At 42.0% G+C, this 72,089-nt stretch overlaps 1 protein-coding gene and 1 long non-coding RNA gene across 4 annotated transcripts; one reads left to right on the top strand and one right to left on the bottom strand.

The window, feature by feature from the left end:
* Positions 1-32,653: 32,653 nt before the first annotated feature.
* LOC311253990 lies at positions 32,654-36,447 on the bottom strand. The gene is made up of 3 exons (XR_014622131.1): positions 36,376-36,447; positions 34,793-34,936; positions 32,654-32,811 (listed from the first exon to the last, which is right to left on the bottom strand). It is a non-coding gene; the product is annotated as an uncharacterized lncRNA (long non-coding RNA).
* On the top strand, positions 35,634-57,446 carry LOC311253989 (uncharacterized protein). Of its 3 annotated transcripts, none has more exons than XM_084384417.1 (4): positions 35,634-35,646; positions 54,561-54,706; positions 54,829-55,883; positions 56,246-57,446. In XM_084384417.1, exons 3-4 carry the CDS (start codon positions 55,788-55,790, stop codon positions 56,771-56,773), a joined length of 624 nt encoding a protein of 207 aa, XP_084240543.1. In that variant the 5' UTR covers positions 35,634-35,646; positions 54,561-54,706; positions 54,829-55,787; the 3' UTR covers positions 56,774-57,446. The 3 variants fall into 3 exon arrangements, 2 of the variants coding, with proteins under 2 accessions (XP_084240543.1, XP_084240542.1); XR_014622130.1 differs by lacking the exon at positions 35,634-35,646 and adding an exon at positions 51,736-53,409 and having other exon boundaries at positions 54,829-55,940; XM_084384416.1 differs by lacking the exon at positions 35,634-35,646 and adding an exon at positions 51,759-53,409.
* The last annotated feature ends 14,643 nt before the right edge of the window (positions 57,447-72,089 follow it).

The raw sequence follows: 72,089 nt of genomic DNA, 5'->3' as shown, positions 1-72,089 counted from the left end.
CCAGTTCAGGCTAGTAAACCTGTTTGAAAGACCTTTTTTCAGTGAAATGCAGCTTAGTGCAAAAACAGGCTGCTCTCGCTCTGAAACGCTCATTTTTCACATAAGCCACTTTTCAGCCTTAGGCGACTGTACAGTGCTAAAACAGCCTCCAATCGCTCTGAAACGCTCATTTTTGACATAAGCCACTTTTCACCTTTAATAAATGAAATTCCAGGTAAAAACTCCTTTGCCTTGAAGAAGATCCAAATTCAACCAGTTCAGGCTAGTAAACCTGTTTGAAAGACCTTTTTTCAGTGAAATGCAGCTTAGTGCAAAAACAGGCTGCTCTCGCTCTGAAACGCTCATTTTTCACATAAGCCACTTTTCAGCGCTAAAACAGCCTCCAATCGCTCTGAAACGCTCATTTTTGACATAAGCCACTTTTCACCTTTAATGAATGAAATTCCAGGTAAAAACTCCTTTGCCATGAAGAAGATCCAAATTCAACCAGTTCAGGCTAGTAAACCTGTTTGAAAGACCTTTTTTCAGTGAAATGCAGCTTAGTGCAAAAACAGGCTGCTCTCGCTCTGAAACGCTCATTTTTCACATAACCCACTTTTCACCCTTAATGAATTAAATTCCAGGTAAAAACTCCTTTGCCATGAAGAAGATCCAAATTCAACCAGTTCAGGCTAGTAAACCTGTTTGAAAGACCTTTTTTCAGTGAAATGCAGCTTCGTGCAAAAACAGGCTGCTCTCGCTCTGAAACGCTCATTTTTCACATAAGCCACTTTTCAGCGCTAAAACAGCCTCCAATCGCTCTGAAACGCTCATTTTTCACATAAGCCACTTTTCAGCCTTAGGCGACTGTACAGTGCTAAAACAGCCTCCAATCGCTCTGAAACGCTCATTTTTGACATAAGCCACTTTTCACCTTTAATGAATGAAATTCCAGGGAAAAACTCCTTTGCCTTGAAGAAGATCCAAATTCAACCAGTTCAGGCTAGTAAACCTGTTTGAAAGACCTTTTTTCAGTGAAATGCAGCTTAGTGCAAAAACAGGCTGCTCTCGCTCTGAAACGCTCATTTTTCACATAAGCCACTTTTCAGCGCTAAAACAGCCTCCAATCGCTCTGAAACGCTCATTTTTGACATAAGCCACTTTTCACCTTTAATGAATGAAATTCCAGGTAAAAACTCCTTTGCCATGAAGAAGATCCAAATTCAACCAGTTCAGGCTAGTAAACCTGTTTGAAAGACCTTTTTTCAGTGAAATGCAGCTTAGTGCAAAAACAGGCTGCTCTCGCTCTGAAACGCTCATTTTTCACATAAGCCACTTTTCAGCCTTAGGCGACTGTACAGTGCTAAAACAGCCTCCAATCGCTCTGAAACGCTCATTTTTGACATAAGCCACTTTTCACCTTTAATGAATGAAATTCCAGGTAAAAACTCCTTTGCCATGAATAAGATCCAAATTCAACCAGTTCAGGCTAGTAAACCTGTTTGAAAGACCTTTTTTCAGTGAAATGCAGCTTAGTGCAAAAACAGGCTGCTCTCGCTCTGAAACGCTCATTTTTCACATAAGCCACTTTTCAGCCTTAGGCGACTGTACAGTGCTAAAACAGCCTCCAATCGCTCTGAAACGCTCATTTTTGACATAAGCCACTTTTCACCTTTAATAAATGAAATTCCAGGTAAAAACTCCTTTGCCTTGAAGAAGATCCAAATTCAACCAGTTCAGGCTAGTAAACCTGTTTGAAAGACCTTTTTTCAGTGAAATGCAGCTTAGTGCAAAAACAGGCTGCTCTCGCTCTGAAACGCTCATTTTTCACATAAGCCACTTTTCAGCGCTAAAACAGCCTCCAATCGCTCTGAAACGCTCATTTTTGACATAAGCCACTTTTCACCTTTAATGAATGAAATTCCAGGTAAAAACTCCTTTGCCATGAAGAAGATCCAAATTCAACCAGTTCAGGCTAGTAAACCTGTTTGAAAGACCTTTTTTCAGTGAAATGCAGCTTAGTGCAAAAACAGGCTGCTCTCGCTCTGAAACGCTCATTTTTCACATAAGCCACTTTTCAGCCTTAGGCGACTGTACAGTGCTAAAACAGCCTCCAATCGCTCTGAAACGCTCATTTTTGACATAAGCCACTTTTCACCTTTAATGAATGAAATTCCAGGTAAAAACTCCTTTGCCATGAAGAAGATCCAAATTCAACCAGTTCAGGCTAGTAAACCTGTTTGAAAGACCTTTTTTCAGTGAAATGCAGCTTCGTGCAAAAACAGGCTGCTCTCGCTCTGAAACGCTCATTTTTCACATAAGCCACTTTTCAGCGCTAAAACAGCCTCCAATCGCTCTGAAACGCTCATTTTTGACATAAGCCACTTTTCACCTTTAATGAATGAAATTCCAGGTAAAAACTCCTTTGCCATGAAGAAGATCCAAATTCATCCAGTTCAGGCTAGTAAACCTGGTTGAAAGACCTTTTTTCAGTGAAATGCAGCTTAGTGCAAAAACAGGCTGCTCTCGCTCTGAAACGCTCATTTTTCACATAAGCCACTTTTCAGCCTTAGGCGACTGTACAGTGCTAAAACAGCCTCCAATCGCTCTGAAACGCTCATTTTTGACATAAGCCACTTTTCACCTTTAATGAATGAAATTCCAGGGAAAAACTCCTTTGCCTTGAAGAAGATCCAAATTCAACCAGTTCAGGCTAGTAAACCTGTTTGAAAGACCTTTTTTCAGTGAAATGCAGCTTAGTGCAAAAACAGGCTGCTCTCGCTCTGAAACGCTCATTTTTCACATAAGCCACTTTTCAGCCTTAGGCGACTGTACAGTGCTAAAACAGCCTCCAATCGCTCTGAAACGCTCATTTTTGACATAAGCCACTTTTCACCTTTAATGAATGAAATTCTAGGTAAAAACTCCTTTGCCATGAAGAAGATCCAAATTCAACCAGTTCAGGCTAGTAAACCTGTTTGAAAGACCTTTTTTCAGTGAAATGCAGCTTAGTGCAAAAACAGCCTCCTCTCGCTCTGAAACGCTCATTTTTCACATAAGCCACTTTTCAGCCTTAGGCGACTGTACAGTGCTAAAACAGCCTCCTATCGCTCTGAAACGCTCATTTTTGACATAACCCACTTTTCAGCCTTAATGAATGAAATTCCAGGTAAAAACTCCTTTGCCATGAAGAAGATCCAAATTCAACCAGTTCAGGCTAGTAAACCTGTTTGAAAGACCTTTTTTCAGTGAAATGCAGCTTAGTGCAAAAACAGGCTGCTCTCGCTCTGAAACGCTCATTTTTCACATAAGCCACTTTTCAGCGCTAAAACAGCCTCCAATCGCTCTGAAACGCTCATTTTTGACATAAGCCACTTTTCACCTTTAATGAATGAAATTCCAGGTAAAAACTCCTTTGCCATGAAGAAGATCCAAATTCAACCAGTTCAGGCTAGTAAACCTGTTTGAAAGACCTTTTTTCAGTGAAATGCAGCTTAGTGCAAAAACAGGCTGCTCTCGCTCTGAAACGCTCAATTTTCACATAAGCCACTTTTCAGCCTTAGGAGACTGTACAGTGCTAAAACAGCCTCCTATCGCTCTGAAACGCTCATTTTTGACATAACCCACTTTTCAGCCTTAATGAATTAAATTCCAGGTAAAAACTCATTTGCCATGAAGAAGATCCAAATTCAACCAGTTCAGGCTAGTAAACCTGTTTGAAAGACCTTTTTTCAGTGAAATGCAGCTTAGTGCAAAAACAGGCTGCTCTCGCTCTGAAACGCTCATTTTTCACATAAGCCACTTTTCAGCGCTAAAACAGCCTCCAATCGCTCTGAAACACTCATTTTTGACATAAGCCACTTTTCACCTTTAATGAATGAAATTCCAGGTAAAAACTCCTTTGCCATGAAGAAGATCCAAATTCAACCAGTTCAGGCTAGTAAACCTGTTTGAAAGACCTTTTTTCAGTGAAATGCAGCTTAGTGCAAAAACAGGCTGCTCTCGCTCTGAAACGCTCAATTTTCACATAAGCCACTTTTCAGCCTTAGGAGACTGTACAGTGCTAAAACAGCCCCCTATCGCTCTGAAACGCTCATTTTTGACATAACCCACTTTTCAGCCTTAATGAATTAAATTCCAGGTGAAAACTCCTTTGCCATGAAGAAGATCCAAATTCAACAAGTTCAGGCTAGTAAACCTGTTTGAAAGACCTTTTTTCAGTGAAATGCAGCTTAGTGCAAAAACAGGCTGCTCTCGCTCTGAAACGCTCATTTTTCACATAAGCCACTTTTCAGCCTTAGGCGACTGTACAGTGCTAAAACAGCCTCCTATCGCTCTGAAACGCTCATTTTTGACATAACCCACTTTTCAGCCTTAATGAATTAAATTCCAGGTAAAAACTCATTTGCCATGAAGAAGATCCAAATTCAACCAGTTCAGGCTAGTAAACCTGTTTGAAAGACCTTTTTTCAGTGAAATGCAGCTTAGTGCAAAAACAGGCTGCTCTCGCTCTGAAACGCTCATTTTTCACATAAGCCACTTTTCAGCGCTAAAACAGCCTCCAATCGCTCTGAAACACTCATTTTTGACATAAGCCACTTTTCACCTTTAATGAATGAAATTCCAGGTAAAAACTCCTTTGCCATGAATAAGATCCAAATTCAACCAGTTCAGGCTAGTAAACCTGTTTGAAAGACCTTTTTTCAGTGAAATGCAGCTTAGTGCAAAAACAGGCTGCTCTCGCTCTGAAACGCTCATTTTTCACATAAGCCACTTTTCAGCCTTAGGCGACTGTACAGTGCTAAAACAGCCTCCAATCGCTCTGAAACGCTCATTTTTGACATAAGCCACTTTTCACCTTTAATGAATGAAATTCTAGGTAAAAACTCCTTTGCCATGAAGAAGATCCAAATTCAACCAGTTCAGGCTAGTAAACCTGTTTGAAAGACCTTTTTTCAGTGAAATGCAGCTTAGTGCAAAAACAGGCTGCTCTCGCTCTGAAACGCTCATTTTTCACATAAGCCACTTTTCAGCCTTAGGCGACTGTACAGTGCTAAAACAGCCTCCAATCGCTCTGAAACGCTCATTTTTGACATAAGCCACTTTTCACCTTTAATGAATGAAATTCCAGGTAAAAACTCCTTTGCCATGAAGAAGATCCAAATTCAACCAGTTCAGGCTAGTAAACCTGTTTGAAAGACCTTTTTTCAGTGAAATGCAGCTTAGTGCAAAAACAGGCTGCTCTCGCTCTGAAACGCTCATTTTTCACATAAGCCACTTTTCAGCGCTAAAACAGCCTCCAATCGCTCTGAAACGCTCATTTTTGACATAAGCCACTTTTCACCTTTAATGAATGAAATTCCAGGTAAAAACTCCTTTGCCATGAAGAAGATCCAAATTCAACCAGTTCAGGCTAGTAAACCTGTTTGAAAGACCTTTTTTCAGTGAAATGCAGCTTAGTGCAAAAACAGGCTGCTCTCGCTCTGAAACGCTCAATTTTCACATAAGCCACTTTTCAGCCTTAGGAGACTGTACAGTGCTAAAACAGCCCCCTATCGCTCTGAAACGCTCATTTTTGACATAACCCACTTTTCAGCCTTAATGAATTAAATTCCAGGTGAAAACTCCTTTGCCATGAAGAAGATCCAAATTCAACCAGTTCAGGCTAGTAAACCTGTTTGAAAGACCTTTTTTCAGTGAAATGCAGCTTAGTGCAAAAACAGGCTGCTCTCGCTCTGAAACGCTCATTTTTCACATAAGCCACTTTTCAGCGCTAAAACAGCCTCCAATCGCTCTGAAACGCTCATTTTTGACATAAGCCACTTTTCACCTTTAATGAATGAAATTCCAGGTAAAAACTCCTTTGCCATGAAGAAGATCCAAATTCAACCAGTTCAGGCTAGTAAACCTGTTTGAAAGACCTTTTTTCAGTGAAATGCAGCTTAGTGCAAAAACAGGCTGCTCTCGCTCTGAAACGCTCATTTTTCACATAAGCCACTTTTCAGCCTTAGGCGACTGTACAGTGCTAAAACAGCCTCCAATCGCTCTGAAACGCTCATTTTTGACATAAGCCACTTTTCACCTTTAATGAATGAAATTCCAGGTAAAAACTCCTTTGCCATGAAGAAGATCCAAATTCAACCAGTTCAGGCTAGTAAACCTGTTTGAAAGACCTTTTTTCAGTGAAATGCAGCTTAGTGCAAAAACAGGCTGCTCTCGCTCTGAAACGCTCATTTTTCACATAAGCCACTTTTCAGCGCTAAAACAGCCTCCAATCGCTCTGAAACGCTCATTTTTGACATAAGCCACTTTTCACCTTTAATGAATGAAATTCCAGGTAAAAACTCCTTTGCCATGAAGAAGATCCAAATTCAACCAGTTCAGGCTAGTAAACCTGTTTGAAAGACCTTTTTTCAGTGAAATGCAGCTTAGTGCAAAAACAGGCTGCTCTCGCTCTGAAACGCTCATTTTTCACATAAGCCACTTTTCAGCGCTAAAACAGCCTCCAATCGCTCTGAAACGCTCATTTTTGACATAAGCCACTTTTCACCTTTAATGAATGAAATTCCAGGTAAAAACTCCTTTGCCATGAAGAAGATCCAAATTCAACCAGTTCAGGCTAGTAAACCTGTTTGAAAGACCTTTTTTCAGTGAAATGCAGCTTAGTGCAAAAACAGGCTGCTCTCGCTCTGAAACGCTCATTTTTCACATAAGCCACTTTTCAGCCTTAGGCGACTGTACAGTGCTAAAACAGCCTCCAATCGCTCTGAAACGCTCATTTTTGACATAAGCCACTTTTCACCTTTAATGAATGAAATTCCAGGTAAAAACTCCTTTGCCATGAAGAAGATCCAAATTCAACCAGTTCAGGCTAGTAAACCTGTTTGAAAGACCTTTTTTCAGTGAAATGCAGCTTAGTGCAAAAACAGGCTGCTCTCGCTCTGAAACGCTCATTTTTCACATAAGCCACTTTTCAGCGCTAAAACAGCCTCCAATCGCTCTGAAACGCTCATTTTTGACATAAGCCACTTTTCACCTTTAATGAATGAAATTCCAGGTAAAAACTCCTTTGCCATGAAGAAGATCCAAATTCAACCAGTTCAGGCTAGTAAACCTGTTTGAAAGACCTTTTTTCAGTGAAATGCAGCTTAGTGCAAAAACAGGCTGCTCTCGCTCTGAAACGCTCATTTTTCACATAAGCCACTTTTCAGCCTTAGGCGACTGTACAGTGCTAAAACAGCCTCCAATCGCTCTGAAACGCTCATTTTTGACATAAGCCACTTTTCACCTTTAATGAATGAAATTCCAGGTAAAAACTCCTTTGCCATGAAGAAGATCCAAATTCAACCAGTTCAGGCTAGTAAACCTGTTTGAAAGACCTTTTTTCAGTGAAATGCAGCTTAGTGCAAAAACAGGCTGCTCTCGCTCTGAAACGCTCATTTTTCACATAAGCCACTTTTCAGCGCTAAAACAGCCTCCAATCGCTCTGAAACGCTCATTTTTGACATAAGCCACTTTTCACCTTTAATGAATGAAATTCCAGGTAAAAACTCCTTTGCCATGAAGAAGATCCAAATTCAACCAGTTCAGGCTAGTAAACCTGTTTGAAAGACCTTTTTTCAGTGAAATGCAGCTTAGTGCAAAAACAGGCTGCTCTCGCTCTGAAACGCTCATTTTTCACATAAGCCACTTTTCAGCCTTAGGCGACTGTACAGTGCTAAAACAGCCTCCAATCGCTCTGAAACGCTCATTTTTGACATAAGCCACTTTTCACCTTTAATGAATGAAATTCCAGGTAAAAACTCCTTTGCCATGAATAAGATCCAAATTCAACCAGTTCAGGCTAGTAAACCTGTTTGAAAGACCTTTTTTCAGTGAAATGCAGCTTAGTGCAAAAACAGGCTGCTCTCGCTCTGAAACGCTCATTTTTCACATAAGCCACTTTTCAGCCTTAGGCGACTGTACAGTGCTAAAACAGCCTCCAATCGCTCTGAAACGCTCATTTTTGACATAAGCCACTTTTCACCTTTAATAAATGAAATTCCAGGTAAAAACTCCTTTGCCTTGAAGAAGATCCAAATTCAACCAGTTCAGGCTAGTAAACCTGTTTGAAAGACCTTTTTTCAGTGAAATGCAGCTTCGTGCAAAAACAGGCTGCTCTCGCTCTGAAACGCTCATTTTTCACATAACCCACTTTTCACCCTTAATGAATTAAATTCCAGGTAAAAACTCCTTTGCCATGAAGAAGATCCAAATTCAACCAGTTCAGGCTAGTAAACCTGTTTGAAAGACCTTTTTTCAGTGAAATGCAGCTTCGTGCAAAAACAGGCTGCTCTCGCTCTGAAACGCTCATTTTTGACATAAGCCACTTTTCACCTTTAATGAATGAAATTCCAGGTAAAAACTCCTTTGCCATGAAGAAGATCCAAATTCATCCAGTTCAGGCTAGTAAACCTGGTTGAAAGACCTTTTTTCAGTGAAATGCAGCTTAGTGCAAAAACAGGCTGCTCTCGCTCTGAAACGCTCATTTTTCACATAAGCCACTTTTCAGCCTTAGGCGACTGTACAGTGCTAAAACAGCCTCCAATCGCTCTGAAACGCTCATTTTTGACATAAGCCACTTTTCACCTTTAATGAATGAAATTCCAGGGAAAAACTCCTTTGCCTTGAAGAAGATCCAAATTCAACCAGTTCAGGCTAGTAAACCTGTTTGAAAGACCTTTTTTCAGTGAAATGCAGCTTAGTGCAAAAACAGGCTGCTCTCGCTCTGAAACGCTCATTTTTCACATAAGCCACTTTTCAGCGCTAAAACAGCCTCCAATCGCTCTGAAACGCTCATTTTTGACATAAGCCACTTTTCAGCCTTAGGCGACTGTACAGTGCTAAAACAGCCTCCAATCGCTCTGAAACGCTCATTTTTGACATAAGCCACTTTTCACCTTTAATGAATGAAATTCCAGGTAAAAACTCCTTTGCCTTGAAGAAGATCCAAATTCAACCAGTTCAGGCTAGTAAACCTGTTTGAAAGACCTTTTTTCAGTGAAATGCAGCTTAGTGCAAAAACAGGCTGCTCTCGCTCTGAAACGCTCATTTTTCACATAAGCCACTTTTCAGCGCTAAAACAGCCTCCAATCGCTCTGAAACGCTCATTTTTGACATAAGCCACTTTTCACCTTTAATGAATGAAATTCCAGGTAAAAACTCCTTTGCCATGAATAAGATCCAAATTCAACCAGTTCAGGCTAGTAAACCTGTTTGAAAGACCTTTTTTCAGTGAAATGCAGCTTAGTGCAAAAACAGGCTGCTCTCGCTCTGAAACGCTCATTTTTCACATAAGCCACTTTTCAGCGCTAAAACAGCCTCCAATCGCTCTGAAACGCTCATTTTTGACATAAGCCACTTTTCACCTTTAATGAATGAAATTCCAGGTAAAAACTCCTTTGCCATGAAGAAGATCCAAATTCAACCAGTTCAGGCTAGTAAACCTGTTTGAAAGACCTTTTTTCAGTGAAATGCAGCTTAGTGCAAAAACAGGCTGCTCTCGCTCTGAAACGCTCATTTTTCACATAAGCCACTTTTCAGCCTTAGGCGACTGTACAGTGCTAAAACAGCCTCCAATCGCTCTGAAACGCTCATTTTTGACATAAGCCACTTTTCACCTTTAATGAATGAAATTCCAGGTAAAAACTCCTTTGCCATGAAGAAGATCCAAATTCAACCAGTTCAGGCTAGTAAACCTGTTTGAAAGACCTTTTTTCAGTGAAATGCAGCTTAGTGCAAAAACAGGCTGCTCTCGCTCTGAAACGCTCATTTTTCACATAAGCCACTTTTCAGCCTTAGGCGACTGTACAGTGCTAAAACAGCCTCCAATCGCTCTGAAACGCTCATTTTTGACATAAGCCACTTTTCACCTTTAATGAATGAAATTCCAGGTAAAAACTCCTTTGCCATGAAGAAGATCCAAATTCAACCAGTTCAGGCTAGTAAACCTGTTTGAAAGACCTTTTTTCAGTGAAATGCAGCTTAGTGCAAAAACAGGCTGCTCTCGCTCTGAAACGCTCATTTTTCACATAAGCCACTTTTCAGCGCTAAAACAGCCTCCAATCGCTCTGAAACGCTCATTTTTGACATAAGCCACTTTTCACCTTTAATGAATGAAATTCCAGGTAAAAACTCCTTTGCCATGAAGAAGATCCAAATTCAACCAGTTCAGGCTAGTAAACCTGTTTGAAAGACCTTTTTTCAGTGAAATGCAGCTTAGTGCAAAAACAGGCTGCTCTCGCTCTGAAACGCTCATTTTTCACATAAGCCACTTTTCAGCCTTAGGCGACTGTACAGTGCTAAAACAGCCTCCAATCGCTCTGAAACGCTCATTTTTGACATAAGCCACTTTTCACCTTTAATGAATGAAATTCCAGGTAAAAACTCCTTTGCCATGAATAAGATCCAAATTCAACCAGTTCAGGCTAGTAAACCTGTTTGAAAGACCTTTTTTCAGTGAAATGCAGCTTAGTGCAAAAACAGGCTGCTCTCGCTCTGAAACGCTCATTTTTCACATAAGCCACTTTTCAGCCTTAGGCGACTGTACAGTGCTAAAACAGCCTCCAATCGCTCTGAAACGCTCATTTTTGACATAAGCCACTTTTCACCTTTAATAAATGAAATTCCAGGTAAAAACTCCTTTGCCTTGAAGAAGATCCAAATTCAACCAGTTCAGGCTAGTAAACCTGTTTGAAAGACCTTTTTTCAGTGAAATGCAGCTTCGTGCAAAAACAGGCTGCTCTCGCTCTGAAACGCTCATTTTTCACATAACCCACTTTTCACCCTTAATGAATTAAATTCCAGGTAAAAACTCCTTTGCCATGAAGAAGATCCAAATTCAACCAGTTCAGGCTAGTAAACCTGTTTGAAAGACCTTTTTTCAGTGAAATGCAGCTTCGTGCAAAAACAGGCTGCTCTCGCTCTGAAACGCTCATTTTTGACATAAGCCACTTTTCACCTTTAATGAATGAAATTCCAGGTAAAAACTCCTTTGCCATGAAGAAGATCCAAATTCATCCAGTTCAGGCTAGTAAACCTGGTTGAAAGACCTTTTTTCAGTGAAATGCAGCTTAGTGCAAAAACAGGCTGCTCTCGCTCTGAAACGCTCATTTTTCACATAAGCCACTTTTCAGCCTTAGGCGACTGTACAGTGCTAAAACAGCCTCCAATCGCTCTGAAACGCTCATTTTTGACATAAGCCACTTTTCACCTTTAATGAATGAAATTCCAGGGAAAAACTCCTTTGCCTTGAAGAAGATCCAAATTCAACCAGTTCAGGCTAGTAAACCTGTTTGAAAGACCTTTTTTCAGTGAAATGCAGCTTAGTGCAAAAACAGGCTGCTCTCGCTCTGAAACGCTCATTTTTCACATAAGCCACTTTTCAGCGCTAAAACAGCCTCCAATCGCTCTGAAACGCTCATTTTTGACATAAGCCACTTTTCAGCCTTAGGCGACTGTACAGTGCTAAAACAGCCTCCAATCGCTCTGAAACGCTCATTTTTGACATAAGCCACTTTTCACCTTTAATGAATGAAATTCCAGGTAAAAACTCCTTTGCCTTGAAGAAGATCCAAATTCAACCAGTTCAGGCTAGTAAACCTGTTTGAAAGACCTTTTTTCAGTGAAATGCAGCTTAGTGCAAAAACAGGCTGCTCTCGCTCTGAAACGCTCATTTTTCACATAAGCCACTTTTCAGCGCTAAAACAGCCTCCAATCGCTCTGAAACGCTCATTTTTGACATAAGCCACTTTTCACCTTTAATGAATGAAATTCCAGGTAAAAACTCCTTTGCCATGAATAAGATCCAAATTCAACCAGTTCAGGCTAGTAAACCTGTTTGAAAGACCTTTTTTCAGTGAAATGCAGCTTAGTGCAAAAACAGGCTGCTCTCGCTCTGAAACGCTCATTTTTCACATAAGCCACTTTTCAGCGCTAAAACAGCCTCCAATCGCTCTGAAACGCTCATTTTTGACATAAGCCACTTTTCACCTTTAATGAATGAAATTCCAGGTAAAAACTCCTTTGCCATGAAGAAGATCCAAATTCAACCAGTTCAGGCTAGTAAACCTGTTTGAAAGACCTTTTTTCAGTGAAATGCAGCTTAGTGCAAAAACAGGCTGCTCTCGCTCTGAAACGCTCATTTTTCACATAAGCCACTTTTCAGCCTTAGGCGACTGTACAGTGCTAAAACAGCCTCCAATCGCTCTGAAACGCTCATTTTTGACATAAGCCACTTTTCACCTTTAATGAATGAAATTCCAGGTAAAAACTCCTTTGCCATGAAGAAGATCCAAATTCAACCAGTTCAGGCTAGTAAACCTGTTTGAAAGACCTTTTTTCAGTGAAATGCAGCTTAGTGCAAAAACAGGCTGCTCTCGCTCTGAAACGCTCATTTTTCACATAAGCCACTTTTCAGCCTTAGGCGACTGTACAGTGCTAAAACAGCCTCCAATCGCTCTGAAACGCTCATTTTTGACATAAGCCACTTTTCACCTTTAATGAATGAAATTCCAGGTAAAAACTCCTTTGCCATGAAGAAGATCCAAATTCAACCAGTTCAGGCTAGTAAACCTGTTTGAAAGACCTTTTTTCAGTGAAATGCAGCTTAGTGCCAAAACAGGCTGCTCTCGCTCTGAAACGCTCATTTTTCACATAACCCACTTTTCACCCTTAATGAATTAAATTCCAGGTAAAAACTCATTTGCCATGAAGAAGATCCAAATTCAACCAGTTCAGGCTAGTAAACCTGTTTGAAAGACCTTTTTTCAGTGAAATGCAGCTTAGTGCAAAAACAGGCTGCTCTCGCTCTGAAACGCTCATTTTTCACATAAGCCACTTTTCAGCGCTAAAACAGCCTCCAATCGCTCTGAAACGCTCATTTTTGACATAAGCCACTTTTCAACTTTAATGAATGAAATGCCAGGTAAAAACTCCTTTGCCATGAAGAAGATCCAAATTCAACCAGTTCAGGCTAGTAAACCTGTTTGAAAGACCTTTTTTCAGTGAAATGCAGCTTAGTGCAAAAACAGGCTGCTCTCGCTCTGAAACGCTCATTTTTCACATAAGCCACTTTTCAGCCTTAGGCGACTGTACAGTGCTAAAACAGCCTCCAATCGCTCTGAAACGCTCATTTTTGACATAAGCCACTTTTCACCTTTAATAAATGAAATTCCAGGTAAAAACTCCTTTGCCTTGAAGAAGATCCAAATTCAACCAGTTCAGGCTAGTAAACCTGTTTGAAAGACCTTTTTTCAGTGAAATGCAGCTTAGTGCAAAAACAGGCTGCTCTCGCTCTGAAACGCTCATTTTTCACATAAGCCACTTTTCAGCGCTAAAACAGCCTCCAATCGCTCTGAAACGCTCATTTTTGACATAAGCCACTTTTCACCTTTAATGAATGAAATTCCAGGTAAAAACTCCTTTGCCATGAAGAAGATCCAAATTCAACCAGTTCAGGCTAGTAAACCTGTTTGAAAGACCTTTTTTCAGTGAAATGCAGCTTAGTGCAAAAACAGGCTGCTCTCGCTCTGAAACGCTCATTTTTCACATAAGCCACTTTTCAGCCTTAGGCGACTGTACAGTGCTAAAACAGCCTCCAATCGCTCTGAAACGCTCATTTTTGACATAAGCCACTTTTCACCTTTAATGAATGAAATTCCAGGTAAAAACTCCTTTGCCATGAAGAAGATCCAAATTCAACCAGTTCAGGCTAGTAAACCTGTTTGAAAGACCTTTTTTCAGTGAAATGCAGCTTAGTGCAAAAACAGGCTGCTCTCGCTCTGAAACGCTCATTTTTCACATAAGCCACTTTTCAGCGCTAAAACAGCCTCCAATCGCTCTGAAACGCTCATTTTTGACATAAGCCACTTTTCACCTTTAATGAATGAAATTCCAGGTAAAAACTCCTTTGCCATGAAGAAGATCCAAATTCAACCAGTTCAGGCTAGTAAACCTGTTTGAAAGACCTTTTTTCAGTGAAATGCAGCTTAGTGCAAAAACAGGCTGCTCTCGCTCTGAAACGCTCATTTTTCACAAAAGCCACTTTTCAGCGCTAAAACAGCCTCCAATCGCTCTGAAACGCTCATTTTTGACATAAGCCACTTTTCACCTTTAATGAATGAAATTCCAGGTAAAAACTCCTTTGCCATGAAGAAGATCCAAATTCAACCAGTTCAGGCTAGTAAACCTGTTTGAAAGACCTTTTTTCAGTGAAATGCAGCTTAGTGCAAAAACAGGCTGCTCTCGCTCTGAAACGCTCATTTTTCACATAAGCCACTTTTCAGCGCTAAAACAGCCTCCAATCGCTCTGAAACGCTCATTTTTGACATAAGCCACTTTTCACCTTTAATGAATGAAATTCCAGGTAAAAACTCCTTTGCCATGAAGAAGATCCAAATTCAACCAGTTCAGGCTAGTAAACCTGTTTGAAAGACCTTTTTTCAGTGAAATGCAGCTTAGTGCAAAAACAGGCTGCTCTCGCTCTGAAACGCTCATTTTTCACATAAGCCACTTTTCAGCCTTAGGCGACTGTACAGTGCTAAAACAGCCTCCAATCGCTCTGAAACGCTCATTTTTGACATAAGCCACTTTTCACCTTTAATGAATGAAATTCCAGGTAAAAACTCCTTTGCCATGAAGAAGATCCAAATTCAACCAGTTCAGGCTAGTAAACCTGTTTGAAAGACCTTTTTTCAGTGAAATGCAGCTTAGTGCAAAAACAGGCTGCTCTCGCTCTGAAACGCTCATTTTTCACATAACCCACTTTTCACCCTTAATGAATTAAATTCCAGGTAAAAACTCCTTTGCCATGAAGAAGATCCAAATTCAACCAGTTCAGGCTAGTAAACCTGTTTGAAAGACCTTTTTTCAGTGAAATGCAGCTTCGTGCAAAAACAGGCTGCTCTCGCTCTGAAACGCTCATTTTTCACATAAGCCACTTTTCAGCGCTAAAACAGCCTCCAATCGCTCTGAAACGCTCATTTTTGACATAAGCCACTTTTCACCTTTAATGAATGAAATTCCAGGTAAAAACTCCTTTGCCATGAAGAAGATCCAAATTCATCCAGTTCAGGCTAGTAAACCTGGTTGAAAGACCTTTTTTCAGTGAAATGCAGCTTAGTGCAAAAACAGGCTGCTCTCGCTCTGAAACGCTCATTTTTCACATAAGCCACTTTTCAGCCTTAGGCGACTGTACAGTGCTAAAACAGCCTCCAATCGCTCTGAAACGCTCATTTTTGACATAAGCCACTTTTCACCTTTAATGAATGAAATTCCAGGGAAAAACTCCTTTGCCTTGAAGAAGATCCAAATTCAACCAGTTCAGGCTAGTAAACCTGTTTGAAAGACCTTTTTTCAGTGAAATGCAGCTTAGTGCAAAAACAGGCTGCTCTCGCTCTGAAACGCTCATTTTTCACATAAGCCACTTTTCAGCGCTAAAACAGCCTCCAATCGCTCTGAAACGCTCATTTTTGACATAAGCCACTTTTCAGCCTTAGGCGACTGTACAGTGCTAAAACAGCCTCCAATCGCTCTGAAACGCTCATTTTTGACATAAGCCACTTTTCACCTTTAATGAATGAAATTCCAGGTAAAAACTCCTTTGCCTTGAAGAAGATCCAAATTCAACCAGTTCAGGCTAGTAAACCTGTTTGAAAGACCTTTTTTCAGTGAAATGCAGCTTAGTGCAAAAACAGGCTGCTCTCGCTCTGAAACGCTCATTTTTCACATAAGCCACTTTTCAGCGCTAAAACAGCCTCCAATCGCTCTGAAACGCTCATTTTTGACATAAGCCACTTTTCACCTTTAATGAATGAAATTCCAGGTAAAAACTCCTTTGCCATGAATAAGATCCAAATTCAACCAGTTCAGGCTAGTAAACCTGTTTGAAAGACCTTTTTTCAGTGAAATGCAGCTTAGTGCAAAAACAGGCTGCTCTCGCTCTGAAACGCTCATTTTTCACATAAGCCACTTTTCAGCGCTAAAACAGCCTCCAATCGCTCTGAAACGCTCATTTTTGACATAAGCCACTTTTCACCTTTAATGAATGAAATTCCAGGTAAAAACTCCTTTGCCATGAAGAAGATCCAAATTCAACCAGTTCAGGCTAGTAAACCTGTTTGAAAGACCTTTTTTCAGTGAAATGCAGCTTAGTGCAAAAACAGGCTGCTCTCGCTCTGAAACGCTCATTTTTCACATAAGCCACTTTTCAGCCTTAGGCGACTGTACAGTGCTAAAACAGCCTCCAATCGCTCTGAAACGCTCATTTTTGACATAAGCCACTTTTCACCTTTAATGAATGAAATTCCAGGTAAAAACTCCTTTGCCATGAAGAAGATCCAAATTCAACCAGTTCAGGCTAGTAAACCTGTTTGAAAGACCTTTTTTCAGTGAAATGCAGCTTAGTGCAAAAACAGGCTGCTCTCGCTCTGAAACGCTCATTTTTCACATAAGCCACTTTTCAGCCTTAGGCGACTGTACAGTGCTAAAACAGCCTCCAATCGCTCTGAAACGCTCATTTTTGACATAAGCCACTTTTCACCTTTAATGAATGAAATTCCAGGTAAAAACTCCTTTGCCATGAAGAAGATCCAAATTCAACCAGTTCAGGCTAGTAAACCTGTTTGAAAGACCTTTTTTCAGTGAAATGCAGCTTAGTGCCAAAACAGGCTGCTCTCGCTCTGAAACGCTCATTTTTCACATAACCCACTTTTCACCCTTAATGAATTAAATTCCAGGTAAAAACTCATTTGCCATGAAGAAGATCCAAATTCAACCAGTTCAGGCTAGTAAACCTGTTTGAAAGACCTTTTTTCAGTGAAATGCAGCTTAGTGCAAAAACAGGCTGCTCTCGCTCTGAAACGCTCATTTTTCACATAAGCCACTTTTCAGCGCTAAAACAGCCTCCAATCGCTCTGAAACGCTCATTTTTGACATAAGCCACTTTTCAACTTTAATGAATGAAATGCCAGGTAAAAACTCCTTTGCCATGAAGAAGATCCAAATTCAACCAGTTCAGGCTAGTAAACCTGTTTGAAAGACCTTTTTTCAGTGAAATGCAGCTTAGTGCAAAAACAGGCTGCTCTCGCTCTGAAACGCTCATTTTTCACATAAGCCACTTTTCAGCCTTAGGCGACTGTACAGTGCTAAAACAGCCTCCAATCGCTCTGAAACGCTCATTTTTGACATAAGCCACTTTTCACCTTTAATAAATGAAATTCCAGGTAAAAACTCCTTTGCCTTGAAGAAGATCCAAATTCAACCAGTTCAGGCTAGTAAACCTGTTTGAAAGACCTTTTTTCAGTGAAATGCAGCTTAGTGCAAAAACAGGCTGCTCTCGCTCTGAAACGCTCATTTTTCACATAAGCCACTTTTCAGCGCTAAAACAGCCTCCAATCGCTCTGAAACGCTCATTTTTGACATAAGCCACTTTTCACCTTTAATGAATGAAATTCCAGGTAAAAACTCCTTTGCCATGAAGAAGATCCAAATTCAACCAGTTCAGGCTAGTAAACCTGTTTGAAAGACCTTTTTTCAGTGAAATGCAGCTTAGTGCAAAAACAGGCTGCTCTCGCTCTGAAACGCTCATTTTTCACATAAGCCACTTTTCAGCCTTAGGCGACTGTACAGTGCTAAAACAGCCTCCAATCCCTCTGAAACGCTCATTTTTGACATAAGCCACTTTTCACCTTTAATGAATGAAATTCCAGGTAAAAACTCCTTTGCCATGAAGAAGATCCAAATTCAACCAGTTCAGGCTAGTAAACCTGTTTGAAAGACCTTTTTTCAGTGAAATGCAGCTTAGTGCAAAAACAGGCTGCTCTCGCTCTGAAACGCTCATTTTTCACATAAGCCACTTTTCAGCGCTAAAACAGCCTCCAATCGCTCTGAAACGCTCATTTTTGACATAAGCCACTTTTCACCTTTAATGAATGAAATTCCAGGTAAAAACTCCTTTGCCATGAAGAAGATCCAAATTCAACCAGTTCAGGCTAGTAAACCTGTTTGAAAGACCTTTTTTCAGTGAAATGCAGCTTAGTGCAAAAACAGGCTGCTCTCGCTCTGAAACGCTCATTTTTCACAAAAGCCACTTTTCAGCGCTAAAACAGCCTCCAATCGCTCTGAAACGCTCATTTTTGACATAAGCCACTTTTCACCTTTAATGAATGAAATTCCAGGTAAAAACTCCTTTGCCATGAAGAAGATCCAAATTCAACCAGTTCAGGCTAGTAAACCTGTTTGAAAGACCTTTTTTCAGTGAAATGCAGCTTAGTGCAAAAACAGGCTGCTCTCGCTCTGAAACGCTCATTTTTCACATAAGCCACTTTTCAGCGCTAAAACAGCCTCCAATCGCTCTGAAACGCTCATTTTTGACATAAGCCACTTTTCACCTTTAATGAATGAAATTCCAGGTAAAAACTCCTTTGCCATGAAGAAGATCCAAATTCAACCAGTTCAGGCTAGTAAACCTGTTTGAAAGACCTTTTTTCAGTGAAATGCAGCTTAGTGCAAAAACAGGCTGCTCTCGCTCTGAAACGCTCATTTTTCACATAAGCCACTTTTCAGCGCTAAAACAGCCTCCAATCGCTCTGAAACGCTCATTTTTGACATAAGCCACTTTTCACCTTTAATGAATGAAATTCCAGGTAAAAACTCCTTTGCCATGAAGAAGATCCAAATTCAACCAGTTCAGGCTAGTAAACCTGTTTGAAAGACCTTTTTTCAGTGAAATGCAGCTTAGTGCAAAAACAGGCTGCTCTCGCTCTGAAACGCTCATTTTTCACATAAGCCACTTTTCAGCCTTAGGCGACTGTACAGTGCTAAAACAGCCTCCAATCGCTCTGAAACGCTCATTTTTGACATAAGCCACTTTTCACCTTTAATGAATGAAATTCCAGGTAAAAACTCCTTTGCCATGAAGAAGATCCAAATTCAACCAGTTCAGGCTAGTAAACCTGTTTGAAAGACCTTTTTTCAGTGAAATGCAGCTTAGTGCAAAAACAGGCTGCTCTCGCTCTGAAACGCTCATTTTTCACATAACCCACTTTTCACCCTTAATGAATTAAATTCCAGGTAAAAACTCCTTTGCCATGAAGAAGATCCAAATTCAACCAGTTCAGGCTAGTAAACCTGTTTGAAAGACCTTTTTTCAGTGAAATGCAGCTTCGTGCAAAAACAGCTGCTCTCGCTCTGAAACGCTCATTTTTCACATAAGCCACTTTTCAGCGCTAAAACAGCCTCCAATCGCTCTGAAACGCTCATTTTTGACATAAGCCACTTTTCACCTTTAATGAATGAAATTCCAGGTAAAACTCCTTTGCCATGAAGAAGATCCAAATTCATCCAGTTCAGGCTAGTAAACCTGGTTGAAAGACCTTTTTTCAGTGAAATGCAGCTTAGTGCAAAAACAGGCTGCTCTCGCTCTGAAACGCTCATTTTTCACATAAGCCACTTTTCAGCCTTAGGCGACTGTACAGTGCTAAAACAGCCTCCAATCGCTCTGAAACGCTCATTTTTGACATAAGCCACTTTTCACCTTTAATGAATGAAATTCCAGGGAAAAACTCCTTTGCCTTGAAGAAGATCCAAATTCAACCAGTTCAGGCTAGTAAACCTGTTTGAAAGACCTTTTTCAGTGAAATGCAGCTTAGTGCAAAAACAGGCTGCTGCTCTCGCTCTGAAACGCTCATTTTTCACATAAGCCACTTTTCAGCGCTAAAACAGCCTCCAATCGCTCTGAAACGCTCATTTTTGACATAAGCCACTTTTCACCTTTAATGAATGAAATTCCAGGTAAAAACTCCTTTGCCATGAAGAAGATCCAAATTCAACCAGTTCAGGCTAGTAAACCTGTTTGAAAGACCTTTTTTCAGTGAAATGCAGCTTAGTGCAAAAACAGGCTGCTCTCGCTCTGAAACGCTCATTTTTCACATAAGCCACTTTTCAGCCTTAGGCGACTGTACAGTGCTAAAACAGCCTCCAATCGCTCTGAAACGCTCATTTTTGACATAAGCCACTTTTCACCTTTAATGAATGAAATTCCAGGTAAAAACTCCTTTGCCTTGAAGAAGATCCAAATTCAACCAGTTCAGGCTAGTAAACCTGTTTGAAAGACCTTTTTTCAGTGAAATGCAGCTGAGTGCAAAAACAGGCTGCTCTCGCTCTGAAACGCTCATTTTTCACATAAGCCACTTTTCAGCGCTAAAACAGCCTCCAATCGCTCTGAAACGCTCATTTTTGACATAAGCCACTTTTCACCTTTAATGAATGAAATTCCAGGTAAAAACTCCTTTGCCATGAATAAGATCCAAATTCAACCAGTTCAGGCTAGTAAACCTGTTTGAAAGACCTTTTTTCAGTGAAATGCAGCTTAGTGCAAAAACAGGCTGCTCTCGCTCTGAAACGCTCATTTTTCACATAAGCCACTTTTCAGCGCTAAAACAGCCTCCAATCGCTCTGAAACGCTCATTTTTGACATAAGCCACTTTTCACCTTTAATGAATGAAATTCCAGGTAAAAACTCCTTTGCCATGAAGAAGATCCAAATTCAACCAGTTCAGGCTAGTAAACCTGTTTGAAAGACCTTTTTTCAGTGAAATGCAGCTTAGTGCAAAAACAGGCTGCTCTCGCTCTGAAACGCTCATTTTTCACATAAGCCACTTTTCAGCCTTAGGCGACTGTACAGTGCTAAAACAGCCTCCAATCGCTCTGAAACGCTCATTTTTGACATAAGCCACTTTTCACCTTTAATGAATGAAATTCCAGGTAAAAACTCCTTTGCCATGAAGAAGATCCAAATTCAACCAGTTCAGGCTAGTAAACCTGTTTGAAAGACCTTTTTTCAGTGAAATGCAGCTTAGTGCAAAAACAGGCTGCTCTCGCTCTGAAACGCTCATTTTTCACACAAGCCACTTTTCAGCCTTAGGCGACTGTACAGTGCTAAAACAGCCTCCAATCGCTCTGAAACGCTCATTTTTGACATAAGCCACTTTTCACCTTTAATGAATGAAATTCCAGGTAAAAACTCCTTTGCCATGAAGAAGATCCAAATTCAACCAGTTCAGGCTAGTAAACCTGTTTGAAAGACCTTTTTTCAGTGAAATGCAGCTTAGTGCCAAAACAGGCTGCTCTCGCTCTGAAACGCTCATTTTTCACATAAGCCACTTTTCAGCCTTATAGGCGACTGTACAGTGCAAAAACAGCCTCCTCTCGCTCTGAAACGCTCATTTTTCACATAAGCCACTTTTCAGCCTTAGGCGACTGTACAGTGCTAAAACAGCCTCCTATCGCTCTGAAACGCTCATTTTTGACATAACCCACTTTTCAGCCTTAATGAATTAAATTCCAGGTAAAAACTCCTTTGCCATGAAGAAGATCCAAATTCAACCAGTTCAGGCTAGTAAACCTGTTTGAAAGACCTTTTTTCAGTGAAATGCAGCTTAGTGCAAAAACAGGCTGCTCTCGCTCTGAAACGCTCATTTTTCACATAAGCCACTTTTCAGCGCTAAAACAGCCTCCAATCGCTCTGAAACGCTCATTTTTGACATAAGCCACTTTTCACCTTTAATGAATGAAATTCCAGGTAAAAACTCCTTTGCCATGAAGAAGATCCAAATTCAACCAGTTCAGGCTAGTAAACCTGTTTGAAAGACCTTTTTTCAGTGAAATGCAGCTTAGTGCAAAAACAGGCTGCTCTCGCTCTGAAACGCTCATTTTTCACAAAAGCCACTTTTCAGCGCTAAAACAGCCTCCAATCGCTCTGAAACGCTCATTTTTGACATAAGCCACTTTTCACCTTTAATGAATGAAATTCCAGGTAAAAACTCCTTTGCCATGAAGAAGATCCAAATTCAACCAGTTCAGGCTAGTAAACCTGTTTGAAAGACCTTTTTTCAGTGAAATGCAGCTTAGTGCAAAAACAGGCTGCTCTCGCTCTGAAACGCTCATTTTTCACATAACCCACTTGTCACCCTTAATGAATTAAATTCCAGGTAAAAACTCCTTTGCCATGAAGAAGATCCAAATTCAACCAGTTCAGGCTAGTAAACCTGTTTGAAAGACCTTTTTTCAGTGAAATGCAGCTTAGTGCAAAAACAGGCTGCTCTCGCTCTGAAACGCTCATTTTTCACATAAGCCACTTTTCAGCGCTAAAACAGCCTCCAATCGCTCTGAAACGCTCATTTTTGACATAAGCCACTTTTCACCTTTAATGAATGAAATTCCAGGTAAAAACTCCTTTGCCATGAAGAAGATCCAAATTCATCCAGTTCAGGCTAGTAAACCTGGTTGAAAGACCTTTTTTCACTGAAATGCAGCTTAGTGCCAAAACAGGCTGCTCTCGCTCTGAAACGCTCATTTTTCACATAAGCCACTTTTCAGCCTTATAGGCGACTGTACAGTGCAAAAACAGCCTCCTCTCGCTCTGAAACGCTCATTTTTCACATAAGCCACTTTTCAGCCTTAGGCGACTGTACAGTGCTAAAACAGCCTCCTATCGCTCTGAAACGCTCATTTTTGACATAACCCACTTTTCAGCCTTAATGAATTAAATTCCAGGTAAAAACTCATTTGCCATGAAGAAGATCCAAATTCAACCAGTTCAGGCTAGTAAACCTGTTTGAAAGACCTTTTTTCAGTGAAATGCAGCTTAGTGCAAAAACAGGCTGCTCTCGCTCTGAAACGCTCATTTTTCACATAAGCCACTTTTCAGCGCTAAAACAGCCTCCAATCGCTCTGAAACGCTCATTTTTGACATAAGCCACTTTTCACCTTTAATGAATGAAATTCCAGGTAAAAACTCCTTTGCCATGAATAAGATCCAAATTCAACCAGTTCAGGCTAGTAAACCTGGTTGAAAGACCTTTTTTCAGTGAAATGCAGCTTAGTGCAAAAACAGGCTGCTCTCGCTCTGAAACGCTCATTTTTCACATAAGCCACTTTTCAGCCTTAGGCGACTGTACAGTGCTAAAACAGCCTCCAATCGCTCTGAAACGCTCATTTTTGACATAAGCCACTTTTCACCTTTAATGAATGAAATTCCAGGTAAAAACTCCTTTGCCATGAAGAAGATCCAAATTCAACCAGTTCAGGCTAGTAAACCTGTTTGAAAGACCTTTTTTCAGTGAAATGCAGCTTAGTGCAAAAACAGGCTGCTCTCGCTCTGAAACGCTCATTTTTCACATAAGCCACTTTTCAGCCTTAGGCGACTGTACAGTGCTAAAACAGCCTCCAATCGCTCTGAAACGCTCATTTTTGACATAAGCCACTTTTCACCTTTAATGAATGAAATTCCAGGTAAAAACTCCTTTGCCATGAAGAAGATCCAAATTCAACCAGTTCAGGCTAGTAAACCTGTTTGAAAGACCTTTTTTCAGTGAAATGCAGCTTAGTGCAAAAACAGGCTGCTCTCGCTCTGAAACGCTCATTTTTCACATAAGCCACTTTTCAGCCTTAGGCGACTGTACAGTGCTAAAACAGCCTCCAATCGCTCTGAAACGCTCATTTTTGACATAAGCCACTTTTCACCTTTAATGAATGAAATTCCAGGTAAAAACTCCTTTGCCATGAAGAAGATCCAAATTCAACCAGTTCAGGCTAGTAAACCTGTTTGAAAGACCTTTTTTCAGTGAAATGCAGCTTAGTGCAAAAACAGGCTGCTCTCGCTCTGAAACGCTCATTTTTCACATAAGCCACTTTTCAGCGCTAAAACAGCCTCCAATCGCTCTGAAACGCTCATTTTTGACATAAGCCACTTTTCAACTTTAATGAATGAAATGCCAGGTAAAAACTCCTTTGCCATGAAGAAGATCCAAATTCAACCAGTTCAGGCTAGTAAACCTGTTTGAAAGACCTTTTTTCAGTGAAATGCAGCTTAGTGCAAAAACAGGCTGCTCTCGCTCTGAAACGCTCATTTTTCACATAAGCCACTTTTCAGCCTTAGGCGACTGTACAGTGCTAAAACAGCCTCCAATCGCTCTGAAACGCTCATTTTTGACATAAGCCACTTTTCACCTTTAATGAATGAAATTCCAGGTAAAAACTCCTTTGCCATGAAGAAGATCCAAATTCAACCAGTTCAGCCTAGTAAACCTGTTTGAAAGACCTTTTTTCAGTGAAATGCAGCTTAGTGCAAAAACAGGCTGCTCTCGCTCTGAAACGCTCATTTTTCACATAAGCCACTTTTCAGCCTTAGGCGACTGTACAGTGCTAAAACAGCCTCCAATCGCTCTGAAACGCTCATTTTTGACATAAGCCACTTTTCACCTTTAATGAATGAAATTCCAGGTAAAAACTCCTTTGCCATGAAGAAGATCCAAATTCAACCAGTTCAGGCTAGTAAACCTGTTTGAAAGACCTTTTTTCAGTGAAATGCAGCTTCGTGCAAAAACAGGCTGCTCTCGCTCTGAAACGCTCATTTTTCACATAAGCCACTTTTCAGCGCTAAAACAGCCTCCAATCGCTCTGAAACGCTCATTTTTGACATAAGCCACTTTTCACCTTTAATGAATGAAATTCCAGGTAAAAACTCCTTTGCCATGAAGAAGATCCAAATTCATCCAGTTCAGGCTAGTAAACCTGGTTGAAAGACCTTTTTTCAGTGAAATGCAGCTTAGTGCCAAAACAGGCTGCTCTCGCTCTGAAACGCTCATTTTTCACATAAGCCACTTTTCAGCCTTATAGGCGACTGTACAGTGCAAAAACAGCCTCCTCTCGCTCTGAAACGCTCATTTTTCACATAAGCCACTTTTCAGCCTTAGGCGACTGTACAGTGCTAAAACAGCCTCCTATCGCTCTGAAACGCTCATTTTTGACATAACCCACTTTTCAGCCTTAATGAATGAAATTCCAGGTAAAAACTCATTTGCCATGAAGAAGATCCAAATTCAACCAGTTCAGGCTAGTAAACCTGTTTGAAAGACCTTTTTTCAGTGAAATGCAGCTTAGTGCAAAAACAGCCTCCAATCGCTCTGAAACGCTCATTTTTGACATAAGCCACTTTTCACCTTTAATGAATGAAATTCCAGGTAAAAACTCCTTTGCCATGAAGAAGATCCAAATTCATCCAGTTCAGGCTAGTAAACCTGGTTGAAAGACCTTTTTTCAGTGAAATGCAGCTTAGTGCCAAAACAGGCTGCTCTCGCTCTGAAACGCTCATTTTTCACATAAGCCACTTTTCAGCCTTAGGCGACTGTACAGTGCTAAAACAGCCTCCTATCGCTCTGAAACGCTCATTTTTGACATAACCCACTTTTCAGCCTTAATGAATTAAATTCCAGGTAAAAACTCATTTGCCATGAAGAAGATCCAAATTCAACCAGTTCAGGCTAGTAAACCTGTTTGAAAGACCTTTTTTCAGTGAAATGCAGCTTAGTGCAAAAACAGGCTGCTCTCGCTCTGAAACGCTCATTTTTCACATAAGCCACTTTTCAGCCTTATAGGCGACTGTACAGTGCAAAAACAGCCTCCTCTCGCTCTGAAACGCTCATTTTTCACATAAGCCACTTTTCAGCCTTAGGCGACTGTACAGTGCTAAAACAGCCTCCTATCGCTCTGAAACGCTCATTTTTGACATAACCCACTTTTCAGCCTTAATGAATTAAATTCCAGGTAAAAACTCATTTGCCATGAAGAAGATCCAAATTCAACCAGTTCAGGCTAGTAAACCTGTTTGAAAGACCTTTTTTCAGTGAAATGCAGCTTAGTGCAAAAACAGGCTGCTCTCGCTCTGAAACGCTCATTTTTCACATAAGCCACTTTTCAGCGCTAAAACAGCCTCCAATCGCTCTGAAACGCTCATTTTTCACATAAGCCACTTTTCACCTTTAATGAATGAAATTCCAGGTAAAAACTCCTTTGCCATGAAGAAGATCCAAATTCAACCAGTTCAGGCTAGTAAACCTGTTTGAAAGACCTTTTTTCAGTGAAATGCAGCTTAGTGCAAAAACAGGCTGCTCTCGCTCTGAAACGCTCATTTTTCACATAAGCCACTTTTCAGCCTTAGGCGACTGTACAGTGCTAAAACAGTCTGCTATCGCTCTGAAACGCTCATTTTTGACATAAGCCACTTTTCAGCCTTAATGAATTAAATTCCAGGTAAAAACTCCTTTGCCATGAAGAAGATCCAAATTCAACCAGTTCAGGCTAGTAAACCTGTTTGAAAGACCTTTTTTCAGTGAAATACAGCTTAGTGCAAAAACAGGCTGCTCTCGCTCTGAAACGCTCATTTTTCACATAAGCCACTTTTCAGCCTTAATGAATGAAATTCCAGGTAAAAACTCCTTTGCCATGAAGAAGATCCAAATTCAACCAGTTCAGGCTAGTAAACCTGTTTGAAAGACCTTTTTTCAGTGAAATGCAGCTTAGTGCAAAAACAGGCTGCTCTCGCTCTGAAACGCTCATTTTTCACATAAGCCACTTTTCAGCGCTAAAACAGCCTCCAATCGCTCTGAAACGCTCATTTTTGACATAAGCCACTTTTCACCTTTAATGAATGAAATTCCAGGTAAAAACTCCTTTGCCATGAAGAAGATCCAAATTCAACCAGTTCAGGCTAGTAAACCTGTTTGAAAGACCTTTTTTCAGTGAAATGCAGCTTAGTGCAAAAACAGGCTGCTCTCGCTCTGAAACGCTCATTTTTCACATAAGCCACTTTTCAGCGCTAAAACAGCCTCCAATCGCTCTGAAACGCTCATTTTTGACATAAGCCACTTTTCACCTTTAATGAATGAAATTCCAGGTAAAAACTCCTTTGCCATGAAGAAGATCCAAATTCAACCAGTTCAGGCTAGTAAACCTGTTTGAAAGACCTTTTTTCAGTGAAATGCAGCTTAGTGCAAAAACAGGCTGCTCTCGCTCTGAAACGCTCATTTTTCACATAAGCCACTTTTCAGCGCTAAAACAGCCTCCAATCGCTCTGAAACGCTCATTTTTGACATAAGCCACTTTTCACCTTTAATGAATGAAATTCCAGGTAAAAACTCCTTTGCCATGAAGAAGATCCAAATTCAACCAGTTCAGGCTAGTAAACCTGTTTGAAAGACCTTTTTTCAGTGAAATGCAGCTTAGTGCAAAAACAGGCTGCTCTCGCTCTGAAACGCTCATTTTTCACATAAGCCACTTTTCAGCCTTATAGGCGACTGTACAGTGCAAAAACAGCCTCCTCTCGCTCTGAAACGCTCATTTTTCACATAAGCCACTTTTCAGCCTTAGGCGACTGTACAGTGCTAAAACAGCCTCCTATCGCTCTGAAACGCTCATTTTTGACATAACCCACTTTTCAGCCTTAATGAATTAAATTCCAGGTAAAAACTCATTTACCATGAAGAAGATCCAAATTCAACCAGTTCAGGCTAGTAAACCTGTTTGAAAGACCTTTTTTCAGTGAAATGCAGCTTAGTGCAAAAACAGGCTGCTCTCGCTCTGAAACGCTCATTTTTCACATAAGCCACTTTTCAGCGCTAAAACAGCCTCCAATCGCTCTGAAACGCTCATTTTTCACATAAGCCACTTTTCACCTTTAATGAATGAAATTCCAGGTAAAAACTCCTTTGCCATGAAGAAGATCCAAATTCAACCAGTTCAGGCTAGTAAACCTGTTTGAAAGACCTTTTTTCAGTGAAATGCAGCTTAGTGCAAAAACAGGCTGCTCTCGCTCTGAAACGCTCATTTTTCACATAAGCCACTTTTCAGCCTTATAGGCGACTGCACAGTGCAAAAACAGCCTCCTCTCGCTCTGAAACGCTCATTTTTCACATAAGCCACTTTTCAGCCTTAGGCGACTGAACAGTGCTAAAACAGCCTCCTATCGCTCTGAAACGCTCATTTTTCACATAACCCACTTTTCAGCCTTAATGAATGAAATTCCAGGTAAAAACTCCTTTGCCATGAAGAAGATCCAAATTCAACCAGTTCAGGCTAGTAAACCTGTTTGAAAGACCTTTTTTCAGTGAAATGCAGCTTAGTGCAAAAACAGGCTGCTCTCGCTCTGAAACGCTCATTTTTCACATAAGCCACTTTTCAGCCTTAGGCGACTGTACAGTGCAAAAACAGGCTGCTCTCGCTCTGAAACGCTCATTTTTCACATAAGCCACTTTTCAGCCTTAGGCGACTGTACAGTGCTAAAACAGCCTCCTATCGCTCTGAAACGCTCATTTTTGACATAACCCACTTTTCAGCCTTAATGAATTAAATTCCAGGTAAAAACTCCTTTGCCATGAAGAAGATCCAAATTCAACCAGTTCAGGCTAGTAAACCTGTTTGAAAGACCTTTTTTCAGTGAAATGCAGCTTAGTGCAAAAACAGGCTGCTCTCGCTCTGAAACGCTCATTTTTCACATAAGCCACTTTTCAGCCTTAATGAATTAAATTCCAGGTAAAAACTCATTTGCCATGAAGAAGATCCAAATTCAACCAGTTCAGGCTAGTAAACCTGTTTGAAAGACCTTTTTTCAGTGAAATGCAGCTTAGTGCAAAAACAGGCTGCTCTCGCTCTGAAACGCTAATTTTTCACATAAGCCACTTTTCAGCCTTAGGCGACAGTACAGTGCTAAAACAGCCTGCTATCGCTCTGAAACGCTCATTTTTGACATAAGGCACTTTTCAGCCTTAATGAATTAAATTCCAGGTAAAAACTCCTTAGCCATGAAGAAGATCCAAATTCAACCAGTTCAGGCTAGTAAACCTGTTTGAAAGACCTTTTTTCAGTGAAATGCAGCTTAGTGCAAAAACAGGCTGCTCTCGCTCTGAAACGCTCATTTTTCACATAAGCCACTTTTCAGCCTTAGGCGACAGTACAGTGCTAAAACAGCCTGCTATCGCTCTGAAACGCTCATTTTTGACATAAGCCACTTTTCAGCCTGAATGAATTAAATTCCAGGTAAAAACTCCTTTGCCATGAAGAACATCCAAATTCAACCAGTTCAGGCTAGTAAACCTGTTTGAAAGACCTTTTTTCAGTGAAATGCAGCTTAGTGCAAAAACAGGCTGCTCTCGCTCTGAAACGCTCATTTTTCACATAAGCCACTTTTCAGCCTTAGGCGACTGTACAGTGCAAAAACAGCCTCCTATCGCTCTGAAACGCTCATTTTTGACATAAGCCACTTTTTACCCTTAATGAATGAAATTCCAGGTAAAAACTCCTTTGCCATGAAGAAGATACAAATTCAACCAGTTCAGGCTAGTAAACCTGTTTCAAAAGACCTTTTTTCATTGAAATGCAGCTTAGTGCAAAAACAGGCTGCTCTCGCTCTGAAACGCTCATTTTTCACATAAGCCACTTTTCATCCTAAATGAATGAAATTCCAGGTAAAAACTCCTTTGCCATGAAGAAGATCCAAATTCAACCAGTTCAGGCTAGTAAACCTGTTTGAAAGACCTTTTTTCCGTGAAATGCAGCTTAGTGCAAAAACAGGCTGCTCTCGCTCTGAAACGCTCATTTTTCACATAAGCCACTTTTCACCCTCAATGAATGAAATTCCAGGTAAAAACTCCTTTGCCATGAAGAAGATACAAATTCAACCAGTTCAGGCTAGTAAACCTGTTTGAAAGACCTTTTTTCAGTGAAATGCAGCTTAGGCGACTGTACAGTGCTAAAACAGCCTCCTATCGCTCTGAAACGCTCATTTTTCACATAAGCCACTTTTCAGCCTTAGGCGACTTTACAGTGCTAAAACAGCCTCATATCGCTCTGAAACGCTCATTTTTGACATAAGCCACTTTTCACCCTTAATGAATGAAATTCCAGGTAAAAACTCCTTTGCCATGAAGAAGATCCAAATTCAACCAGTTCAGGCTAGTAAACCTGTTTGAAAGACCTTTTTTCAGTGAAATGCAGCTTAGTGCAAAAACAGGCTGCTCTCGCTCTGAAACGCTCATTTTTCACATAAGCCACTTTTCAGCCTTAGGCGACAGTACAGTGCTAAAACAGCCTCCTATCGCTCTGAAACGCTCATTTTTGACATAAGCCACTTTTCGCCCTTAATGAATGAAATTCCAGGTAAAAACTCCTTTGCCATGAAGAAGATCCAAATTCAACCAGTTCAGGCTAGTAAACCTGTTTGAAAGACCTTTTTTCAGTGAAATGCAGCTTAGTGCAAAAACAGGCTGCTCTCGCTCTGAAACGCTCATTTTTCACATAAGCCACTTTTCACCCTTAATGTATGAAATTCCAGGTAAAAACTCCTTTGCCATGAAGAAGATACAAATTCAACCAGTTCAGGCTAGTAAACCTGTTTGAAAGACCTTTTTTCAGTGAAATGCAGCTTAGTGCAAAAACAGGCTGCTCTCGCTCTGAAACGCTCATTTTTCACATAAGCCACTTTTCAGCCTTAGGCTAAAACAGCCTCCTATCGCTCTGAAACGCTCATTTTTGACATAAGCCACTTTTCACCCTTAATGAATGAAATTCCAGGTAAAAACTCCTTTGCCATGAAGAAGATACAAATTCAACCAGTTCAGGCTAGTAAACCTGTTTGAAAGACCTTTTTTCAGTGAAATGCAGCTTAGGCGACTGTACAGTGCTAAAACAGCCTCCTATCGATCTGAAACGCTCATTTTTCACATAAGCCACTTTTCACCCTTAATGAATGAAATTCCAGGTAAAAACTCCTTTGCCATGAAGAAGATCCAAATTCAACCAGTTCAGGCTAGTAAACCTGTTTGAAAGACCTTTTTTCAGTGAAATGCAGCTTAGGCGACTGTACAGTGCTAAAACAGCCTCCTATTGCTCTGAAACGCTCATTTTTGACATAACCCACTTTTCAGCCTTAATGAATTAAATTCCAGGTAAAAACTCCTTTGCCATGAAGAAGATCCAAATTCAACCAGTTCAGGCTAGTAAACCTGTTTGAAAGACCTTTTTTCAGTGAAATGCAGCTTAGTGCAAAAACAGGCTGCTCTCGCTCTGAAGCGCTCATTTTTCACATAAGCCACTTTTCAGCCTTAGGCGACTGTACAGTGCTAAAACAGCCTCCTATCGCTCTGAAACGCTTATTTTTGACATAAGCCACTTTTCACCCTTAATGAATGAAATTCCAGGTAAAAACTCCTTTGCCATGAAGAAGATCCAAATTCAACCAGTTCAGGCTAGAAAACCTGTTTGAAAGACCTTTTTTCAGTGAAATGCAGCTTAGGCGACTGTACAGTGCTAAAACAGGCTCCTCTCGCTCTGAAACGCTCATTTTTGACATAAGCCACTTTTCACCCTTAATGAATTAAATTCCAGGTAAAAACTCCTTTGCCATGAAGAAGATCCAAATTGTCGGGGTTCGATACTTTGAAACGCTGGTTTGGAAAGATGATGGCCCAGTCGGCAAACTTTAGTTTGGTGATTTTCTTTTTATTACACCAAAAACCCAAAGACAAAAATACCCACAGGTGGCAAAGCAACAAAAAAAACGCAGGAATATTTACAATATGACAGAGTAAAAAAAATATTTACAAGGAACAGGCAGCAACTGTCATCCACATGCCACTCAGCCGAATCCTTCCTTCAAGTGAGCCGAGCTCTCTTTAAATACCCCCTTGGCCCCTCCCCCGGGCAAACCAATTAACAAAACACAGGGGTTAAGAAACATAAACTGGGAAACAACCCAGATAGCAAAATTCTTTTGGCCCATATCTGGCCCACACCTGACATGTTCATCCGGTCCACATACCGCATGGAATGATGTCACTTGGGAGGTCCGCTCCTGTTTGCCAAAAGTGGGCCACAACCAAGCCATCACAATGCCAGATGTCAACCAAAAACAGGCCAAATAAACCAGCAATCAACCGAATGTGGGCCACTGTACACTTTTATTCTGGCCCAAGTACGGCATGGGAAGATGGCACAAGGGTGGTCCACAGTTGTTTGCCAGAAGTGGGCCACAACCAAACCAACACAGTGCCAAATGTCAGCCGACACGCAATAAACCAGCACTCACCCAAATGTGGGCCACCACTGTACATTTTTATTCTGGCCCACATCCCACATGGAATGATGGCACATGAGTGGTCCACAGCTGTTTGCTAGAAGTGGGCCACAACCAAACCAACACAGTGCCAAATGTCAGCCATGACCAAATAAACCAGCACTCACCCAAATGTGGGCCACCACTGTACATTTTTATTCTGGCCCATATACCACTTGGAATGATGGCACAAATGTGGTCCACAGTTGTTTGCCAGAAGTGGGCCACAACCAAACCAACACAGTGCCAAGTGTCAGCCAAAAATAGACCAAATAAACCAGCACTCACCCAAATTTGGGCCACTATGCATTTTTATTCTGACCCACCTACCACATGGAATGACATGAGTGGTCCACACTTGTTTCTCACATATGACCCACAGCCTAGTCATAATGCTACATATTAACCAAGAGCTGAATACATCAGAACTGGTTTACAGTCTATGATCTTGTCTAGCCTGTACACATTGGAGTCACAACCAAACCATGACAAAGTTCTATGTCAAATATGAACACATCATATAAATAAACCAGAACTGGTCTGAATTTGTGGCTACTGTACATGTCATTATGGTACCTCCAGATACTGTGTTAAATGGTGGCAATGGTCCAGTCTTGTTGGTCTCAGTCAAAGATGAAGATACCTACTGAAGAATTGAAGAAAAAACCAGACACGAGAAACAACTTGTGAACAGTAGAGAACTATTTTATTTTTTTAACATGTGCCACAAACAACAACACAACACAAACAAAACAAACATGAAGATGAACATGAAAATTCTGACTGCGGAACACTGTTGCGGAACACGCTCACTCATGGCCCCACCATTGTCTCCTCTTCATCTGGCCCTTTAAGAAATGCACAAAAGAACATATTTTGTTGACTCAGTAAAGCAGTACTGTGGTTACTGTATATGGTTGCAGTGCAAAACACAAAACCTTATCAGGAGACCAAACAAAAAAGGCCCTGTAAAGTGATATAAAGTTATACAATATTGTGTTCATCAAACACTCTGACAAACTTCACATTTAACCTGAAGTTACAGTAATAAAACATAATGTATATTTGAGTTTGTCTTCATGTTAAAGGGGAATAGTGCACAGCCATTTGATTTTTTGCTATTTTGCTAACCTTTCCTCAGCATTTGTTGGTTCACTGAAGCCAGCCATAATGCAATTAATGGAGCATATCATATACATGTTGCAATGTGTGTATTTGTGTGGTTCTATCCTTTCATAAAAAGATAATGGATACAGGGTGTTTTGGTGTGTCATGATGCTGCCAGCACGAGAGCTGGGATACTGGGTCGGAGGGTCTGATCTTACAAGGTTGGTTTTCAGCCAAGTGACGCTAGGTGGAAGGCAGAGAGCCTCCATTCTCCCTGGAACAAGCCAGCAACATTACTCTGAAGCTGTTTCATTAAAGCATAAGTAAGCGGAATGTTTGTGTTAATATAAGTCTTATATAGTTATATCTTCCGACAGCAATCACTTATATAGAGTGTTTGGTCCGAAACACGGGTCTGTCAGTCACCCTGCTCTGCTGTAAGCCGAGGAGAAAACTTTCCTTGTATCCTACAACCTTTATCCAATGAGGAGAGAGAACGGCATAAAGGGGCGGTCCTCTCTGTGTGTGCAGCCAAGGGATGCACGCGCATGTGTTGACGTAGGGAAGAGGGCGGGGACTGCTAACTCCATCCGCTGACAGGAAGTTAGCCAAAACGACCGGATCGCTTACTTCTGCTTTAAGTAAAAAGTAGGTAAAAATCTTGAATATTTCCTCTTTAATGACTCTCCATGGGGACCCCCAAGATAGCTGTCAGTCTGGTGGTGCGTAATAGGTATCCACAAAACTGGACATTTACTGGACCAGAGGTCTGTGTGCTATGGCACGGTGCTCTGGCGGAACACTGGGGCCATACTCAGATCTAAAAGCCCTCACAAGAGGAGAGAGTTGGGATAAAAGTTGAGGTGAGGTCTCTCTGTCCTGGTTTATTCTTTATATATTATGCCAAGGTAAGTATTATATTCCATTGCAACATGGCTGAGGCTCTCAGTTGGAAGCAACTCCATCCTACATATTAAACCTATCACATATCAAGTCTGAGATGACAATGAGTCAGCTAGCCTCACTCACACAATCGCTGTGTAGTTACATCAGACCTGCCCACATGGTGGAGCTGAAGACCATGAATGCAGCAGTAAAGGGAAAAGTTTGAGGTTAGATAAGACCACATCTTAAGACTCAAAACTTCATCCACTCATGTTAACATTAGAAGTATGTTTTTGTGTTTGATAGGGGGTTCTTTCATTCCAGCTCAATTTAGCAGGGAGATGGCATGTAATATTAATATATTTAAAAATATATTTCAGCTGTTGCTTCATATTCATTAATTTATTTTGTAGATAGAATATTATACTAAAGTCAAATACAGTTTTCATTAAAGATGTGTTTCTAACTGAAATGTGATTTCCCTACTTTTCAGACCCATGTACTGGCTTTTAAGAAAGGCAATGGGTGACAATTCCAGTTACAGTTTACATTACTGTCCCACCACTGCCAAGTGAAATCTTTACATTTACAAGAAAATGGCTATGCTTGCTGCATGGTGGCTGAACAAGCTTCTAATTCCTAAGTGACCATAGCGGAAAAAATGGCAAAAATCACAACACTGCCTTTTTTAATTGTATTTGCTCATTTAGAATTGGGGAGATTTGTTCTGTACTTTGCGCTCGTTTTTTTTTTACATATGCTGACAGCTTCATCTTGATTTCTGCTGTAGAACAGTATCACACATATATTGCAAAATAGGTATTGTAGCTGACTTACGTGCGAGCTGTGTGGCACGCCTTTTCTCCTCTCTCTCTCTCCTCCCACCATCCCTGTCTCCAGCGAGATGAAGCCACCTTTTTATATAAGCCTCCACCTCCTGGTCTGTTGCAGTGGCCGTCAATTGATTGTTTCTGACCGTTCCTAAAAATTTAGAAAACTGTAAAGCTTTGGATAGATTGCACACAATGGTGAGAAATGGCTAACTGCATGACATGCTATATCCTGCCCATAGTTGGGCAGCAATGAATGTAGTTTGAAAACAGTCTAGCCATGACCAGCCAATTACTAAAATTGTAGGAGGAAAACTCTCGCCTTCAGCTGACGAACTGATTGCAGACTGGTGCATCTTAGAGCAGGGGGCAGATAAATAGCTGGAGAAGATGGTGAAGCACATAGTTTTAGATATTTTTATTATGGTGCAGGTTGCTGACATTTCGGCACAGAGTATGTCTTCTTCAAAGCAAACAGAGCAATTTAAGAATGGCAGCTTTAAACTGGTGCCTTATAAAATGTGATTGGGTGTATATGTTGTTGTATTATAAGTATTTTATAACGAGTATTAGACTATCAGCATTTTTAATTAATTGTATTACTTAAAGCTATGGTCTAAGGTCTGAAAGACGATGAGAAGCCGCCATTAGCAGCACCGTGGAGAGCTCCAGAGCTGGAGGGAGACTCGTCGCTCTGGGCGACCCAGCACAGGGTGCTGTATGTGGGGGAGAGGAGTAGGAAGACCGGGGCCTGTAGCTCCGCGGCGCCGTAGTTCGCAGAGCGACCCCGCTCAGGTTGCCGCTGCGGCTAGAAGCGGCTGTGTGTTGGGGAGAGGATCAGGGAGACTCGACGCGGCACCGGTACCAGTAATAACGGCAGCAACACATTCTGTGCTTCTGTACTGTGCTTCTCTGAATCCTAGTGGGGCTTTCAGCGGCATGTGTTTAAACATGTACCCTCTGACTGTTATAATCATATGGATGCTGTTATAATGTGTTGTGATTGAGATCCTGACCCACCAAACATCCTGGAAAGTGACAAAGTTACGTTTTTCGTACAAAATTACATAATCACCATCAGTAAACAGGACGCTGTCTGACTATTTCACTCGCGGGGAGGGATGCTGTTTTCTGGAGGGAAAGTTCACTGCCACAGAGATTTATTTTTCTTGTCTCACACAGAGTCGTTGAACATGGGTCGGCATGTTCTCTGACCACTTTGCCACCACTTCTCAACTGCCTGCTCTGCATTATAGTCCTCAACCTCAGGGAAATGCAATGATATACGGAGGAGGGAATTGAGCATTTTGTTTGAGAGTGAGCGTTTGACATTTTTTTTTTCACTGTCCCGTAATTGTCCCGGACAAAATATAAGTGTGTCCCAGCAGGAATTTTTATGGTCCCCGCCGGGACATCGTTAATTTCGAGCCCTGCTGCCTGGTCATATTAACCTTGTATAAAAACTGAATGTTAACTAGCTAACATTTTTCGCAGCACTGGCAACCTGACAAAACAATGTGAAGTTCCAACAATAAGAGCTGAATGTTTCCCACAGAAATTCATTCATTTATTTTTCGTTCAGGGACTCACCTCACCGTGACTTCTCTCCTCGATCTCCGGCTCGCGCACTTTTTGCTCCCTTGCTCCCTTTCGTCAATTCGAATATGATGCATTCAAAAGACTCGTAATTTGGAAAACTCCAACTTAAAGCGGAAAAAAACATAACGGAAAGTAGAGTTTGAATAAAGATACGATCCTTACAGACTTAATAGCGTTGACTTAATAAAAAAAAAAAAACAAAAAAAAAAACACTGTCACTGTGGGTGATATGTTCAGGTAAATGTAGGTCAATACATTTTCCAATGTCGACCTGCCAGTCATTTTCTATGTGACACAGAGAGCAGGTGGGAGCGGTTTCTGTTCACAAATGAACTGTCACTCTTGGCCTAGGCTATGCTCTTATTGGCACACTCGGTCAAGGAATGTACAGTATGTTGTGAATTTAATGAATTGAATTGAATTTATTTATTTAAAACAGGGACAATGCACAAAAAAACATTAATCTTGTAAGACAAGAAGAGATGCTTTGAGCCAGGTTATAGTTCCGCCTGTAGTCCCTGGGCAGGTAAAGTTAAAGCAGATACAGTATTAAAATCATTGAAATATGAGTGACATGATGACCATAATATTTTAAAAATAGACAGAATACACTAGTAAAAGCAGGGAACAAGAGCACCAAATCATGAAGTGCACAGCAGCACATACTCTCTCTTACTCTTATCACACATTCAAACAGATAACAGTCCAACTATCCTCCTCTAATAACCACATTCATACACATATTAATAACCAGACACGTATACACACATGTAACTCAACAATGTGTGCAAACTCGCTTCCTCAGTAACCAGCGCTTTGACAAGCATGAGAACATGTAGGGATTTGTACATAGAATAAGTTCTGGAAGGACATTCCATTGGCCACACATGAAAATGCATATACTCAAATCAGAGAAAACACAGAATTGTTGGTCAATATATATATATTTTTATAAATTAACTTTGATCAACAAACAACAAATTCATCACAGTCAGCATATTATTTATACTGACAGATAATATTGCACTAAGAGAAGAACAAGTTAAACTTGACTATGCCTACTGTATGTAATTCCTGCTGGTATCAGACGGATAACAACTCTCAGAATTCACCATCCGCTTGTTGTGTTAACTTTTTTCTCTCAGATTTTTATGAACGGTTTTGTTTCTCTTTGTATCATGGGTGCAACATCCGGGCTTGCCATGGGGATGTGTTGTTCATGATAGACATTAGCTTGGATAAAATTCTCACCTCCATAGTGGAGAACACAATTAAGGCAGTTCAGGCCTAAAGGTCTTCAGTCCTCTAACTGCTTCAAGCTCCAGCAAAGAAGCTGGACGGGGGCTCCATTAGTGGCGAGCTTCTTCCAGAATGAGTGAAGGATCAATATTGCAGGTCGTTCATGCTGCAACATTGCCAATCATGCCCATCATGGAACATTTCCACCGAAAAAGGAATATCTACTTGCACTTTGCACTTTGGATTCCTTGTTTTTTCCCCTGTCCGAGACTTAGGCTCGTTGACTCTTTTGTTGCTACTTTATTTCTGTTGGACTTTGATTACCTGTTTATTTACCTCTTTCTAAAATAATAAACTGTTCCATTTGAGTCTGCATTTGGGTCCTGTTATCCCCTATACCCTGAATAGTGGACAGCGGTTCAATGAGAGAAGCAAACTAACTTAACTTAACTTGTCTTGTCTTTTCTTGTCCTGGCACATTTGTACTTCACAAAGTATGGACCCCACAATGTTACTGAACCATATGTGGGCCACTTTAGGCTCACATCCAGATTAGTCGATGCTAACTTGCCGTCTTTCGGCCAAAAATGGCCCAAATGTGTTTCAACAAAGGTGGGCCACCTGTGTGGAACCATATGTGGGCCACTTTAGGCTCACATCCAGATTAGTCGATGCTAACTTGTCGTCTTTCAGCCAAAACTGGCCCAAATGTGTTTCAATAAAGGTGGGCCACGTGTGTGGAGCCATAAGTGGGCCACTTTAGGCTCACATCCAGATTAGTCGATGCTTACTTACCGTCTTTTGGCCAAAACTGGCCCAATTGTGTTTGAGCAAAGGTGGGCCACATGCGTTTTCTCATAAGTGGGCCACATAGGCTCACATCCAGATTAGTCGATGCTAATTTGCTGTCTTTCGGCCAAAACTGGCCCAATTGTGTTTCAGCAAAGGTGGGCCACTTGTATTTTCTCATATGTTGGCCACTTTAGGCTCACATCCAGATTAGTCGATGCTAATTTGCCGTCTTTTGCCCAAAACTGGCCCAAATGTGTTTCAGCAAAGGTGGGCCACGTGTGCTGAACCATATGTGGCCCAGCCTTGGTTCACTTAAGGAATAACCATTCCCTACTCTGCCACGTATTTGCCAAAGATGGGCCATATCTGTTTTGTGATATAAGGGCCGAATGTAGCATTTACCACATGGGCCAGTTTAGGCTCACATCTGTTTTGTGCGGGCCAGAAGAATGCCTACAGTGCCGGATTGTTGCCTGAAGTGGCCCACATCCGTATGCTATCTGGGAAAGCACAAAACTAACAGAACCCCTTTAAATCTAACCCCAGTACTGTGGCACTAATAACCCCTCATATAGCTGTGCCACTTTTCCCACAGAACACATACATTAACAATATTTCAAAACAATTAACACACATAGTTTAGTCCATGGTCACCTGACCCATGGAAGCGCGCCACAGTGCGCTACTTATGACGTGGCCCGGAACTGCCTCGGTTCGGCCCGTGAACCCGAGACAGACCTCTGCAGCAACAGCAGGTGAGCGTGTGTGTAGGTGTGTGTGTGTGTGTGTGTGTGTACGTGTCGCGTAGGCGCCGAGTGTGCACCCTCGACGACCCACGGAGGGGAGAACAGAGTTCAGGGTAAAAAGTTTATGTCACTGCTGGACCGCGAGATGCGGCCGGCGGGGAAACAGGTGATAAGGAGCTTGGCTCCGCCGGAACAATGAGGGCGCAGCGCGCCCCACCGGCACTCTCTGACAGAGAGAGCGCGCCGGTCAGGAAATGACGGGCGTTCAACAGCGCTCCGCCACATTATCCCCCTCCTCCCCGAGGTTGACGATGTGCGGCAACCTGGAGAGATAGTCTGCCACAACATTGGTCTTGCCCGCTCGGTGTCGGATCTGGAACTGGAACGGCTGGAGAGAGAGGTACCAGCGGGTGAGACGACTGTTGTGGTCTTTCATGGAGTTAATCCAGGTCAGAGCCCTGTGATCAGTCTCTAAGTCAAACTCTCTCCCCAGCAGGTAGTACCTCAAACTCTCCAGGGCCCATTTGATGGCCAGGCCCTCCTTCTCCACAGTGGAGTACCTGGTCTCCCGTGGCAGCAGCTTCCGGCTCAGGTACAGCACCGGTCGCTCGTCACCAGGCTCACCTTGGGCCAGGACTGCCCCCAGTCCCACCGCTGAGGCATCGGTCTGAACCAGGAACCGCTGGCTGAAGTCAGGGCTCCTCAGAACTGGCGAAGAGCACAAACAGGCCTTGAGAGCTTGGAACGCCGCCTCGCAGTCCTCGTTCCAGATGACCGGGTTGCTCTGGTCCTTCGCCGTCAGTGCTGTCAGAGGTGCTGCGAGGGTGGCGAACTGTGGGACGAACCTCCTGTACCAGCCGGCCAAGCCCAAGAAGGACCTCACCTCCTTCTTCGTGCGAGGGCGTGGGCAGCTACGGATGGCCTCGACCTTGTCCACCTGTGGTCGGACCTCCCCTCGTCCAAGCCGGTACCCCAAGTACTTCGCCTCCTCCCAGGCCCATTGACACTTGGCTGGATTCAGCGTCAGGCCTGCCTGCTGGATCTGGCCCAGGACTCGCTCCAGATCATGCAGGTGCTGCTCCCAGGTGGCACTGAAGATGACCACGTCATCGAGGTAGGTAGCACTGCAGTCCTCACACCTCCGCAGGACACGGTCCATCAGCCTCTGGAAAGTTGCTGGTGCTCCATGTAGGCCGAAGGGCATCACCGTGAACTGGAAGAGGCCAGCAGGTGTCTGGAACGCTGTGCAGGGACGACTGGACGCTTCCAGGGGTACCTGCCAGTACCCTTTACAGAGGTCCAGGGTGGTGATGAACCTAGCCCGACCAATCCTCTCCAGCAGGTCGTCGATCCGGGGCATCGGGTAGGCGTCGAACTCTGACATGGCGTTGACCTTCCTGAAGTCCATGCAGATGCGCAGGGAACCGTCCTTCTTCCCCACAATGACCACCGGGCTACACCACTCAGACTGCGACGGCTCGATCACCCCCAAGCGCTGCATCTCCTCCACCTCCTTCTGAAGTTTGGCCACCAGGTGCTGGGGCACCCGGTAGGCCCTCTGACGAACCGGCCCCTTGTCTTTCAGCCGGACCACATGCTCCACGAGGTCAGTCTTCCCCGGGTTGGCCGCGAAGAGCTTGGCGACCCGCTGGAACACCTGGCACAGCTGGCTGGACTGGGCGGCAGAGAGGTGCCCGAGAGCAGGCTCCGCAGACTGGCTCAGGTCGGCGAGGGTAGACTCCTCCTCCCCCGCGCTGTCCACCGCCGTCACCAGCAGAGACGCCACGGGAACCCGAGCCTCCCTCCACTCCTTCAGCAGGTTGACGTGGTAAATCTGCTTTGCCCTTTTCTTGTCCGGGTGGTGGATCTCGTAGGTCACCGGGCCCATCTTCCTGAGGACGGTGTACGGGCCCTGCCATTTGGCCAGCAGCTTGCTGTTGGAGGATGGCAGGAGGAGTAGGACCTTCTGGCCAGGCTGGAACTCTCTGTGCCTGGCCTGTCGGTCGTACCACGCCTTCTGGGTCTGCTTGGCCTCACGAAGGTTGACCTCGGCCTCGTCTCGGTACCTTGCCAACCGGTCCCTCATCTCCAGCACGAACTGGACCACACCACGGTCACTGGTGCCGGTTGCGGGAGACTCCCAGGTCTTCCGCAGCAGATCCAATGGCCCCTGTACCTCCCAGCCATACAGAAGCTCAAACGGGGAAAACCCTGTGGACGCTTGGGGAACCTCCCGGTAGGCGAAAAGCAGGTAGGGCAGCCACTGGTCCCAGTCTCTCCCAGTGTCGGCCACAAACTTCTGCAGCATCTTCTTCAGGGTCTGAATGAAGCGCTCGACCAGGCCGTCCGTCTGAGGGTGGTCTTGATCGCCGAAATCCCCAGTGCCGGTGGAAGAGCTGCAGGAGTCTGGAGGTGAAGTTGGTCCCCTGGTCTGTGATGATCTCGTCCGGTACACCAACCCTGGAAAACAACTGAACAAGACAACGCAGAACAGCAGGAGCAGTGACCGTGCGCAGGGGGAAAGCCTCTGGGAACCGTGTAGCGTAGTCACAGAGCACCAGGATGTACTGGTGCCCCCCACTGCTCTTCACCAATGGGCCCACAATGTCCATGGCCACACGCCTAAACGGAGTGGAGATCATGGGCAGGGGTTGTAGGTAGGCTCGGTCGGACTGGCAGACATAGCAAGTTTTCTGACAGGTGGGACAGGTTTTGCAGAAGGTTTGCACATCAACATACATGGAAGGCCAATAGAACCTGGGGGATATGCGCAAATAGGTTTTGTTGCGGCCAAGATGACCTGCCCAAGGCAAGGTGTGTGCCAGGTGCATTATCATCGGCCGGCATGACACAGGAACCACAAGGCGTTTGACCCCCTCCGCCACTGCATACAAAACATCACTGTCAACAACAAAACATTCTTTCTCCCCTTTTGACATATCCAGCCCCCCAACCACCTTGGCGAACAAGGACTTCAGAGTCCCATCCTCCCTTTGCAGGGCCCCAATGTCCTCTGGCACCTCCCACATGCCCTTTGCCAGTCCCTTTGCACAGTCCGGCTCCCGGGACTTCAGCCCCTTTTCAAACCGCCGCTGGCGGCGAGACTTCCTGGGCCCCTTCATGGGCCCCTCAAACAAACTGCTGTCCAGGGTTGAAAAGAGTTCTGGATCGGGCCCCTTTTTCGGCCCTGGGTCGGCTGTCACCCCCGCCCTGGCCTGGGTGCGGGTGATCACATAACCGGACAAACCCTTCCCCAGGTCACTGTCTTTGGGGCCGGCCTCCAGCAGCACGTCCAGCAGCACAGGTAAGTCCCACCCCAGGATAGCAGCAACAGGTAACCTTTCCACCAGCCCGACCGTCAGCAGGTAAGGTTGCTCATCCACCACCACCGTCACCTCAGCTGTGGGGTAGGAATGGCTGTCCCCGTGCACACACAAAATGTCTTCCTGTCTGCTATAATCCACCACGCCCGTTGGCACCAACTCCCTTCGGACCAGCGTCAGGAAGCTCCCCGAGTCAACCAGAGCAGTCACAGACTCACCATTAATGGTAACGTCCTTAAAACGCTGTTGCCCTCCCCCAGCACTTGCAACCTCAGCCCGAGGAGTGTAGCATGCCCCGCTAAGCTTAGCTTTTCTGATGGGGCACAACGAAGCCTTGTGCCCTGCTTGCTGGCGGTAGAAACAGATGAACTCCTTACCGGGGCTGCGCTGGCGAGGTGTGGGCCGGGATTCTCCAGGCGGATGCTGGCTGGCTCTGGCTGCTGGTCTGGGCTGCGACGAAACCTGGCGACTGGGACCACCGTGATAAGCAGGCGGGCCTCCCCTCCGTGCGTTGAGGTACTGCAGCGCTAGCTTGCCTGCAGCTAACCCATCCGTTGGCTTGTGCTCCTTCACCCAGGTGCGGATGTCTGTTGGGAAGACTCGCAGCAGCTGCTCCAAGATGACCTGCTCACCGATCTGCTCCTTGGTATGCTGCTCTGGCCGAATCCATCGACGGTAGAGACCCTTTAAGCGGTGGTAAGTTTCTGTTGGGTTCTCTCCCGGTGGAACTGCCATGGCCCGGAACTGCTGGCGATACGTCTCCGGTGAGACGTCAAACTTGGTCAGGAGTGCCGCCTTCAGGTCCGGGTATGAATGAGCCCTCTCCTCGTCCATAGCGGTGTACGCCTCTAGCGCCTTCCCAGTGAGTAGCGGCACCAGGCGACACGCCCACTCACCATCTGGCCAACCACACGTTCTGGCAATCCACTCGAAGCGAAGCAGGTAATTTCCAATGTCCTCCCCAGCCAGGTACTGGGGAATCTTGGGGTCACCAAAGGGTCTGCTCTCCGGCCTCGGAGGTTCTGTCCCACTGCTCACCCCAAACCTTGCCGCCCTTAAGGGTGAACTGCGGCGCGGTGCAGCAGGTGTAGGTAAGTCCATTCTAAGGCTCATCAGCGACCTCTCAGATGGTGATAGGGACCCAGGTGCAGGGACAGGTGCTACCGGCCTCGGCCCTGCCACTGCCTGATCCAGTTGCGGGGCTGGCCACGAAGCCTGGAGTCCCCTGAGCTCTGCCAGGAACCCCTCCTCTCTTCTCTGCTGTCCCTCCAGGAAGGTCCTCATGACCGCCACCAGCTCCTCTCCTGGACTTGGAGCTCCAGGGCCGGCCTGCCGGACTGGGGCCGCCGCACCCCCTTCGTCCTCCTCGGCTGTGGACCAGGCTCCCTCCTCGCCATCTTTGTCCTGCACTGGTTCCTCCTTTTGTGAGCGCAACCCAGTACCCGTCTTCCTGTGTACCGGATGCGCCCTCGTCGACTGGCCATCCCACTTCTGACACCAAATGTCGGGGTTCGATACTTTGAAACGCTGGTTTGGAAAGATGATGGCCCAGTCGGCAAACTTTAGTTTGGTGATTTTCTTTTTATTACACCAAAAACCCAAAGACAAAAATACCCACAGGTGGCAAAGCAACAAAAAAAACGCAGGAATATTTACAATATGACAGAGTAAAAAAAATATTTACAAGGAACAGGCAGCAACTGTTATCCACATGCCACTCAGCCGAATCCTTCCTTCAAGTGAGCCGAGCTCTCTTTAAAAACCCCCTTGGCCCCTCCCCCGGGCAAACCAATTAACAAAACACAGGGGTTAAGAAACATAAACTGGGAAACAAAGCACAAAACTAACAGAACCCCTTTAAATATAACCCCAGTACTGTGGCACTAATAACCCCTCATATGGCTGTGCCACTTTTCCCACAGAACACATACATTAACAATATTTCAAAACAATTAACACACATAGTTTAGTCCATGGTCGCCTGACCCATGGAAGCACGCCACAGTGCGCTACTTATGACGTGGCCCGGAACTGCCTCGGTTCGGCCCGTGAACCCGAGACAGACCTCCGCAGCAACAGCAGGTGAGCATGTGTGTAGGTGTGTGTGTGTGTGTGTGTGTGTGTGTGTACGTGTCGCGTAGGCGCCGAGTGTGCACCCTCGACAACCCACGGAGGGGAGAACAGAGTTCAGGGTAAAAAGTTTATGTCACTGCTGGACCGCGACATGCGGCCGGCGGGGAAACAGGTGATAAGGAGCTTGGCTCTGCCGGAACAATGAGGCGCCCCACCGGCACTCTCTGAGAGAGAGAGCGCGCCGGTCAGGAAATGACGGGCGTTCAACAGCGCTCCGCCACACAAATTCAACCAGTTCAGGCTAGAAAACCTGTTTGAAAGATCTTTTTTCAGTGAAATGCAGCTTAGGCGACTGTACAGTGCAAAAACAGGCTCCTCTTGCTCTGAAACGCTCATTTTTCATAAGCCACTTTTCACCCTTAATGAATTAAATTCCAGGTAAAAACTCCTTTGCCATGAAGAAGATCCAAATTCAACCAGTTCAGGATAGAAAACCTGTTTGAAAGACCTTTTTTCAGTGAAATGCAGCTTAGGCTACTGTACAGCGCAAAAACAGGCTCCTCTCGCTCTGAAACGTCTATTTTTGACATAAGCCAGTTTTCAGCCTTAATGAATTAAATTCCAGGTAAAAACTCCTTTGCCATGGAGAAGATCCAAATTCAACCAGTTCAGGCTAGAAAACCTGTTTGAAAGACCTTTTTTCAGTGAAATGCAGCTTAGTGCAAAAACAGGCTCCTCTCGCTCTGAAACGCTCATTTTTGACATAAGCCACTTTTCAGTCTTAATGAATTAAATTCCAGGTAAAAACTCCTTTGCCATGAAGAAGATCCAAATTCAACCAGTTCAGGCTAGAAAACTTGTTTGAAAGACCTTTTTTCAGTGAAATGCAGCTTAGGCTACTGTACAGTGCAGAAACAGGCTCCTCTCGCTCTGAAATGCTCATTTTTGACATAAGCCAGTTTTCACCCTTAATGAATTAAATTCCAGGTAAAAACTCCTTTGCCATGAAGAAGATCCAAATTCAACCAGTTCAGGCTAGAAAACCTGTTTGAAAGACCTTTTTTAAGTGAAATGCAGTTTAGTGCAAAAACAGGCTCCTCTCGCTCTGAAACGCTAATTTTTCACATAAGCCACTTTTCAGCCTTAGGCGACTGTACAGTGCAAAAACAGGCTCCTATCGCTCTGAAACGCTCATTTTTCACATAAGCCACTTTTCAGCGCAAAAACAGGCTCCTCTCGCTCTGAAACGCTCATTTTTGACATAAGCCACTTTTCAGTCTTAATGAATTAAATTCCAGGTAAAAACTTCTTTGCCATGAAGAAGATCCAAATTCAACCAGTTCAGGCTAGAAAACCTGTTTGAAAGACCTTTTTTCAGTGAAATGCAGCTTAGGCTACTGTACAGTGCAGAAACAGGCTCCTCTCGCTCTGAAATGCTCATTTTTGACATAAGCCAGTTTTCACCCTTAATGAATTAAATTCCAGGTAAAAACTCCTTTGCCATGAAGAAGATCCAAATTCAACCAGTTCAGGCTAGAAAACTTGTTTGAAAGACCTTTTTTCAGTGAAATGCAGCTTAGGCTACTGTACAGTGCAGAAACAGGCTCCTCTCGCTCTGAAATGCTCATTTTTGACATAAGCCAGTTTTCACCCTTAATGAATGAAATTCCAGGTAAAAACTCCTTTGCCATGAAGAAGATCCAAATTCAACCAGTTCAGGCTAGAAAACCTGTTTGAAAGACCTTTTTTAAGTGAAATGCAGTTTAGTGCAAAAACAGGCTCCTCTCGCTCTGAAACGCTCATTTTTCACATAAGCCACTTTTCAGCCTTAGGCGACTGTACAGTGCAAAAACAGGCTCCTCTCGCTCTGAAACGCTCATTTTTCACATAAGCCACTTTTCAGCCTTAATGAATGAAATTCCAGGTAAAAACTCCTTTGCCATGAAGAAGATCCAAATTCAACCAGTTCAGGCTAGAAAACCTGTTTGAAAGACCGTTTTTCAGTGAAATGCAGCTTAGTGCAAAAACAGGCTCCTCTCGCTCTGAAACGCTCATTTTTGACATAAGCCACTTTTCAGTCTTAATGAATTTAATTCCAGGTAAAAACTCCTTTGCCATGAAGAAGATCCAAATTCAACCAGTTCAGGCTAGAAAACTTGTTTGAAAGACCTTTTTTCAGTGAAATGCAGCTTAGGCTACTGTACAGTGCAGAAACAGGCTCCTCTCGCTCTGAAATGCTCATTTTTGACATAAGTCAGTTTTCACCCTTAATCTATTAAATTCCAGGTAAAAACTCCTTTGCCATGAAGAAGATCCAAATTCAACCTGTTCAGGCTAGAAAACTTCTTTGAAAGACCTTTTTTCAGTGAAATGCAGCTTAGACAAAAATAGGCTCCTCTCGCTCTGAAAGGCTCATTTTTGACATAAGCCAGTTTTCACCCTTAATGAATTAAATTCCAGGTAAAAACTTGTTTGCTATGAAGACAAGGGCGCAATTTCCACTGGGGACAGGGGGGACATGTCCGCCCCACTTTTCAAAATCATGTTTTTGTCCCCCCCACTTTTTACACTTTGAAAACTAACAGTAGGCACAGGCTGTAATTGCAAAACAACAAGAAACCCTGCGTAAACTGACCGCTCGGAAGCCCCCCTCACACTACGTGCTCAATCAAAGACACAGACAGGACGCGGCACAGCAGCAAAAAGATGAAAAGGAGCCGACAGCTCAACTTAAAGTCCTTATTTGGAACGGGACTAAAAAGGAAGAAAGAAAATGTGAGTTGATTAGTCATTACTGGTATTTCTAACTTTACTCTATACACTATTGTAGCTAACGTTAGCTAACTAATATGTTAAACCAGGCGCTTAGCCATCTCTGTTTAAAACGTGTATGCAGCGCACTGATCACACAAGGAAGAGAGGAGGTGAAAAGAGACAACAACACCGTTACCTGTTGTATACTGGCCTCAGGCTGTACGATCGCTAAAACGCTGACGACCAGTGAGTAACGAGTTTGAAAGTAGCCTCTAACTTAATCAATCAATCAATCAATCACATTTTATTTGTATAGCACTTTACAATAGCCAGACGGTACCCAAAGTGCTTTACATCAAAACAATAAAATAATACATAAAAGCAATACATAAAAAACACAGGAAAGTGCTACAGTGCTGCAAGAAAACACAAGAAAGTACTACTAGTGCTGCAGGGTGTTAAAGGCCCTCCAAAAGTGCATTAAGTAAAAAACAGGCAAAATAAGTACACCTAAGAGCAGGACTACCCTAGTCAGAGTTAAATGCCAATCTAAAAAAGTGTGTCTTCAGCTTCGATTTAAAAAGGCTGAGGTCAGTAGTGGTGCGAATGTCAGGGGGCAGTCTGTTCCACAGCCTGGGAGCTGTGACAGCAAAAGAACGATCGCCCCACTGTTTAAGTCTTGACCTTGGTACCTCTAACAGGAGCTGGCCGGAAGAACGGAGGGCCCTGCCATGATCGCGGACAGTTAAAATCTCTGACAGGTAGGAGGGAGCCAGGCCATTAATGGAGTAAAAAACAAACAATAAAAGTTTAAAATCAATTCTAAAACGAACTGGAAGCCAGTGGAGTGACGACAGCACAGGGGTAATGTGTTCACACCTGGACGTGCCTGTTAAAAATCGGGCAGCAGCGTTCTGAACAAGTTGGAGACGCGAGATTAAAGACTGGCTTCATGAACGCAGCTCAAACCAACCCGGTGCCTCAGCAGGATGACCAAGCCTTGATAAATACACCGGATCCGCGCATCCTCATGCATTTCAGCCGGGTCGCTACCGGAGCTAAATTAAAAAAATAAATAAAAATAAAAATAAAAGCGCTCCTTGCGGTGGAGCTGAGAACAGCGGAGTTTCCTCTACTACAGCTGAACAGCTGACATGTGGTCAAGACGTACAGACCTGTCACAGTCTCACGGTGCATTTCATAATTATAAACTTCAACCTCAGAGCTCTCTGTCCTCAGACTGTCCTCACCTGTCCTGAACATCACACAGGGACAACATGGAGCCATGGAGCTGCTTGTGTGATTGGTTACTGAGTTGAGTTGATTTGTGTCTGACTGTCAGTCTGTGACCAACACTGTCTATGGTGCTGAAAGCTCAAGCAGGTTGATGTCTGGCTGAGTCAGTAGCTACCATGTCTTTGGTACAACACAAACATTAAATGGACACAGACAGTCTACAATTAACATGGTAGCTACATGGCTTAGACATGGTAGCCACTGACTCAGACAGTGACCTGTGTGTGTGTGTGTGTGTCAGAGGGGGTGATCTGTGGCATTGTCTTCTGCAGAAATATTTAGTGTGACTAGCATGTTTAAATAATGGAATAAATGCAATGTTTAAATAACTATCACAAGGGCCCATCGAGAATGCTCCTCCCTCTCTGTGCTGAGACCCACGCTCCGCCACTGGCAGTATGGCTAATGACAAAATAGTAGGCTAGGGTTAAATAGAAATGGCATGATTTAAGCTCTACGCAGGCAGAAATCGAGCGCACTGTGGTGTAGTGAAGAATGAAAACCAACTTGTAAGCTCAAGGGACTTTACTCAACATCTTCAGCAGGAAGTACAGCTTCATAACAACAGCTCCTTCTTCTTCTCTTCACCTACATACATAGTCCTGTCTTATTCAGTGGTGCCATCTAGTGACACTCCAACGTAACAGCGTTACAGAACACAACACGCGCTATGCGTACACAAATTTGCCGTTCCTACTTGTGTCCCCCCCACTTCTGAAACTAAAGTTTCGCCCATGGTTAAGTATATTTCTCCAGGAAAGTTTCTTCTGCCTCTCAAGTTTATAATTACAGTTTATAATTCAAGAGAAGGTCCGAACAGTCTGATGACATTATTTTGCATATGAATTAGCCATGTGCTTCTGTTCCTTCGCAGACCATGTCAATAACACCCGAAGACATAGTGTAGTCGGATTCTCTGAGCACCGCAGACAGTTCAGTCCTTTTGAATTCTCATTCACATCTTTCTTTGACCTCATGACGCTTTCCAACAAGGTCAAGGTGTGGTTTGGTAAACACTAGGAGGTCATTTTTGACTATGCGCGTTCCTCCCAAAACGGCGCTGACGTCCCCTGCAGAGTTTAATCTTGACATTTTCAATACGTCTTTGTATAAAATCACAATCGAGTAAGTCGACATTAAAAAAAAAAGCGTTGAGCATGGAAATGTAATTTGTTACATACTGGTTGAAATAAAATCCATGGTGACTACAGCTGTGGCTAGTGGTTGTGGCTAACCTTGCATGCCACCATATGCACAAAGGATTGTGCCATCAGAACAGCTCATGGCAGTCTATCACAGATGTTAATCATTAAAATCTGAATCACTTTCACTGTTTGTTTCAATCTCGTAATTTATGTATTTTGTAACTTTACAATCGACCTAATACGGCTTGGCTTTATTCGCGGACTTCATGCTACGAGGATACAATAGACGATAGTAATTAAGGTTTCAAACATTTAGTAAATGGGGTAATTTGAATGTCGACAAGATAACGTGCAAAAATTAATTTAAAAAAAATAGTATCGCAAACATACCTCCAGTCCTCAGTCAACTTCTCTGCACGATCCGCTTCTCCGATTGCATTCACAGGCAGTGGGAAACTTCACTACTGTTATGGCCTCAAATTGAAAGGAAACTTTTATCAAATGTTTCAATGCAAAAATACTACAGATTGAGGTAATTACTCCCATATTAAATAATTACTTCAAATATAGTTTTAAGCAGAGTGAATACTACGAAAACTGCCTATTAAAAATGAAATAATCTTAATATTCTCAGTCATGCAAGCCATGGGATGGTTTTGATTAGTAAAAATGAGTTAAAATATTTTTTTATCTTCAAATAATTTCAAATCATAAAGGGATTAAGAAGTTAAACATGTATTAATAATCATTATTTATTCAGTTCCAGGAAATCAGTAATTCCTGCCTGCCTTGAACGCAGCAGTGTTTTTGGAGGGAGTTTGGAGGTGCAGGTGCATTGAAAGCTCCCCTCCCCCACCCTGACTTGCACCTGACCTGACTGTGAACTTTCAGAGGAGCATGTAGTATGGCACTTATTCAATCTGAGATACAGAGCAGCACAAGTCTGAACTTTTTAAATGCTGTTTATCTTTAATAGGGATTTTCACATATTTTATACCAGATATGTATATTTAAATTACTATTGAAAATAAAATAAAAAATACAATTAGAATTTTTCTTTTCTATTAAATTTTGTAACTTGTAAGAAATGACTTATCATGGAAGGCTGAATATTGAGACAATATTTAGGAAAGACTGATATTTTAGCTCTGGCAGCTCATTGTAGTGACACTGAAGGTCAGTTTCTAAGCCTGTTGAGTGGCATCCTATGGTGGCATCCCCTCCCCCACCCTGAGTCCTCTCTTAACAGCCTTAGCTTTGAAGTCTGTCTTCTCCCTCTCACTAGAGAGATTTCTGATGCTGCTCGGGAAATTGCCTCCATACAGAATTGGGGGAGCATACGTCAGTCCGACCACCCAAAAGTCCGACTACCCATTAATCCGAGTTACTTTACAGTGTTAGGGTTAGGCTAAGGCAAATGTAATCAAATAATGCCCTATTTGCATATTTAAATATATATTCATGGAAACCTCCAATACAAAGGATGTTCTTATTCATGTCAGTGATCAACCTGTGAAGTTTCATGGATATATCTCTTAGTTTAAATTTTTGCCCTATTCACCTCAATTATACAGGGGCTAATATTGTGGTGGCCATATTGGATTTCCAGCAAAAAATTAACTTGCTTGTCCATATAGGTTGTAATCCTACTGGGTCATAGATATTTTTCTGGTGGCCAACCTTTTATAACATTGCAAATGCAGCACCCCGGGTGGATCATCTTATTTGTCCTCCAACATGTCAATCATTCTGAGGAAATGCTCACGTCACGCTGTCATGCATGCTCTTTCCTGGCTCGTTTCCACTAGCTGCACGTGCACTTTGATTATTTATGTGTCCCATGAAATGTCTGCGAGGACTTTTACCCCAGTTGGTGTGACAGTGGAGCATTACCGGCGGCCCGGTGGATGGTGCAGCGGGGGCTCCACCGGCCGGGACCGCACAGTAAAGCCGGGGGCATGGAGGGGGTGAAAGGGGAGGCTATACAGTAGGATATACAGTAACATGTTTTAATAAAAGTATTTTAAACATGCACAGAACAGTAACACTCTTGCATAAAAGGTATGCCCCAGTGGTCAGCATAATCCGACTCGAAGCAGACTGGTGCATTTGTGTGCAGATTAAGAGGAATAACAGAGTTTGTCATCCTGAATGTGTACAGAGTGTTTTGAATAGGAAAGCTAAGTAGCTTTAGAAAGCTCTAATCATTATGGGACAAAAATATTTTTGTATGACACTTATAAGTGAGCAACATAAAAATCTGGCTAAATCCCTTCAATCCTGTTTTTTCACCTTTAATACCCCCTGTCTCTTTGGCTGCCATGCAGCCCCCTTTCACCTTAGAGACCCCAAAATTTGCATGGAGGTTGTCTTGGGGCCCCTACACAAGAATACGAAAGCAAAATATAAGTCATTTAGAAAAAAGGTCCTTTTCAAAAACCCAAGGGTGTTACACCCTCTGACATACTGACAAATTTATAGCATTTTTTTTATAGAGGTCGTGGAAGTCTGAGCTTTTGATATGTTGTTCTGTAGCCCCAGATGAGTAGATAAGCATTGGTTTGGCTTTGATTAAACATCTACTTTTTGGTAGGCGGGCCTTCAAACTTTCACATTTTTAAACCAAATGAGGCTCACCATTCCAACAAACTGAATGACTTGAAACTTGTTATCTATTCCAAAAGCTCACAACTGCTGGCCACTAGGAAAGCGAAGAACGCTCCAATTATGGGACCAAAATGTTCTTGTATTACAATTTTAGCTGAGCAACATACTCAAATCGTATTCATTTAGAATAAAGTTTTGATATTTTTGTTAAACAGTTTTACATGTCTTTTTTGGCCTTAAATGGCCCCCTTTGACCCTAGAGACCCTAAATTTTGCACGGTGGTTGACCCCCCAATACAAGTGTGCCTAAGGATTTTTCATATTGCAGGTTATACTGGTTTACAAAATAAATGTAATGTGTGAAAAATACCATTTGAAAAGTTGAGTGAGGATTTGAAATGTTTTTTCAAGACACAAGAGCACAAATTTAACCGAAAAAGTGAGCACAGCGCCTAAAAACTCTCTCTGTCTCTCTCTTTTTTTTTTTCCAACATCGCGTCATATTACGTCACAAGAGGGAGTTGTATGCTAGCAGCTGCCATAGCTTAGTGTGGGAGCAGATGGCTATTTGTCAGAGCGGTCGTCTTATCGTGAGTCAGTGTGTTTACAGCAGGTTTGGATTGCGTTATCATGGACATGGTAAATTATTCAGTTTGTGGTGGTTTCACAAACTCCAGCCTGTCACGACATCGAGTCCACCGGTCCACCAGAAAAAAAACGGTGCTATCTTCCGTGCCTGGGTGCGTGTTGTGCAGCTGAAGAGACGGGGCTTGACCTCTGCGTCAGCTACGAAAAACTCGGTTGTGTGTCGCTCAGTTTAAACCAGAGGATTATCACTCCAGCGATCTGATGGAGTTCAACTGGGATTCCGAAGCAAGAACTGTGCGACCCCCCGCCCCCCTCTCCCCTCCAACCCCCGGTGCGGTGCGGTGCCTTCGGTGCCGACAGCCTCATCCGGACCGCTGTCTGTCAGCAGCTGCTGGTGCTGCCGCCCCGGCAGGAGACAGTAACGGATCAGACAGAGACTCAGCTGAACGTGAACAGCCACTTGTAAGTCTTGTTTTATAACATTTGCGTGAGCTAGAGTGGGTGACATCATCGCTAGAGTGGAGAGCAGCTGCAAAAACTTGAGAAAAAACTCTCTTCATCTTGATTTGGGTCCCACAGCTTTTACTTCACATAGACAATATATACATAGAAATGTAGGAAATCTTGTTGGCTTTCAGGTGATGTTCTTATTTCAGATGTAGGACTTAAACTTTTGGCTGTAGAAGCCCTCGAGCGACAAGCACTCCAGCAACTCCCCCATAAGCTGCAGTGTTAACTTTGAGCCTAAATTTCTGGAGTGGAGCAGACGGTACCGGTTTTGTCTCTCGCTCTGGCTCCCTCATTTTTCACTTTACAGAAATAAAAAAGACATCACATGGTTCAGCAATGTCTCCTGTTACTCACTGTATACATATTTTGGCCATAACCATTACACTTTTTTCTAAACCTGCAGGAGTTTGGGAGGTGTTTTCCCATTCATTCTTATGGGGACATTTTCAACTTTGGTTCTGCTATTGCTCCAGCATATGCAGCTACAGAAACTGTTTGGCTGTCAAACTGTTCAGCTTTTTAAGCTCTTTCAGCCTATTACTTTTCAGCTTTTCAGCCTTTTCATCCTTTTCAAATATTCAGCTTCATGTTCAGCTAGAGAAACCATCCAATTATCAAAATGTTCAGCTTTTTAAGCTCTTTGAACCTATTACTTTTCCACCTTTGACTTTTCAGCTTTTGAAAAAAGACAGCTTTTTCTGCAAATTCTTGACCATTCATTCTCATAGTTGTATGCATTTTTTATGCATTAGGCAAGTGTTTTCCAGCACATTCAGCAGATTTCCGAAATCACTTCAGCCGTCAGCATTCACGCTGTATTTTCGCAGGAAATACAATTTTTCGAGTTATATATGCTATCTATATGCATACAGGCGGTACAACTCCAACACTATCTGACCTCCATTTTTAACACACTTGAACACATTCTGTGACAGAGCTGTTGTATGGGATTGCAGGTTGGACAAGGGTATATGTAGTAAACCAACCATTGAATGTATTAAGTTACATATTTGTATAAAGATTGACCTCTTATTATCCTAGCTTTCCAGGCACAGCCCAAGATGTGTCATGGTGCAAATTAATAGGTAATTTTCTTTTTTCAGGGCTACTGACAAGTTCATTGTGTGCCAAAGCCAGCTTATGTCTCTATTTACTAACTGCTCAGCCTGTTGTGGAGAAACTGAAGTAAGTAACTCCAACGGAAAGAAACATTGAGACGCAGGAGGGAACTTGTGCAAAAATAAAGCAGGTAAGGGTCTTCTTGTGATTTCTGATGAAAAAGTATCATAACTTGTATTTCAGTTTGTATATCTTGTGTTATTTATGTACTGTGATCTTCTGCCTTTCACATATGTCTTTCATGTCTGTCAGCATTTTTGGCTCCTCATGGATTCTCTGAGAGTGCGAGAGTGCAGCACTGTCCTGTCCTCGTCTGCTGCGGCTCCCCTTTCCAGATCCCTCCAGAAGATCAACAAGGAGGAAGCTGTTGGCATATTCACTGCCAGCATTCATGATTTGATACAGGACATTGATAACTCTGAGGCTTTTCATACTCATAACACTGTTTTTTTTTTTTTTAAATGGGTCAGATGGTATATTTCTTTTGATTATTAATGGATAATAACCGTTTTTTACAATCTGGACCTTATTTCTAGCATAAAATACGATCATTTACTCACCCAGATAACTTTGGTGTCATTACAAGTCGTTCCAACGAAATTAGATCCAGCTGAGAGCCGCGTATATCTGTATAATGCAAGTACACAGGGCAGTGCAATGTAGCCTCTAAATAACACATTATCTGCCGCAAAATTCGTTAATTTCACCAATATTTTGTTATGATACGCTACTGCTATTCCCCTCTGAGTCCGGGGTTAGCTGTTGGTCTGTAGGTTGACCTACTAACCTCTGATCTGGATGATGTCATCTCCGACTGCGGCGCGCCTTGTTGCTATCGCTAATGCTACGGTTCGTTTCTGCGTGTGTCCGACTTGTCTGAACAAAATGAGCAGCTGGACGAAGTTCAGCTTCCTCTCCGCAACCTAGACTTACTAAAGCTCTGGCTAGTTGCACTAAAAATGGACCCGAATGCCGAAGCGGAATGATTATTATCAGAATGAGCCGGGCAGCGGTCGGAGATGATATCGTCCAGGTCAGAGGTCAGTAGGTCAACCTACAGACCCCGGGTGTTGATAACCGCTAACCCCCGGACTCAGAGGGGAATAGCACTAGCGTATCATAACAAAATATTGGTGAATGAAAGAGTTTCGCGGCAATTTTTTATTACTTACTAGTATTACTGTTTTTTTTAAAGAGAGTAATTATTGATAATGGCATTGACATACTGTCATCATATTCTCACACTTTTGATCTGTCTCCCTTCAGGGACCAAAGCTCCTCTCAACAGCAGCAGCAAGAAGCACCAGGTACCACAAGATCAAGGAGAGCCTTATGAACAAGAGTAGCAGAGGCTGTCAAAAGAGGTATCTGCATTCACTACTGACCAATGATGTAGGCATACTCAAGTGTTGGAACCAAGTGATAAAGTCACAATCTCTTTTTCAGTAATTCAGTAATGGATGGTAGTCATTTGTTTTACTCACCCATTACTTGTCCATTATACTCACACAAGGACACAGTAATAAGTCTGCATGAATAATAAAATGCATACTTTGGAACTGTGAGACAGTAGATACAGTAGATCATGGCCACATTCATGCCAACACCAGTAGAATTTTTTTTTTTACAATTGTGTGTTACTGACTATACATTTTTATCATTTTAACAGATCTGTGAAACAATCCTGGGCCATGCCAAAGACAGGTTCTCCTTCACCAGCTACCTTGTGAGTGCCGTGCTGCTAGAGGCAGAGCTGTTTGACCGGCATCTGAAAACATTCCCTGAAGAGGCTCTGAATACCACCATGAGGGCATACCCCATGCTACACAAGGAGAGGCTCAGGACTGAGCTTTCTCTCATCTACGAAAGTCCAGACTTCAGGGGCTCCTGCAGTGCACTGGCTCTGTACCAGGTTCTACAGAGCTACAACCTCCAGGAAACCTTCTCTGAGACTGTGGCGCTGTTGAACATCCTCATAATCACTCCAATGACAACAGCTGAAGCTGAGAGGTGTTTCTCCACCTTAAAGAGGTTCAAGACATTCCTGAGAAATACAATGGGACAGGAACGTCTGAATGCATTGGGCCTGCTTTCCATGGAGAGGGAACTTGTCAGGAACATGCCTGATTTCAATGAGAGGGTGATTGATCGCTTTGCTTGCTTGAAAGAGAGGCGAGCTAAATTCCAATACAAGTGATGAGTGAGTGTGTTCTTAAATGGTGAGTTGTGTTATGTTGTACTCTCCAAATGTTGAATTGTAAATAGTTGTATTGATTGCATATTGCCAGCCAAATATAAACTGAATATGTTCTGGAAAATTTTGATTAATTACAGTTTTGATGATAGTGTAATTTGATTTGATTATCGCTATGGCATCCATGATGGCTATAAATTGTAGACTGTGCTAAATGTGATTTCATGGGCAAACTATTAGATGACAATGTATCTGTTAATGTGTGTTTTATTGTGGAACCAAATTTATTGTATTTGAGACATTTAAATAGCCTAGCTATACAAAAAATACTGAATAGTATGAATATTTTATGTCTGGTGTTGCCATCTAGTGGTTGAACAGGAACACCAAATTAATCAATGAAATGTGACACTGTAAAGCTGGCTATCTGACTTTTATTTATTATTATTTTACCCATTGAATGGGTCACCTTAGCCATCATTGCAACTTTTGCCTAGTGGTGGTGAAACCGAAGCTTTCTGAAGCACTGAACCACTTTGACAAAGTTGCCTGGAAAATGATGCACTGCTTCGAAGCATTCGATACAGTCAAAATAGTGACATCTGCTGGCTGTTGAGGGGAAGAATTGACGTCATGACTTTCATGAGTCAGTTTTTAATAAAATGTATGTTCTCTCACCAAACTTGTGTCATAATGTTACTGTAGTCAATCTAAATATTCTATATATTCTGTCATTGGTAAGTATCAGTACTCCGACATGTATTAGATAATCAATACTAGTTTTTTTATTGCATGATACATGGTAGTAATCTGTACGATGTTGTGATGTAAGCATATCCGTAGCTAATGCGTATACAGTAAGCTAAGCCACCAGTCTCTGACCAACTCTGCACTGACTGTCCTGACACCACAGCTCAATTTCTCTCTCCTCTGGCCATCAATTCTCCTCCTGGTGTCTCTCTGCTCTCTAATGTGCATAATGGACTCCTAGTTATACGGTTGTGGTCTGTCGTATTTGTAATTATACACATGTAAAGTTCCCTCGGGGTCAGAACCAGCACCACAATCCATTGTTTTCCTATTGTTCAAACCGACCGCTCTCCCTCTGCCTACGTCACTTCCGTTAAGGGTTTTTCGATGCGGAAGTAAAATTTTCTCCCAAAAACGGAAGTCTTATTTATAAATTTATATTTATAAATATAATTTTAAGAAAAACTTGTTCCTACATTATATTTCTAAGCATTGGTTTAAGGGGGGGGGTCTAACCTGCAATATGCTCTTTAAGTCTTTTAGAATGTGAAAATTTATAAAAATAAAGGGGTTTATTTGAAGACCTCACATGCACCAGGATGACCTTTCAAGTTTCTGAAGGTTGTATGGGCTGGGGACTTTACAAACTGCAGAGGCCATGTCAGGATTTCAGCCTTCTCGGACAAAGCTTTGATCATTTATTAAAGAAAAGGGACTGTCCTGCCTTTTTAAAATTCAAATGTGTTGGGGCGGTGTTTAGTTCAGTTGGTAGAGCACCCGCCCCATGTGTAGAGCAGGCGGCCCTGGTTCGAATCCCACATTCAGCGGCCCTATCCTGCCTGTCATTCCCCCTCTCTGCCTCCCATTTCCTGTCACTCTCTGAACTGTCCTATCAATTAAAGGCATAAAAGCCCCAAAAATATACTTAAAAAAAAAACAATTCAAATGTGTAAAACCTTTTTTTTTTAACCTTAAATAGTCCCCTTTGACCCTAGTCAAAGTCACTCTAGGGTCTAATAAACTCACACACAATTGGCCCATGTATCGCGTACCATCACATAAACGGTATCATCATTGCCAGACTTGGCCCACATCTGGTTAACATACTATTTGCCTTGTCAGAAATAGACAAGAAGTGCCGGCTTGATGCCAGATCTGGCCCAGACCTGTCTGCTACGTATCTGGGCCACATACAACTAACCACAAATGGCCCACATTTGGCATGCCATTACATAAACGGTGCCATCATTGCCAGACCTGGCGCACACCTGGCTAACATACTATTTACCAGGTCAGAAATAGGCCAGAAGTGCCGGCTTGATGCCAGATCTGGCCCAGACCTGTCTGCTACTGTACAGACCTGGGCCACATACACCTAACCACAATTGGCCCACATTTGGCATGCCATTTCATAAACGGTGCCATCACTGCCAGACCTGGCCCACATCTGGCTAACATACTATTGCCATGCCAGATGTAGGCCAGAGGTGCCGGCTTGATGCCGGATCTGGCCCTGACCCGCTTGCTATGTGGGGCTGGCATTTCTAACAAGAAAACGGCTTGAAAACAATCTCACTGCACACACCTCTGCTGTGTGTGTGACTGCGGGCACAGCGGGGTTGGTTGCACCATGAGACATGAGAGGGGGGGATTCAATTACATTTTATAAAGATTAAAACACTTTGTTTTATGCTCTAGTCGACTGCCTATACCCCCTATGCCAAGAGCCGGCCCTGCAACCTCCTCTAGGACAAGTATCCAACATTTTAAACTGCCTCATTAAAACAGGTAACACACAACTGAACACCTGCTAGGCTTGCTAGCACAATGTTTCCTTCTGGAAGCGTGGCAAAGCACATAAAAAATAGGGACCCGCCATTTCTGCTATTTTTTTCGACACGCACCCAAAATACAACTAAATGTTAGTATATTAACAATATATGAACATTCAAAACTTACAGTAAGTCCAGTGAGGCTGACTGTTGCCACGTAGGTCCAACTTTCTGCAGTCCTCCGTGCTGCCTGTCTTCGGTGCTCCCCCCCTTTTATTGCATTTTAGCATGTACAAGGCCTATTATTAAATTCCACCTATTTGAAATAATAGAAATAAGAAGACTTTACCATTCTTATATGTAGGCCTTAATTCTATTAACTTGTACTTAAGTTGTGTTTTTAATTTATGCTTACTTAATAAAGAAATATTTCAATTTAATCAAACATTATTAGTATAAATTACTCAAAAAGAAAGAACATGTTACACAAACTTGACATAATTAAGTTAGTAGAACTTTTTTAAAACTTTGAGTATGCAGTACTTAATCTATTTAATTAATTTGAACGTTCGGGTTTACAGTGTAGCATAAGCTGTATTTGACTGAAAAAAGGTCTTTCACTGAAGTTTCCTTGCCTGAACTGGTTGAATGTGGATCTATTTCATGACAAACAAGGTTTTACCTGATCTTTAATTCATTGAGGGTGAAAACTGGCTTATGTCAATTTTTAGCATTTCAGAACAATAGTAGCCAGTCCAGGCTAGGAAACTTGCTTGAGAAACCTTTTTGCAGTCAAATACAGCTTATGCTACTGTACAGTGCACAGAGCACACAGTACAAATACACATAACAAAGTAGAAATATACAGAAAACTGTAGAAATACACAGTGGAAATACACAGCACACAGTATAAATATACAGTAGAATTACACATCACAGCAGAATAACTCCTCACAATAGAAATACTCAGTCGAAATACAGAGCAGACAATAGAAATGCACAGTAGAAATACTTATCACAGTAGAAATACACTGTAGAAATACAGAGCACACAGTAGAAATGCACAGTAGAAATACACATCACACAGTGGAAGTACACAGCACACAGTCGAAATACACTTTAGAAATACAGAGCAGACAATAAAAATACACAGCAGACATAAACATCACAGTAGAAATACACATCACAATATAAAAACACAGTGGAAATACAGAGCAGACACTAGAAATACACAGTAGAAATACACATCACAGTAGAAATACACATCACAGTAGAAATACACAGCACACAGTGCAAATACACTAGAAATACCACACAGTCAAAATACACAGTAGAAATACACAGTAGAAATACACAGCACAGAGTCGAAATACACTTTAGAAATGAAGAGCAGACAATAGAAATACGCAGTAGAAATACACATCACAATAGAAATGCACAGTAGAAATACACAGCACACAGTTGAAATACACAGTAGAAATACAGAGCAGACAAGAGAAATACACAGTAGAAATACACAGCACACAGTAGAAATACAGAGCAGACAAGAGAAATACACAGTAGAAATACACAGCACACAGTAGGAATACACTAGAAATACATAGCAGACGGTAGAAATACATTGTAGAAATACACATCATAAAGTCCAAATACACTGTAGAAATACACAGTAGAAATACACATCACAGTGGAAATACACAGTAGAAATATAGATCACAGTAGAAATACACATCACAGTAGAAATACACAGCACACAGTACAAATACTATAGAAATACATAGCACACAGTCAATATACACAGTAGAAATACAGAGCAGACAATAGAAATACACAGTAGAAATACATATCACAATAGAAATACACAGTAGAAATACACAGCACAATAGAAATACACAGTAGAAATACAGAGCAGACAATAGAAATACACAGTAGAAATACACATCACAGTAGTAATGCAGAGCAGACAATAGAAATACACAGTGGAAATACACGTCACAGTAGAAATACACAGTAGAAATACACAGCACACAGTACAAATACACTAGAAATACATAAGACACAGTCGAAATATACAGTGGAAATACACATCACAATAGAAATACACAGTAGAAATACACAGCAGACAATAGAAATACACAGTGGAAATACACATCACAGTAGAAATACACATCACAATAGAAATACACAGTAGAAATACACATCACAGTAGAAATACACATCACAATAGAAATACACAGTAGAAATACACATCACTGTAGAAACACAGAAGAAATACACAGCACACACTGCAAATACACAAGAAATACATAGCACACAGTCAAAATACACAGTAGAAAAAAGGAGGAGACAATAGACATACACAGAGAAATAGAAATCACAATAGAAATACACAGTAGAAATACACAGCACACAGTGCAAATACACTAGAAATACATAGCACACAGTCAAAATACACAGTAGAAATACAGAGCAGACAAGAGAAATACACAGTAGAAATACACAGCACACAGTAGAAATACACAGTAGAAATACACAGCACACAGTAGAAATACACTAGAAATACATAGCAGACAGTAGAAATACATTGTAGAAATACACATCATAAAGTCCAAATACACTGTAGAAATACACATCACAGTGGAAATACACAGTAGAAATATAGATCACAGTAGAAATACACATCACAGTAGAAATACACAGCACACAGTACAAATACTATAGAAATACATACAGTAGGTACTACTTCAAAGTGGCCATTTCACTCGCGGGGAGCGAGATTCACGCAACGCGTGAAATGTCAGTGACAACTGTAGCCACTAGGTGGAAGCATAGTACTGAATTGCAGCTGAAACGATTTTGGGACAATTCCACATTTGACCACAATGTAGCTGCAATGGAGAGTGGCGCTGTTTTAGGCTACAGGTAGAGTGAATGGAGAGGGGGACTGCTAAACCGTATCATATTGATTCAGACTGATTGTTTCACAGCGGTGGGACACCTCAGTTATCTGGGTGACCTTGGATAATCACTTGTGCTTTCTTTGTTTTACAGTAGAGCTAAACTACATTAGTCGTTTTTTAAGGAACATTTGTTTACTGGTAAAATTGCCGACCTGAATTATTGTCCCAGTCCGCCCCCGTGAGCATATATCACGGCCTGACTGGATGTTGCTTAAATATAAGAATAGCCAATAAAAATATCTGATACCCTAAAGACATCTGAGGTTGTGATTTCACTTGCTCGCTCGCTGCAGCCATGGCTAATAAGCGGAGGCAGAAACAATTACGCACAGCCTACAGAATTTTCTACGTCCATACAAGCATTTAAGAAATTATTCTTATCAGTTCCATAATTCAGAGAGGATTTTTACTCAACGAAAAAATTTATAAAGATCATCTTTTAGGTTGAAGACACGACAGCAGCACCTATGTCCAGACGCTGGTGTGTGTTATGACTGACGTATAGCTCCCCTGGTAGAGCAGCTCCCTCAGAAGCAGAATCTGCCGCTAGTGTGAATTCGAATCTCAGTTTAGGCTGTAACTTTAGTTAATGTGTTTTCTTTTCTCATCATCATCATCATCATTATGATCACATATAGCTCCAAGTTTGAGCAAATAAATGAGCAAATGAGCATTAATTCTCTGCCGGGCCGCGGCACCAGCTTTCCTGCTTGTGTACATAAAATACATTAAATTCTGACACCACAACTGTAGCGTACCGAATATCAATAGATGATAACCAGAAAAAAAACGTTCTATTGATCTGATTCACCGGCTTCATGGACGTCGGAACTATTTTCTGAGAGGGGGGGCGGGGGAAGCACGCACTTTTATCAATGATTAAGGATTTGATTTTAAGTTATTTTATAATGGCGTGCAGTTATAAGAGAACTAGATGGATGAACACGGCATCTTTATTGTTAAGAAAATGAAACTCCAGGAAGCTCCCCACTGCGTAAAAACGCAGCGCAGCCAGGAGCTGCACCTCCGGGCTGAGGGCAAAATTGCAGCGGGTTGCTCTCTGGATGTGTGGAGACAGAGTGATCAGCCGTTGGATCTCCGCACGGGGCAGCCGGTACTTTGCCTGGACAGCCCGGTCTGACAGCACGTCCAGTGGGGAGAAGTGCTGACGCACGTATGCATTTATGTAAACCGTCTGGCTTCGCGCACGGCGACGCTGTTGGTTCGCAGCGAGAATGTGCTGTATTGTAGCCATCGTTTCTCACACGCGCGGACTTTGGCAACGCATTTATATACTGTAGAGTAGCAGGTGAAGCCTCTCTGGATGAGGTTCAGTTGAGTTTAATTACATCTGTTTCCTTGATATCTGTGAAATGCCACAGGGTTGTTGTATTTTTATGTGTAGCAGCCTACTATAAACTCATATGCAGATATGTGTGGAAAACTTAAACGTGTAATTCAATAACAAGGTTTTTTCTTCTTCTTCTATTAGCCTATGTTTCTTGCGCCAGTGGTCCGCAGCTATGAGCGCATTTCAACATTGAGCATTGTTTTATTATTTCGAAAAGTGGAGGATGTAAATTTCCCTGACGCGGCTTGATCACTGAGCATTTGGCTGTAAGAAGGCTGTTAAGAGTGGGTCAGCTCGATCTTACATTTCCTTCTTAGTGAAAGATCTTCTTAAGCTAAGAGCGACTCTGGAAAACACATCCTTCTTTCACAGCGTTCTTAAGAGCGCTCCTAAGAAGATCTTAGCACTTAAGAGCTCCTTAACGAATCTGAGAAACGCGGCCATTGGCAGGGCCAGACACAGCTTAATGAGCTTCTCCACCTCCGAATGCAGGATGGACACATCCTGGATGGTGCTTACTTCTCGTCCCCTACACACATTCCTCAGTATGGGGGAATGCAAATGTTAAGGCATCTGGAACAAGTTGCTTAACTGGAAAGACCACATCCATCCCCCACACTTTTGAAAAGCTTGCTACGCCAGCGCCCCCACCCCCACCCCCGCGCGCTGAGGACAGCAAAGAGGTCTGCAACAAATACATTGATCACTTGGCCAAGGGATCTCCTCCTGCAGGGAGACGGCTTCAGGGACTCAGTCCGCTTTAAATAACCTTCTGTATATCCGACTACTGTGAAGCTGCTGATTATGTATTTTAATAAAGCTAGAGAAAACTGTCTGACATGACGTGGCGTCATTCTTCTTTCTATAAGCCTGTTGTAGAAAATAGAAGGAATAGAAAGCACAAATATTTGTGTTAAATTCTGACACCACAACTGAAATAAAGAAAGCCGGTCATAGACGTCGGAACTCACGCACCCCATCAGCCACCCTACCCACGGGAAGATACGAGAAGTAAGCACCATCCAGGATGTGCATATGGACCTGGTGCGCTCCGAGGCGGAGCGGCGTTTTGATCAGGAAGGACTCCGCATAGCTGCAGGGCGAGAGCAGGCAGTTCTTGAGGCGGCTCAGGGGAAACGAGTGGATGTGGGTTCCTCGGAACTGACCCCCTTTCCACGAGAGAGGTGGAGAAGCTCATTAAGCTGTGCCTGGCCCTGCCAATATCTGTCGCGGCATCCGAGCACTCTTTCTCAGCCTTGCGCAGGCTGAAAACCTGGCTGCACACCATGACGCAGGAGAGACCAACACATTTGACCGTTATGAACGTTCACAGTGACCTTATGGATGAAAGCGATGTCTCGACCCTGCTTAAAATCTTCATCAGTGGGTCAACTGAGAGAAGGTCCACTTTTGGATATGCATGAAAGCCCTGAGTCAGGAGCGCAGACTTTTCTTTTTTTCATTCAAGGGTACAAATAATGCCGTTATGTTCCTTAAATGGCTTGATTTAGTGATCAAAGTTTCATTTTCTTAACAATAAAGATGCCGTGTTCATCCATCTAGTTCTCTTATAACTGCACGCCATTATAAAATAACTTCAAATCAAATCCTTAATCATTGATAAAAGTGCGTGCTTCCCCCGCCCCCCCTCTCAGAAAATAGTTCCGACGTCCATGAAGCCGGTGAATCAGATCAATAGAACGTTTTTTTTCTGGTTATCATCTATTGATATTCGGTACGCTACAGTTGTGGTGTCAGAATCTATGTACACAAGCAGGAAAGCTGGTGCCGCGGCCGGTGGAGAATTAATGCTCATTTGCTCATTTATTTGCGCAAACTTGGAGCCATATGTGATCATAATGATGATGAGAAAAGAAAACACATTAACTTAAGTTACAGCCTACACAGAGATTCGAACTTGTATCAGCGGGTGATTCTGCTTACTGAGGGAGCTGCTCTACCAGGGGAGCTATACGTCAGTCACAATGTTTTCATGTGCCTTATCTTTCACCGACCCGCTGCCCCAGCTGACACACCAGCGTCTGGACATACGTGCTGCTGTCGTGTCTTCAACCTAAAAGCTGATCTTTATACACTTTTTCGTTGAGTAAAAATCCTCTCTGAATTATGGAACTGATAAGAATCATTTCTTAAATGCTTATATGGACGTTGAAACTTCTGTAGGCTGTGCGTAATTTAAAAGGCTTCATAGTGAAAAAAAATCATTCATCTCATCCGCCATCAACATCATCAACAACTCACTAAGTTTGTCCTTGCTAGAGGGACCCTGTAGCGACAGGCTGAAGGAAGGAGTTGGAATGAGGTGTGGAGTGGGTGAGGTATTATTAGCTACATTCTTGTATTTAAGCAACAATGAACAGAAACATAAATCAGGCAACTCTGTCCATTCCCGTTCATGGTCACTGCTCCCTGCTGCTGCATGTTGTCGTCCTCCTGCTCACAGATGCCACCTGGTGGTTGTTTGGGCACATTGCCGCTTCTCATGAAAACACAATTTATCCGCCACTAAAAAGGTGTGTGATTCTCGCGTGATTCACGCGAGAATCACGCGTGAACTCGGCCACAACGAAGTAGTACCTACTGTAGCACACAGTCAATATACACAGTAGAAATACAGAGCAGACAAGAGAAATACACAGTAGAAATACAGAGCCAACAATAGAAATAAACAGTAGAAATACATATCACAATAGAAATACACAGTAGAAATACACAGCACAGAGTTGAAATACACTTTAGAAATACAGAGCAGACAATAGAAATACACAGTAGAAATACACATCACAGTAGTAATACAGAGCAGACAATAGAAATACACAGTGGAAATACACGTCACAGTGGAAATACACGTCACAGTAGAAATACACATCACAATAGAAATACACAGTAGAAATGCACAGTAGAAATACACAGCACACAGTACAAATACACTAGAAATACATAAGACACAGTCGAAATATACAGTGGAAATACACATCACAATAGAAATACACAGTAGAAATACACAGCAGACAATAGAAATACACAGTGGAAATACACATCACAGTAGAAATACACATCACAATAGAAATACACAGTAGAAATACACATCACAATAGAAATACACAGTAGAAATACACATCACTGTAGAAACACACAGAAGAAATACACAGCACACACTGCAAATACACAAGAAATACATAGCACACAGTCAAAATACACAGTAGAAAAAAGGAGGAGACAATAGACATACACAGAGAAATAGAAATCACAGTAGAAATACACATCACAATAGAAATACACAGTAGAAATACACAGCACACAGTGCAAATACACTAGAAATACATAGCACACAGTCAAAATACACAGTAGAAATACAGAGCAGACAAGAGAAATACACAGTAGAAATACACAGCACACAGTAGAAATACACAGTAGAAATACACAGCACACAGTAGTAATACAGAGCAGACAATAGAAATACACAGTGGAAATACACGTCACAGTAGAAATACACATCACAATAGAAATACACAGTAGAAATGCACATCACAATAGAAATACACAGTAGAAATACACATCACAGTAGTAATACAGAGCAGACAATAGAAATACACAGTGGAAATACACGTCACAGTAGAAATACACATCACAATAGAAATACACAGTAGAAAGGCACATCACAATAGAAATACACAGTAGAAACACACAGCACACAGTAGTAATACAGAGCAGACAATAGAAATACACAGTGGAAATACACGTCACAGTAGAAATACACATCACAATAGAAATACACAGTAGAAATGCACATCACAATAGAAATACACAGTAGAAATACACATCACAGTAGTAATACAGAGCAGACAATAGAAATACACAGTGGAAATACACGTCACAGTGGAAATACACATCACAATAGAAATACACAGTAGAAATGCACATCACAATAGAAATACACAGTAGAAACACACAGCACACAGTACAAATACACTAGAAATACATAGGACACAGTCGAAATATACAGTAGAAATACACATCACAATAGAAATACACAGTAGAAATACACAGCAGACAGTAGAAATACAGAGCAGACAATAGAAATACACAGTGGAAATACACATCACAGTAGAAGTACACATCACAATAGAAATACACAATAGAAATACACAGTAGAAATACACATCACAGTAGAAATACACATCACAATAGAAATACACAGTAGAAATACACATCACTGTAGAAACACACAGAAGAAATACACAGCACGCAGCGCAAATACACAAGAAATACATAGCACACAGTCAAAATACACAGTAGAAAAAAGGAGGACACAATAGATATACACAGAGGTATACAAATCACAGTAGAAATAGACAGTAGAAATACACATCACAATAGAAATACACAGTAGAAACACACAGCACACAGTACAAATACACTAGAAATACATAGGACACAGTCGAAATATACAGTAGAAATACACATCACAATAGACATACACAGTAGAAATACACAGCAGACAGTAGAAATACACAGCAGACAATAGAAATACACAGTGGAAATACACATCACAGTAGAAATACACATCACAATAGAAATACACAATAGAAATACACAGTAGAAATACACATCACAGTAGAAATACACATCACAATAGAAATACACAGTAGAAATACACATCACTGTAGAAACACAGAAGAAATACACAGCACACAGTGCAAATACACAAGAAATACATAGCACACTGTCAAAATACACAGTAGAAAAAAGGAGGAGACAATAGATATACACAGAGAAATACAAATCACAGTAGAAATACACAGTAGAAATACACATCACAATAGAAATACACAGTAGAAATACACAGCAAACAGTAGAAATACACTAGAAATACATAGCACACAGTCGAAATACACAGTAGAAATACGCATCACAGTAGAAATACACAGTAGAAATACACAGCACACAGTACAAATGCACTAGAAATACACAGCACAGTCGAAATACACAGAGCAGACAAGAGAAATACACAGTAGAAATACAGAGCCAACAATAGAAATAAACAGTAGAAATACACAGTAGAAATACACAGCACAGAGTTGAAATACACTTTAGAAATACAGAGCAGATAATAGAAATACACAGTAGAAATACACATCACAGTAGTAATACAGAGCAGACAATAGAAATACACAGTGGAAATACACGTCACAGTAGAAATACACATCACAATAGAAATACACAGTAGAAATACACAGCACACAGTACAAATACACTAGAAATACATAGGACACAGTCGAAATATACAGTAGAAATACACATCACAATAGAAATACACAGTAGAAAAAAGGAGGAGACAATAGACATACACAGAGAAATACAAATCACAGTAGAAATACATAGTAGAAATACACATCACAATAGAAATACACAGTAGAAATACACAGCAAACAGTAGAAATACACTAGAAATACATATCACACAGTCGAAATACACAGTAGAAATACGCATCACAGTAGAAATACACAGTAGAAATACACAGCACACAGTACAAATGCACTAGAAATACACAGCACAGTCGAAATACACAGTAGAAATACAGAGCAGACAAGAGAAATACACAGTAGAAATACAGAGCCAACAATAGAAATAAACAGTAGAAATACACAGCACAGAGTTGAAATACACTTTAGAAATACAGAGCAGATAATAGAAATACACAGTAGAAATACACATCACAGTAGTAATACAGAGCAGACAATAGAAATACACAGTGGAAATACATGTCACAGTAGAAATACACATCACAATAGAAATACACAGTAGAAATGCACATCACAATAGAAATACACAGTAGAAATACACAGCACACAGTAGAAATACACTAGAAATACATAGGACACAGTCGAAATATACAGTAGAAATACACATTACAATAGAAATACACAGTAGAAATACACAGCAGACAGTAGAAATACACAGCAGACAATAGAAATACACAGTGGAAATACACATCACAGTAGAAATACACATCACAATAGAAATACAAAGTAGAAATACACATCACAGTAGAAATACACATCACAATAGAAATACACAGTAGAAATACACATCACAATAGAAATACACAGTAGAAATACACATCACTGTAGAAACACACAGAAGAAATACACAGCACACAGTGCAAATACACAAGAAATACATAGCACACAGTCAAAATACACAGTAGAAAAAAGGAGGAGACAATAGACATACACAGAGAAATACAACTCACAGTAGAAATACACAGTAGAAATACACATCACAATAGAAATACACAGTAGAAATACATAGCAAACAGTAGAAATACACTAGAAATACATAGCACACAGTCGAAATACACAGTAGAAATACGCATCACAGTAGAAATACACAGTAGAAATACACAGCACACAGTACAAATGCACTAGAAATACACAGCACAGTCGAAATACACAGTAGAAATACAGAGCAGACAAGAGAAATACACATCACAATAGAAATACAGGGTAGATATACACCGCACACAGTACAAATACACTAGAAATACATAGCACAGTCAAAATACACAGTAGAATTACATATCACAATGGAAATACACATCACAGTAGAAATACACAGTAGAAATACACAGCACACAGTGCAAATACGCTAGAAATACATGGCACACAGTTGAAATGCACAGTAGAAATACACAGTATTTAATAACAACCAAATTGTGATAAGACAGAGGCCCATTACTTTTTCTCAGTGGGAGAAGAAAGGCATTCACACCTTAGGGGATGTTTATAATGATACTGGTCTTCGCTCATTTCAGGATCTGAAAGACTGTTATGACCTGCCAGGCTCATCTTTCTTTTTTTATCTTCAGCTTAGGGCGGCACTTAAGGCCTATGGAGTCCCGTGGGGTTAGCCACTGAAACAACACCCCTTTCACAAACTTGTTACGAGCAGAGGAACCTCCCGGGGCTTTGTCTCTACTTTTTATACTTTTCTACTGAAGTCCTCTTACAAGGACCTGCTCTTAGACAAACAGTGGAGAAGTGATTTTGATTGGGACACGGTTTGGTCTGACATTTTGTTGACTTCACGTAATCCAAATCACCAACAAATCCACCTGAATTATGCTCATAGAACTTACCTAACCCCACGAAGATTGCACTTAATGGGTCTGGTGGCTGACTCCCGGTGCACCCTGTGTTCCCTCGGGGCTCCTGGTACATTTCTTCACATGTTCTGGCAATGCCCTCCTGTCGCTAGTTTTTGGAGCCGTGTATCTTCTCACTTATCAAATATTTTTTCTTTGACAATTCCGGTGTCAATAACTACTTTACTCCTGAATGATTTATCTCAGTTTTCAACATCTGGACAGCAGAAAAGACTTATTTTTGCTGGCCTTACTGCAGCTAAGAAATTAGTAGCTATGAGGTAGAAACACCCCGATAAGCTGTCAGTGAACAATTGGATCCTCACATTTCTTGATATTATTTACCTGGAGTTGTCCACTGCTCGTGTGATTGGAGTCAAGGAATCCGAGATTGAGCTGTGGGTCTCAGTGGCAGGGAAACTAAAGGAGCGGATCTAGCCACCTAATTTGCTAGTAGCTTTTGGTTCTGGGGGGCCCAGGGGTGGTGGTGGTGGTGGGCGGGTGGGGTGGTTATTTTATATGTTGTTTTTTTTTTTTTTTTTTACTATTGTGGTTTTCTCATTCTTATGTCTGTCATCATGTTTTGTATTTGTTATTAAAATGCACTGCCTTTTTCAAAGTTTGGAAAATAAAATAAAAATTTCATCACAAGAAAAAAGAAATGCACAGTAGAAATACACAGCACACAGTCAAAATACACAGTAGAAATACACATCACAGTAGAAATACACAGTAGAAATACACAGCACACAGTGCAAATACACTAGAAATACATAGCACAAAGTCGAAATACACATTAGAAATACAGAGCAGACAAGAGAAATACACAGTAGAAATACACAGCACACAGTAGAAATACACAGTAGAAATACACAGCACACAGTAGAAATACACTAGAAATACATAGCAGACAGTAGAAATACATTGTAGAAATACACATCACAATGTCCAAATATACTGTAGAAATACACAGTAGAAATACACATCACAGTAGAAATACACAGTAGAAATATAGATCACAGTAGAAATACACATCACAGTAGAAATACACAGCACACAGTACAAATACTATAGAAATACATAGCACACAGTCAAAATACACAGTAGAAATACAGAGCCAACAATAGAAATAAACAGTAGAAATACACAGCACAGAGTTGAAATACACTTTAGAAATACAGAGCAGACAATAGAAATACACAGTAGAAATACACATCACAGTATAAATACAGAGCAGACAGTAGAAATACACAGTAGAAATACACATCACAATGGAAATACACATCACAGTCGAAATACACTTTAGAAATACACAGCA

Source organism: Pagrus pagrus (assembly GCF_965226575.1).
Source record: "Pagrus pagrus genome assembly, contig: HAP1_SCAFFOLD_113, whole genome shotgun sequence".
Taxonomy (NCBI): Eukaryota; Metazoa; Chordata; class Actinopteri; order Spariformes; family Sparidae; genus Pagrus; species Pagrus pagrus.
The sequence above is the reverse complement of the archived record's forward strand: the minus strand, read 5'-3'. Positions and strand labels throughout refer to the sequence as shown.

Excerpts from the sequence above, each read along its gene's own strand:
- LOC311253989 (XM_084384417.1), top strand. The coding sequence starts at position 55,788 with ATGGCATTGACATACTGTCATCATATTCTCACACTTTTGATCTGTCTC. Across the intron at positions 55,884-56,245 it reads GCAGCAGCAAGAAGCACCAG|ATCTGTGAAACAATCCTGGG; the intron begins GTACCACAAGAT and ends TCATTTTAACAG.